Raw genomic sequence first — 72089 nt, 5'->3', positions numbered from 1 at the left:
TCTGTTGCATACCCATCACCCAAAGAGAGATCGTCCTCCGTCACCCTTTATCCAGTTTTCTTTGTACCCCTCCCCCTCCCCTTCTCCCTCCTCCCCTCCCCCCACCCCCCGTAGCCACCCCACTCCTGTCCATGTCTCTTAGTCTCATTTTTATGTCCCACCAATGTATGGAATCCTGCAGTTCTTGTTTTTTTCTGATTCACTTATTTCACTCCGCATAATGTTATCAAGATTCCACCATTCTGCTGTAAGTGATCCAATGTCATCATTTCTTCTAGCTGAATAGTATACCATGGTGTATATGTGCCCCATCTTCTTTATCCAGTCTTCTATTTTTTTTACAGTGATTAAAAGCCTTTAAGCAAACTCTTGGCCAATACAGCAAGAATCCATAAAAGAGTAGTGTCCTTAACGTGTTCACCAAGTCCAAGTTGGCCCCCACACCATGCCAATTTCCTGAAAAATGCAACCCAACCACAGTTCAGGCTGTTAGGAGCTGTCACAGGGAGCAGGAGTCCAGGAAAAGTCCACATCCAGGAAAAGTCCTAATGGCACTGGAATTGTTGTCACCATTCTATACTTTGCAGCTCATGAGAAGACTAGAATGTTAACAATGCAACAACTGGAGTGGGTTGTCAAGAGAAATGGCAAAACTTTGGGTGCATAGTAGGTGCTCAATAAATTAAAGGCGTTAGTCAATGTGCACGTAGACTATTTATAACATGGCGTATACATTTATGCACATATCAGACAAATCTTGGGCAATGTACCTCAATTTATATGACAGAAATACGTCACTGCTATTTTGAAAATGACCTCCATTTTTGGCCACTTTTTTGAATAGCTGAGTAATTCTGCAAAATAGACTCACTGCTCCTGGATACTTCAGTGTCTCTTGAGGCTCCTGAAATGTCTTGCTTTGAACCAGGCTAAAAAGAACCCAAGTACCTTCCTTCTCCGGGGGATGACGGTGCCACAGACTTCACAGAGAAAAGCCAGGAGATACAGGGGACTGGGTATATGTGTGTATTCCAAAGAAAGTTTCTGGAACTCTCCAAAGGTTCAGAAAGAAGTTAGTTTTGTCTGCTTTGCAAGTTTCAGAAGAATCTCTTTCTAGGCTGGTGCAGTGACAGCAGCAGCTTCTTTCGACACCAGACAGGAATTTTTTTCACTAGCACAGGAGAATGTTCAAGAGGCATCATATGGCGCACACGAATGAGCTCTGTGGTCAAGCAATCAGCTCTCACTCGCTGGTGCTGGGGGCTGGGGATGAGAGCCATTCTCTTCAGCCTTGGTCTCTCATGCCAGGGCTGCATCAGTGGGTTCGAACAGAAGAGAAATCACAAATGATGTGTTGTGTAAGCTGCGGAGAAGAGCTACTGTGTTTGCAGCGGAGACAAACATAGCAGCTTTCTCCAGGGACTTCTGCTATTCTGCTTCTGTCATTCAGTGTAAAATAGGCTCCTGATCAGGAATCCTATGACAGCGAGAAGCTTTCCCCTGGGCTTCCTTCCGGGGTCGGAGTGAGTCTTTGCCAGGCGACATTAGTAGGCTGACACTGCTTAAACTGAGCCTAAATATATAGAAAGAGACTATCTGGGCATGTGGGCAGCATAACCATACCCTTGACTTCTCCCATTAGAACGGGTGAAATATTTCCTTGGAATCTTCCATTTCATTTCTTTCTGCATGCAAAGGCACCACTGTGCTTTGCAGCAATTACAGTTAGCCCATGTAACTAACATAATACTCTAAAGTAACACTAAATGTTAAGTGGTCTCTTTACACTTTTTAGTGATTTCTGTGTATTTCTTTTAAGAAATAGCTTAGGTAACATTTAATGTAACTTTTGGATTGTGGAGTTTGTTGACAGAATATATGTTATAGCACTGACCTTTGGAAAATTACTTTCCTCTTGAGATAATTTATAACCTGTAGACGATATTTGGTGTCTTAACAGTTTCTTTTAACCACTTACTCTGTCACTGTTTCTTTTCATTGCATTCAGTAGACCTAGTACGCAGCTAAGCCTCTAGGGTTCCAACAGCTATATATTTCCCAAATAGCATCTAAAGGGTAGACAAGACAGTGTCCTGGGTATGCCCACTGTGAACCTGATTAGCTTGTGTTGTTCAATTACAGCTTTTAGTTCAGACAAAGAAGACGGAAGACAAAGAGGAGGAGGTACAATGATGTAATTCTTGTTTGACCACTTACAGAGTGCCTGGCATCTTGTTATGCTTTTATATGTTTTCAGACATAATCTCTATAACAATTCTTTGAGGTGGGTATTATTATCTCTGTTTTATAGATGAAGACATGGAAGCACAGAGAAGTTAAGTAAGTTGTCCAAGGTTACAACTGCTGAGTCATCCAGGAATCAAACCCAGTTCTGATAAAAATGTTTATTTTTAAAGTCAAATTGTATAATAGTTATTAAAATCAAATGGCACTGCCTGACCAGGCAGTGGCGCAGTGGATAGAGCGTCGGACTGGGATGCAGAAGACCCAGGTTTGAGACCCCGAGGTCGCCAGCTTGAGCGCGGGCTCATCTGGTTTGAGCAAAGCTCACCAGCTTGAACCCAAGGTCGCTGGCTCCAGCAAGGGGTTACTTGGTCTGCTGGAGGCCCACGGTCAAGGCACATGTGAGAAAGCAATCAATGAACAACTAAAGTGTTGCAACGCACAATGAAAAACTAATGATTGATGCTTCTCATCTCTCTCCATTCCTGTCTGTCTGTCCCTGTCTATCCCTCTCTCTGACTCACTCTCTGTCTCTGTAAAAAAATAAAAAAATTAAAAATTAAAAAAAAAGCAAATGGCACTAAAGGACTTCAAGTGAAACATCTGTCCCTGTTCTTCAGTCATACAGTATAGAAACATATATTTTTTATGCCTTTTAATTTTTTTACTATGGCCTAACCTGTGGTGGAGCAGTGAATAAAGCATCAACCTGGAGTGCGGAGGTTGCCGGTTCAAAACCCCGGGCTTGCCTGGTCAAGGCACATATAAGAGTTGATGTTTCTTGCTCCTCCCCCTCTTCTCTCTCTCTCTCCTCTCTAAAATGAATAATAAAAATTAAAAAAAAAATTTTTTTACTGTTATGTATCTCCTGATATTTCTAAAAACCATAATTGAACTGGGCATTTTTGCTCACCAAGTTCAGACCTTATAAACTTCCTGTTATGTTTTATATAAATTTTTGTTTTTCCCTGTACATAACCCATATCTGATTCCTCTCCCTTCATGCACCCAATCACAATGCTTACATTATTATTTCTATATAAATGATGTCTTCTGACAAGTTGAATGATTTCTCTTTCTGTTTTTATACAACTTTACATTTATGTTGGAATTAATATATATCTAATTAATTACTTCATGTACTCATTAAGCCATGCACCTCTTACAAGTTTTTCCTCAAATGTTCTAATGGACCTGTCCAACACTGACATTCTGCTGATGACTTCTCAGTTCTATCAACCTCTTCCAGAAATCACCCCCTTTCCGTTCCCAGAGAGACTGGTTTCCTTTACCCACAATCCTGTGTTTAATACTGTACTTCCTGCGGCCGTACCTGTCTATGCTCGCTCACACATTTTTGGGGGCCCATATCCTCCAGTAAGTTCTTTAAAAAGGAGAGGAAAAGAAAGGGATTGTTGCTGTTTGTTTTGAGTTTTCCTTACTTTAATATTACATGATTTAGTGGTTTGGTTGAGAAAGAATTCTAAGCTGAAGATCAGAATTTTAAAAATGATGCTTTATTCTCTTTTTGTTTCCTATGCTGCATTTAAAAAGGTCTATGCCATTCTGAATCCTGCTCTATTATGTGTAGCCTACCTTTTCATCTTTCAATGCTTTTAGAGTCTTCCCTTTATTCCCTGTTCTGAAATATCACTATGATGTGCATGCTTTGTATTTTAGTTGGTGTATGTGATGTTTTGTTTTTGTTTCTGTTTTTGTTTTAGAGAGAGAGAGAGAGAGAAAGAGAGAGAGAGAGAAGAGAAACATCAATTCATAGTTGCAGCACTTTAGTTGTTTATTGATTGCTTCTTATACATATATGCCTTGCCCAGGGGACACCAGCTGAGCCAATAAGCCATTTTTCAAGCCAGCAATCTTGGGCTCAAGCCAGAGACCTTGGGCTCAAGCCAGCGACCTTTGGGTTCCAGCCAGGGACCATGGGATCATGTCAATGATTTCATGCACAAGCCAGTGACCTGGCAGTGCTCAAGCTGGATGAGCCCGCACTCAAGCCAGTGACCTTGGAGTTTCAAACCTAGGACCTCAGAGTCCCAGGCTGATGCTCTATCCACTACACCACCACCGGTCAGGCTGGCTCAGTGCTTACTTTGCAAATTTTCAGGCAATGCGATTGTGTTCAGATGCATGCCTCACTCCAGCCTTAATCGTGGCCTCTCCCCTCTAAGTCCTATACCTTTCTCAGGGTTACAGGTTGGGCTGTTCTCTCTCAGTGAAATCCCCTCTGCAGGTTCTTTTCTTATAGTTTCTTTTATTCTGTTAACTCTGGTACCAATCACCCATTGGCTTTCTAACTTCCAAAAACTGTGTCAAATCTCTTCTCTAACATTGCCTTTTCTCCATCTCCCTTTGACCTTGTGGGATACCCTGTTCAGTCCCTCTGCTAGTATTTAATTAGAGTTATTACAAAAAAAAAAAAAAGAGACACATAGGTAATCTGCCATTCTGCCATGTTTAATAGTAATCCTTTCTGTTTCACATTGTCTTTCAACATATACTCTCTTTCTGCAAAAATATGTTATCTTCACAACTTGTATGTTTGCCTCATACATAGAATGTGTTACATTCCTCTGGGGCTTCACAGGTTGAGGAGCACGTGTTCAGAAGGACTGTTTTCTTTTCTTCATATGGAAACCCATGGCACATTACTATATCATTCACATTGGGCAGAGGGGAAGACTTCTGCCAGGGGAGTTTAATTAACATGCCCAAGATGACTCGGTCAAGATTGTCAAGTGTCATCATGACAGAGCTTTGCCCCCTCCCCCCCCCCCTTTACCTCTCAGAACTAATTTGTGGCAACTTGATGACATAAAGAAAAGAAGAAAGAAAAGAAGAAGATGGATTTTAAGCACTTCATTTTTTAAAAAATCTTATTTTTTCACTACACTGTAAAATTTTCCAAATTAGTTTTGGGGGGTTACTTTGAGGATTTTAATATATTCTGTCACATATAATCAGAGTCACCATGCACAACTGAGGCCTGCTGGAAATAACGTGAGATCTGATGGAAATAACAGGTGATCCATACTGTTCAAATGTCTATAGGAACATTTAGAGAAGCAAAGCGCATGTTGGGTGCCAGGCAGAAGTTAATGAATGAGGAGCACAGCTCACGTGTTTAAGGACTTTTATAATCAATGTTGGGTAGGTTTACTGTGTGACCTGATCAGAACTGACAGTCAGTATTCATAGGGTTTTCCCCACATCTGGACATCATTTGGGAGCTAATGCATATTTGTGATAGCATGGTTTTCATTAAACAACTGCCCAGCCAGTGGGCACAATTCCTGCAAGCAACCTGATCCAATTTTCTGCAAAGGACCTTCCCTGTCCCCAGAGGCTCTGCTGTGGTTATGCGGACAACTTCATGCTCTGTGAACTGGAGAGATGGGAGGCAGGGCTCTTGGCCTTCCCTCGCCCAGTGTTTCTGGGAGCCCTCTGGTGGAATTAAGGGGGGTCGTAATGTTTTCCCGGAAGCTGAGACCCAGTATCAGCAGCTGACACCTGCTTCACAGGCTTCCTCTTGTCAGAGGCGCCTGGCTTCTGCCAGCTGTTCTCCAGCTAAGGACGGAAGCTACACCATATTTCTCTGTGGCGAGACCTTGCTGGGCTGGAGAACTGTCGGTGAGAAGGCAGCCCTGAAACACCCTTTTTGAACAATCCCTGAACGGCGCTGCCACTGTCCCTGGTTTTGGGACATTGGAGTAATTCCTCAAGTCCCAACCAAGGAACAGTCCTTATCTTGCTGGCTATTTAGCTAGCTACTCAGCCAGTTGTCTACATTCTTCAAGGCTTGAAACCCACCATTTATATTAAAAAAAAAAACAAAAAAAAAACTTCTCTAAATCAAGACAGACTTAATTTCTCCCACTCTTATTCTCTGAATGTACAATATATATATATATATATATATATATATATATATATATATATATATATATATATATATATATATATATATTTTGTTTGTTTGTTTGTTTGGTACTTATTTCTCTGTGCTTTAATGGAGAGAATGACAATGGTGTTGATGCCAGTGATGGCGCAGCTAGGACAACATATTTTTCTGAGATAGCCCTGTGTTTGAATGGGGTCTAATTGTTTACTGTCTCAGTTTCCTCATCTGTAAAGCAGAGACAATAATACTCCCCTTTCCAAGTTGTAATAAAGATTAAGAATGAAAATGCACATCAATTGCCTGACGCTAACATCGTCTTTCTTCCCTTTCACTGTTGTGAACAAATGGTTACTAACAAATTATTTAATTTAGAGCATGCTTTTTTTGTTGTTAAATGTAATATTATATTTTACATTTGAGAATCAGCCTTTTTCAAAAACCTTGATTTTTGAAAAGGTGATTGCACCACCAACAATTGTACCTAAGTATACACGAGTCTCTCTTCATGAACGTGCCCTCCGGGGGGGACAGGGCGCCATTTCTCCATTAGGTTGGCTGCTTTCCACTGTGGCCCAGCTGGGGCTGACTCATCCCCATTCCCCTCTGGGTTCTTGGTCAGTTGTGCACATCCGTGTTATGATCAATTTCAGCTGTAAGATGTTATGGATGGGAATCATAAAATCAAGCTGAGCCCTCTGAGCTCATGATCTCCATCCTCACCAGGCAGAGTGAAGCTTTCTGAGAATTACGACTTTATTTCCCATTGCCCTGGCAGCAGATAAACAGGTTGCCTCTGTCTGCAACTAAATATCAGAGAATACCTCCATCCACTCATAGCCATAGTTCCTACTTGTCTTATTCTTTACACAGGTTATAGTGCCTTGACAGGTGCCATCTATCTCCTGCAACCCATAGTCTGCCCTGGAGGTGGATACATACCCATTAGACAGACGGGAGAATTGAGGCGCCAAGGTGTATGAGATTAACCCAAGGACAGCCAGCAGTGGCAAGCCTGCATCTCATGTCTTCTGGCTCCAAGTTGGTGCACAGTCTTGGTCTTCCTCATGGTGTTTTACTGGTTTGTGCTGCTGGTCCTCCCTCACATTTTTTTTTATACTAATCATTTCAAGTCAGACCCAAAGAAACTCACAGCACACTTGAAGGATGTGAGTCATTCTCTTTAGAGCAGCGTGACCAGAAAAACATTGTGTTTCAGACTGTCTTATAGAAAGAAGTCCTCTTCAGTCTCACTCCAGGGGCGTATTGTAGAAATGTGAGGGAGGGTTAAAGCTTACAAAGTATCCTCTGTGACTCATGCATTCCTCTAGGGGTGGCGCTCCCTCCACCCAGAGTTTCTGGTCCTTTAGGAGAACACGTTTCCCCGTTTCCCCTGTTACTTGAAAGCCAGCAACACCTTTGAGAAAAACCGAATACTGTTTTATGTTGATTCTTCCGACAAGTTGTGTAGAAGAGTCATTTATCTGATGGGTGGGTTGGGAGTTTATGCAGGTTCTTGCATTTGGCCAAACAGTGCCTTTTAACCGTCGAGTTCTGTTATTCTATAATTTTCTCTTCATCTCTTTAAGAAGGGCGATTTCTTGGTAGTTTGAGATGCTTGCCACTTTTGACAACGTAAGTATATTCCTAATGACAAAAGGAAGTTCAGGGACCAGGAAAGATAGCTCAGTCTGAAGCCGTGCATTAGAAAACCCAGGACTAGCGAGGAGTAGAAGAATTATAAAGAATGCCAAACCCATCCTTGCACCAGGGATAAGGAGCCAGCATGACAAGCTTGAGGCCCCTCGCGCAGTCAGGACCTGTGTGAAGTGCTATGTGTCTGTGTGTGTTGGTGACTGGAGGGGACATTCTGAGTCAGGCTCTAAAGTGACAGCTGGTGTTTGAAGCCCATGTCCATGGGCACAGCAAGGGTGTAAGGCATGGGTGAGTTGGCCAGGAATGCCCAATATCCTGGACCAAAAGCAAGTCACAGTTAACGCTGCCCTTTATGAAGAAAGACTGTGGGATGATCAGCCCAGCTGGTGCTCCGGACTCTCCCTGGGTGATGGGTTTTGCAGCTTAAGTAAAACCCCCTCTCCAAGCCCCATAGGCATTTGGCAAGTGGATCATTCAGTGAGGCTCTTATCTGTTTTGTTCAGGGATGGTCACAGTGAGCTTATGTGCGTGAGGAATCAGGGGGCTGCATTCTAACCACGGCAAGTTTTGCATGACCAATAAATATGCCTGCCTGTCTGAGGCCAAAATGGCTCTCAGTGGATGTCACTGAAGTTGCTTTATGTTTTTGATTTCTCATCACTTCATTTTTTTGTTTTTGGGTTTTTTGTCTTTGTTTTGTGTGTTTGTGTGTGTGTGTGTGTGTGTGTGTGTGTGTGTGTTTCCAGCACAGCCAGCACTTATGGGAAGTTTTGCTCTGTGTGGTTTCATTATATACAACTTTGGGCCCTTTAAGGAAAAAGAAAAAAGAGAAATAATTTCATTTGACTTCTGCTGCATAAATGAGAGCAGAGGCTTTGGGCATGTGTTAAGCAGAATAAGAGGGATCACTTGTTTCCTAAAAAGGTGTTTTCTTGGAGCTCCATCAACAGAAAACTTTTTTTTTTTTTTTTAATGCAAGCCTGGGGTGACTTTTAAAAAGTGGAATGGGGATTTTAAAAGAGTTTTGCTACCTACTGTTTGAATGGATAGTAAAAAGAAAAAAAAAAAAGAAAACACTTGTATTTACTAATTCCCTCAAACATGTCTGCTCTTAACTGGGCTAGTCACTAAGACGCCCCTGAAGCTGAACTTGTGCCTGTGTGCCCAGCCCTTTGCAGCTGGGTTTATGTGTATCCAAATTCTGAGAAGTATTGTCTTCGAGCATTTCCTGGAGAACCTACACTGGGTGTAGCAAGGGCTGCTGAGAAGTGCTTTTAGGAATGAATCCTGAAACACCTTGCTTTTTTGACCCGTTGCCCAGGAATAAGTCCTTATCCCTTTGCTACCTCGTTTTCTACCAACAATAGGTCCCTTCAGCTATGCTCCCTCGTCTTCTTAACACTGCACAGCAAGAGGTGAAGTCCTTCAGCAGAAGCCCCTGAGGGCTGAGAAACAGCCCTGTCCCACTACTCTGGTTCAAGACAGAGAAGGAAGAATTGACTACAGATTCTCATCTTCTCCCTTTAGGTCAACCCTTCTCGGTCGACGGATTCTGTGGGTTGGCAATACTGCCTTATTTTTCTCTTCCTCCTAAAATCCAGGTGCTGAGATAGCGTCTTTCACTTCTCTTGATCAGTTTGCTCATTATTACAGTGTGATCCATTTTTTCCTGCAGGCACCTGCATAACTGATTCCATTTTCCCATTGTCTGGAATTTCAGAGCTCTGCTCTATTCTTTCCTATTTAGAACCAACTCTTCTCAGGAATATCTACACTACGAATTTCTGCCCCAAACAGCTGGCGTTGAATGTAGTGGTTACATTTTCATGTCATCCTGAGCAAACAGGCATGAAGAAGGGGAGGAGGATTGTGTAGTCCTTAACGTGGAAATTCAGATATTTTTGAACTCCTAGGGATTTCTCCAACCGTCTGTGAATGTCCGGGCTGCAGTTCTGGTCCTCCCTCTTCAATATTGCCAACTCCTGGATGTCAGCATGGTGTGAGGGCGCAGGACTGGAAGGACTTGACGGCAGATTGGAATCTCTGAGATTCCATGAAAGTCTCTGTCATGCCAGAAGATGAGAAGCAGTTTTCTGTCATGCAGACGTCAGGACGTTCAAAGGCAGTGTTTATGAAATAGCAAACAAAGTACATACAAATTTCCAGGAGACTTGACTAAAATGCAGACTCTTGATTCGAATCCTAGCTGATTCTGATGCCAGTGGTCCAAGGATCACAGCTGAAATAGCGCTATCCAAAGCAGCCCTGTCCAAGGTGGGAGCTGCTAGTCCCGTGGAACTATTAACCACCTGAAATGGGTTTAGTCTGAATCCAGATGTTCTAGGAAGTGTACAATGCACTTACAAGAATTTATTTACAAAAGATTTATGACCAAAAAGCGTGAATATAAAATATCTCATTAGTGATTTTGTATTAAGTACATGTTGATAGAAGTTTGGGTATATTGGAGTAATTACATTTGTTTCTCTTTAGTTCTTTAGTGCAGTACCAGGAAACTTAAAATTAAATCTATGGCTCATATTATATTTCTATTCCGTAGCGTTACACTAATGCTTTGTTCCATTTCAGTGGCTACTGATAGCACTTAACATATTCTATACCAGGGGTTCTCAAACGTTCCTGTCCTTCACAGTCACCTGGTGGGCTTGGCAAAACAAAGACTGTTGGCCTAGTAGTCCCAGACTGTGATTGGGTAGTTCGGGGGTAGGGCCCGAATTGATTTCCTGTTTCCTAGCGGTATTGATCCTGCTGGTACATGGATGAGACTTAGGGTAGCAAGACTCTATAGTTCTTTCTTCTCTTGCCTGTATAGTAGCACTCAGTGAGTGTAGCTGAAGTTGTTCTGCGACCCCCTCTGTTGCAATATACATTTCTGTGAAAGTATCTTCCACCTGTCCTGCTCATGTTGACTTCCACTCACCTGTGGCGTTATAAAGCGTCCGGGGGAAGCGTTGTGCCTGTTCAACTTGGTATTTCCAAAGCAATCATGTTGGTTTGTTAGGTTGAAATAAATTGGATTTAATGGAATTAATCATCTTTCTTTTTTATTTCCTTACTGGGAAGGCTCTGACAATCACAAAATACTAAATCAGGAATGAAATAAAACAGGGAGAAGGGTTTATCTGTTAATCAATCTGTTGACTTCCTAATTATTAAGGAAATTGCACTGAGTTTTGCTTCTGTTCCTCTTCATCGATTGAGCTTAATGCATACTTTTTTTTTAGCACTTGAGGTACTGATGCTTAGGGTAATGAGTTAGCCCAGTTTCAGGTGATAAGTGCATAGCTAATTGGAAAGCCAGCAAAACACTACCAAGTACACTGAGGAAATTACAGCTGGGTGTCATGGGAGCCCAGAGATAGGAGGCAAAGTGGGCTCTAAAATGTGCCGATTAAAGCCTTGCTATTCCAAGTGTCCTCTTTAGACTGGTAGCGTCAGCATCGCTGGGAGCTCGTTACAAGTGCAGCGTCTCAGGCCGGCACCGGGACTTATGAATTAAAAATCTGCATTTTAATAAGAATCTCAGGCAATTTCTAAGCACAGTAAAGTTTGAGAAACATGGCCCTGGCCGGGGAGCTCAGTTGGTTAGAGCATCATCCCGATGTGCCAGGGTTGTGTGTTCCATCCCCGGTCAGGGCACATACAAGAATCAATAGTGATGGCACGAATAAAAGGAGCAGCAAATCAATGTTTGTCTGTCTTTCTTTCTGTCTGTCTGTCTGTCTCTGTGTGTGTGTGTGTGTGTGTCTCTTTCCCTTCCTTTCTCTCTAAAAATCAATCAATCAATTTTTTAAAAAGTTTGAGGAAACATTATATTGAAAGAAAATGACAGATTTAGGTACCATGTCAACCTGAGGTTAATTTGGGGCTTCTTTCCTGTCTTCCCTAAGAGCAGTCTGGGTGTCTGGTCTAAGACAAGTCAGATGACAGAACAGAGGCAGATGTCCCCCACAGGTGGAAATATACTTACTTCACTGGGCTAGCCGACCACAGCAGAGCTCCGACAACCTGCAACAGCCTTGCTCACAGTTGGGAGCAAATCCCTGAAAGATTCATGGCTAGGGGAACGAAAAGAGAGGGAGACTTCCAACACGCTGGTGACGCCAGGGCTATCAACCAGCAGGAGACTGTTGCTCCTTGACAGCGTGAAAGGGAGCCCGGCTCTACCAGCCTACCTGTCTGGGAGCCACCTGTCACATATGAGTGGGAAGCGGATTTACTGCCAGGTAGTAGGCAAATTGGCATCACCTCTCTCCAAAATCGTGGGGATGAGATAAGTAGAGTATGGGATTGAAGTTGCAAGGCTGACGTAACCATTTGAACGTACTCCATGATTTATCTCCTTTATTAGAAGAATGTGGCACCTAAGGCAACTTCAGTAGAATGAAACCCTTGTTGGATTGCAACATTAGCAGCAACAGGAGGTCTCACGTGTAAAAGTTAACATAGTTACTATATAATACAGTATTTTGAGGGTTGGTGGTTTGGAGAAGAGTTCATTAGGTCAACTGCAGATTTTATAAATTATTGGTCATATTAACTCTGGTCTTAGATGCAATGAGTGGAGAGGACAAACAGTATTTAATATAAATTCAGCCTTGCAAACATTGTTAAAGGGGCCAGATATTTTTCTCTAGGTCTTCTAGTGCTTTAAAATGTATCATTTGCCATTCATTCAATTATTGGTTCAGTACACATTAATTAAGAAACAGATATTTAGTCACTGATCTTGGGGCTGGGAAAATTTATATAGACAAGCAAAATTCTTGACCTTAAGGCTGTGTCAGTGTTCAGACACCATCTGAGGGTATCAGACACATTAACAGACAATGCAGTGCTGTAAATACTAGGATAGAGATAAGCATCTTGCTAATGTGAGCACAGGCATGGCAGAAAGTGATGAGGATGGTGAGCCAGAGTGTATTATTACATGCCAGGTACTGTGCTAAGTGTCATCTGTAACTCAGCCTATTTACTTTTTAGCATGGCCCTATAAAGTAAATGTCATTACCGTTCCTATTTTGCTAGGACAGAAGTAACAAAGCACAGCGTCTTTAGGTGGTTTGTCCAAGGTCACAGAGCTAGAGTGGCAGAGGTAGAAATGCTTCGAAACAGAGACAATTTGGTTTGGAAGTTATATACTGAGTTCCCACAGACATAGAGTGAACTGCATAAAATTACATTAAAAATTAATGTTTATTGAAGGCCCATCAGAAACAGTGCTGGAGGTAGGAAGGGACCAAGGTGAGTAGGACACTGTTTCCCTTATCAGGAATTCGGTGTCAGTAAGACCAACAGTCAGAGGGACTGTTGTGGTACATTGCACCAAGTTGCTGATGTAAATGTCAGTAAGACCAACAGTCAGAGGGACTGTTGTGGTACATTGCACCAAGTTTGCTGATGTCAATACAGTATTGGGAGGTACTGAGGGCATGAAATGCAGGAAGCCATTAACTCTGTCTGGGTGTGAACAAGGAAGGAGGCTTTGATGTGTGAGGAATTTGTATATGTACATATGTTATATATGGTATATGTGTATGGTATATAGTTTATACCTAATATATATAAATACATATAGAATATCTACTATAGGTATAATATGTATATAATGGGGTGGGCAAAGGTAGGTTTACAGTTGTTCATATGGAAAATAAAACAAGAATAAACTCTGTGTTTTGCATACTCACTACTGTATGTCTACTTTTGCTCACCCCTGTATTTGTATATGTGTGTGTATATATATGCACATATGTACCCTTTTTATTGTCTATATTCCATTTGGGAAAATGTACAGTTACTTTCTTTTAGTCTTTTAGTCCTTTTTTCCACTGTCCATTGTGATTTGTCAGGGACGACATGACCTATTGCAGACTGCTTTCAGAAGTTTGATCACCAGTATTATTCAAGTGTTATGAATAAGCCAGGAATGATGTGTTCTGTGCTGTTAGACATTCCATATTATGATAAATAGCTCTGTGCTCTAAGGGAGAAAGAAACACTTCAATCCAGCATAAATGGAAGGACCCTAACCTTGCCTGAGCCCACGGATAAGCAGAGCTTGCTTTCTAGCTCCGATGAGAAGGCACATTTTGAAATGGAATTAAGAAGCTGACATGCACCTGAGTCAGACTCACCCATGCCTCAGTGATTTAACCGTAATGGAGTTCCTGTTTCTGATATTGCTTATTCGCACACAACCAGGACTCTGTTAAAAACGGTTTGTGTCGGGAAGGATGAAACAAATACATTGGACTGAACTCGGTGGCCCAAGACAGAGCCATCTTTGTTTTCAAACATAAAGCTGTAGATGAGCTGTTTACACAGCGTTCGTCTTCTGTCACAACTGAAACAGGGAGACTGCCTCCATTTCTCTGACAATTTATTTCTCTGGCTCTATACCCAAAGAGTTCAAGCTTCCCATTTAAGGACAAAATGACCAGTTTTCATGAAGATCATGATGCTATTTTTATCTGAATAAATAAGTTAACTGGATTATTCAGCACTTCCCAAAATGTTCTAGTAAGAAATGAAGTTTCTACTGTAGAGAAATCCTGCCTAGTACACATCAACAGAGTGAAAGTTTTGAGAAATTTCTTATTCAAGTAATTGGTTAAATAGTATGTAGTCCAGAATCTTCCATATATTTCATTGAACATGGAATGCTATGTTTTGTACAAAATATCATTTTCAAGTTTGTATTACTTGATGCCCTACAGAACACAATTTGGGAATCTCTGAGCTCTGTTTTTCTCTTTTCTTTCTTTCCTTCTTTCTTTCCTTCTTTCTTTCTTTCTTTCTTTCTTTCTTTCTTTCTTTCTTTCTTTCTTTCTTTCTTTCTTTCTTTCTTTCTCTCTCTCTCTCTCTCTCTCTCTCTCTTTCTTTCTTTCTTTCTTTCTTTCTTTCTTTCTTTCTTTCTTTCTTTCTTTCTTTTTTAAAATTTCTGGAACCAATACCTGCTCTTATGGGAGGGGGCCAAGTCATGAAAGAAATGACAATGGGTCCCCATCTCCAGCCCATTTACTCAAGCAGAAGCAGCTCTCGATCCATCAATGGTTCTAGAAACAAACTACAGGAAACCAGGATGGCAGGAGGCAAAAGCTTCCATACATAGAGAGTTAGTGATGATCCCAGTAACACAGAGAGAGGCAAAATAAGGTTTAAAAATCCTAAGAAATAACAGGATGGAGCAGCAGTATTGTTGAGTGGCTCAGAGCAGGGGCCCTCCCAGTATCAAAAGTCAGAGGCATGGCTCGGATGCCTTCCTGCTGCATGACCTCTGGGCCTCAGTTTCCTTATCTGAATAAGTGGGACAGACTTAATAGTCAAAGGATTGTTGTAAGAACTAAATTATGAGACTATTATCTGGTACGTAAGCAGTCAGTAAACATTAGCTATTATTAAAGAGAAGAAGGAAATGGCATTGTCATCGCCAATGTTTCATTTTGGGTGGGCGTCGATATCTACGTATGTAGTCTCAAACCTGCTGATAATTATCTCTGGAAAGGATTGAAAAATCATTTAGCTGATCCCCACTATATTATCTACACATCCACTGAGGCCTGCAAGTGAATAGGCTGGAAGCATCTCTCTGATATACCTAGTTTCCCATTCATGGAACTGGAGGAATTTAAATGACAAAAAAGAAATGCTCATGCATAAAATTAACATATTCCTTTTTGAACACATGTTGGCTTTTTCCTTTAGTCCTCCAAATATCTTCAATATTCTTACATAGGGTTTTGAAGTCAAATCTTTCTTTTCCATTTTATCCCTGAGTTTATTGGTAATGCTTATAGCATTGTGTCCTTTAACTTGAATGTCATTATAAATAGAATATTTATTATTTTTGTAAGGGAAACTGTATTCTCATTGTCAGAGTTTTCATTGGCAATGGCTGCTATTTTAGCCTATCTAGACTGGATTATTTAAATCTTTCATCTGTCTGTCATAACTCTCACCCCTTCCCTAATTCATTTTTTTTTTAATTTATTCATTTTAGAGAGGAGAGGGAGAGACAGAGAGAGAGAGAGAGAGGAGAGACAGACAGAGAGAGAGAGAGAGAGAGAGAGAGAGAGGAGAGACAGAGAGAGAGAAGGGGGGAGGAGCTGGAAGCATCAACTCCCATATGTGCCTTGACCAGGGAAGCCCAGGGTGCTAATTCATATTTTTTTTAGCTTTTTCCACCTAATGCTAAGATGCTGTCCCTGTTGATCTTCTGTCCTGGTGACGCAATCTTTTCAATATCAAGTCTACTGCTCTGCCCAAAGCTTCACTTCAACTTCGGTTCTCAGATTTTTCTTTGCCACATACATATTTCTGACAACAAGTCATTTTTAACTATCTGCCTTGGCTTTATAATTACAGGAATCTTTTTTCACATTTTCAGAATAAAATTAAATCATCAAAGTTGTCTCCCTCTTTTTTTTGTAAGTCTTTGGTTAAAATTTTGCTATTCCTTCTCAGTTTTATTGCTTCTTGACAGAGGAAATGGCCTTCACATTTTCTAGTTCTTGGAATTTATTCAGATTTTCTTGTGGTTTCATATAAGTTGATTTATGGTTATGTTCTAAGAAAGTTTCAAAATAGTTTTTTTACTGTGCATATAGAAAGTACTACTTAACCATTGAATAGTATTGGTTCCCTTACAAAAATATCTATATTTACAACCTTAAAATTTTTTTTGAAATATTCAGACTTATGTTAAAAGCTGCAATTATGATAAATGTGGTCATTTCTCCCATATTTCTGTTTTTTTCTTACATATTGTCTTTAAACTGTCATAAAAACACTGTGTCTTTTACCTTTTATCAAAGCAAATGGCTATTAATTTTACATAATATATTTATGTAAAGTTTACATTTTGATATTATCATTGAAACCACTTGTTGGGCAGATAAAATATATTATGCTCACTTTGTTAAAGATGGCGCTGCCCACCTAGAGGCCCGTCGCCCAGGTGATATTAATGTGTGTTGGGGGCGGGCTGTGGGCAGGCAGGATCCTTGTAGCCTGGGGCTTGGTTTTAGGACTAAGCCTTTCCCACCCTTTTTGATGAGGAGTGGTGCAATCCCATCATGCCCCAGATAAGTGACTTTGTATCAGAGACTTCCCTATTTTGTATATTGAATTAAAGGTTTGGATTTCTACACTATAAAGTGGGGCAGACCGGGAACTTGCTCTCTCTCATTTCCTGAGATTAGCATTAGAGGAGAAAGCAGAGAGAGGCCACGTGGAGGAGGCCAGGAGAAGCAGCCAAGATGGTGGCATGCTAAAGGAGAAGCCAGTTTGTGCAGAGTATGTGCAGGGAGAAGGAAGGAGATGGGGAACAGAGGTCAATAAGTCTGGTGAGCTAGAAACCTTTGATCCTAGGAAAACTCGGATAAGTCAGTAGCTTTGTGAGCACTGAATGAGTGGATTTTGGAGCCCAGTGTGTGGTTTTACATGCCCGCCGGGTGCAAGCTAGGATTAAAGATGATGGCCCACCAGTTTTTGGCTGCGTTGTTTCTTTACCGACTGTCCGAATCCAATGTGAACCTGCATGGGCCGGGCAGCTGTGATGGTGACCGTGGATACTGGCTTCACACCACTCTATCTTAATTTTTTTTATGGTTTTTAAATTTAGACTTTGAGGTTCAGATTTGTCCTTTTTAGGCAGTACCTAGTGGAACTGGTCTGAAGTAGGGTCCCTTAGAGCAGAGAGCCTGCCGTCATTGGCCTGTGGCTCCCATTCCCTGGAAAACCCACCACCATGCTCTCTCGGGCATCCACTCCGCTCTACCTGATATCCCATTGCAATTATGATCTGCCATGCATTATTTCTTAATAACCTACACAGTAGTCCAATTAATTAATAAGGATATCTTTCTTTTCTATTATGTCTTATGATAATAGGCTTTTTAAGGTTGGTCTACCTAAAAACGTAGATTGTAAGAAAGGTATTGGTATAAATATAGTTAATTAAGATATCAAATTTCTTATGAAATATGCTGGGGACTGTTGCATACACAGGAACAAGTGCAAAGCACGTCTTCAAAAACATCTCCTGTGTGTTGTTGCTGGTCAAATCTTGTGAACCATCTGTGACTTTGTTACTTTATTTATAAAATGGAGCCCTTAGTCTATTTAACTTTCCAGTGTTTCTTCTCACTCGAAGGTTTTATAACTTTGCAACTCTAAATGTAAGGCCATGTACTCAACTAGACACATGCATTTGGGAGGAGATACATAAACTCTCTGAAACATAGTTTAGAATTTAGGGCGGCTTATGGACAAAACAGGTGCTACATAGTTTGCATATGTGATGATATGCTGCTGAACTTTTTTTTTTTCCCTGTGCACTTGGTTGTTTTTTTTAAGTACATGCAAAACTTGAGTCCAATAACTAAAGACACTTTTTTCCACAGAAAACATGTATCTCCAAGCTCTAGTTAGTTGCTCTAAAACTGCAACCTAGGCGCTGTACAGCGATACAAAAATGAGTAAGACATCAATCCCTGGAGACATATGCTTGACGACTATCACTGTGACTTCATTACTCTTAGAGCAAAGAATAGGACTTTCATTTTGGCCCTAATATAATACGTAGCAATAACCAACAAGTGTTTCATTAAACACTAGTTCTACAGAACATTATATATATATATGTAAAAAATTTTATATATATATGTAAATATATATAAAATACCAACAATGTTTCTAATATATGTTTATACTATTTTTATTTATCTCCAAAAGAAATATCTGGCATTATACATATTTGCCAAATAAATTCTTTGATGTTTGTGTCTGCTCATTTGACAGAACATCTTGATGGACACATGTTCCATGGGAAATCTTTGGGAGATGCTTGGTTGGAACATAAGTATAAGTGTAGATGGACTGAGCAACTTGCCAAAGACTGTGGCCACATTCTGAAGAACCTTTTGATTTAAACCAACAAACAAGACCAAGAAGATTTAAGGTAAGTAGAAATGACTTTTGAAGTATTTATTTGTTTAATGATTTGTCCCATCGCTTCCTCTAGCTATGACTGTTCAATGAGAACTTAGTATTTATATCTGACTCCTAAGACACCTATGCATGGTTTCTTCTCTGGGTGCACCAGCAATAATTCTGCAGAAAAGCAAGTTAATATCACATCTATGCTGCTGTACTTGCAAAACAGGCTAGAAATAAAACCAGAAAATATCTACTATATCATATTTCACACCAGTGCTCAAAATAACTCTGAATAGAGTCGCAGAGCACAACAGAACCAAGACAGAAGTTATAGGAGGAACCTTTAGATGCTGGGGAACAGCTCTCTTGGCTTTGGCCTTTTTATGTTTTCATCATTGAGGCCAACCTCTCCATGTGCGGTTGACCCGGAAACGACCTACAGCTCCGCTTTGCAGCTGCAAAGTGAATAAGGGGCCAGGAGGGGGAGCAGAAGTTAAGGTCTTGCAGCGGGAACCACCCTAAAGTCAATGCTATCATGATTTCTGTGGATGACATACGGAGATGTAAACAAGGCCAGACAGAACACTGCTAACGGGTGCCCAAGGATAAAGAGTGAGGACTTCCAGAATCAATTACAGAACAACAACAGAGAAAATCCACCTGTGAAATGTATTAAAATAGAGAAACTGTAGTAAGAGAGAAACTCTTTTTCAACGATGAATAGGGTGGGTACATACGTTTGACCTGACAATGATTCTTCACTGTGTCACAACTATGAGACGAGAATGAAGCTCAACAAGTTGGTGTGTTAATTACCCATCGAGTTTACAAAAATAGGCTACCGTTTTCAATTAAACAGCTATCCTATGGGAAAATACTCCCTGATGCTTTTGTTCATGTATTTTTCTTTCGATTTTTTTTTTTCCTCCCTCAGGAAGCACAGGAGAGACGTAGGCAGCATTACTGCTGAATGTCAGATATTTTAAGTTTTTTCCATATTATTATTTTAGTCCTACAAAGAGTAAGGAGGCATGAAGCAGAGTGCTCTGCAGGAGGGGTGTCTGCTTCACTCTGCACAAAAGCATTTAAAATGCTTTCAAACCTGGTCTGGAAATACTCTCCTGTAAAGTATATATAGAAAGAGAAAAGGAAGGACAAATAATGGATGAGTTGAATGATGACATTTAAAAAAATTTTGATGCTTTTCTTCCCTTCTAAGTTTACATGCTCTTGTGCTCACTGCCCATGACAAATGTGCTTTGGTATTTAAATGAGTCATAATGTCTGGGTATGCCACTTCCTCACAATTATGCTCTAAATATGTTGATTGATGAATAAAGTGATGTGCTTTTTATTACATTATGTAAATATGGTTATAGCCTTAGTGTTATACAGACCTTTCTTTAGAAATGAATTTTAAAAATGTCTCTGTAGCCCTGGCTGGATAGCGTGTTTGTCAGAGCCTCATCCTGAAGCCCAGAGGTGGCTGATTCGCTCTCTAATCAAGGCACATGCAGGAACAGCACAATGTTCCTGTCAGTCTCTCTCTTCTTTTCTCTCTCTCTGAAATCAATAAATTAAAAAGAAAAAGTCCTCTGTAAAAGTTATACTACTTAACTGATTTTGTCCCTGCATAAACCTATTTAAACATTGAAACCCTTGACCTTCTTGGTACAGCCAAGTTACTCAATAATATTGACTTTATTGACACTCATCCATCCCTCTCCCCATCTCAGAAAAAAGACAATAAACAGATAAGCAAACAAACAAAAATGCTCCACTGGGACAAGAATTACATTATTACCATAGTGTTAGCTTTTGTGTCATCTTTTGTAATTGTGGTTGTGATGTCAGGTTTGTAGGCATCTTCAGTTAGTCAATGGTGTTAGAAGAAATAGTACTAAGAGTCGTTTTCAGAAGTCTCATCTACTGCTTTCCACCCTTCCCCCCATTCCTCCCCACACTGGCCGTGGTCACTGTGGCTCTGTAGGTGATACAGCCCACACTAAAAGAACCTGCTGTCTCGATTGCTAGACAGTATTGTGTTAGGTTCTCAAACTCTTGCAAAATATGATGGAGAAAAAAGGCATGTATTTTTGCCCATTCTGTCTCTTACTGGGTTTGTAATTCACTCAGAGTCTAAGTTTTTTCATTTGCAAATGGAAAAACCCCCATCCCATTTTTTTTTTTTTTTTTAATCTAAAGAACTTCTTGAAAATCAAGGAAGTAAAGCATTTAAACAGGCTTACTCTAGGGCCTGGAACATAGTAACTGGTTAATAGCTGCTGTTTGACGAAATGTCTGGAGAAAAAAATTAATAGCACTGCCTGTTGGGCAAATAAGTTTATAAAATCTGTGTTATTCTGTTTTGCTCACTTTTATTAAAAATGGTGCTGTCCACACAGGGCGGCTGATCACCTTCTTGCTTGGGAAGGGGCTTTGTTATGCTAATGTGTGCTGGAGGAGGGCCTTTGCACCGGAAAGTTTTAAAAGGAGGAGCTAGGAGGCCATTTTAGGAGAGACCACCTTATTGCAGAGAAAGAGGAGAAGACCACCTTGTTGCAGGGAGAGAGGCCACGTGGTGGCAGAGAGAAGCAAGCAAGATGGCGGGTGGCTGAAAGGGAACAGAGGTGAGGGGCGGTGTGAGCCTTTGATTCTCAGGAAAACCGGCAAGATTCTCCTTCTACTGGTTGTGGAACAGAAGAACGTGTGGGCCTGACCTGTGATGGCGCAGTGGATAAAGCTTCGACCTGGGAATGCTGAGGTCACCGGTTCGAAACCCTGGGCTTGCCTGGTCAAGGCACATATGGGAGTTGATGCGTCCAGCTCCTCCCCCCTTCTCTCTCTGTCTCTCCTCTCTCTCTCTATGTCTCTCCCTCTCCTCTCTAAAATGAATAAATAAATAATAATAAAAAAAAATTAAAAAAAAAAAAAGAAGAACGTGTGGGTGGGTTTTGGTTCCCTGTGTGTTTGTTTTTACTCATTGGCTGGTAGGAGTCTAGAATAAAGGGTGGCCCAGCAGTTCTTGGCTCTGCTGATTCATTACTGTCTGTCCGAATTAAATGGAAACTTGCACGAGCCAGGCGGCTGTGGCCGCGGCTATTGGCTTTACACTGCCCAACAAGGTTATACTTTAAAACAGGGGTCCCCAAACTTTTTACACAGGGGGCCAGTTCAGTGTCCCTCAGACCGTTGGAGGGCCGGACTATAAAAAAAACCCCACAACTATGAACAAATCCCTATGCACACTGCACATATCTTATTTTAAAGTAAAAAAAAAAAACAAAACGGGAACAAATACAAGATTTAAAATAAAGAACAAGTAAATTTAAATCAACAAACTGACCAGTATCTCAGTGGGAACTAGGCTCCTCTCACTGACCACCAATGAAAGAGTGCCCCTTCCGGAAGTGCAGCGGGGGGCCGGATAAATGGCCTCAGGGGGCTGCATGCGGCCCATGGGTCGTAGTTTGGGGTCCCCTGCTTTAAAACATCTTGGTTTCATTATGAAAGTGGTAAAATCATGTCATAGGAACATTGGTAAGATGGAAAATAATACAAAAATAGCTCCCGGTTATGCATTCCATAACTCATAATAACATTTATGGTATTCTGGTTTTTCTCCTTTATCACAGGGTGTCTTATTTTATCTTGGTAATCATTCTGCACACACAGTTTGGCATATTTTTATACTATTTTCCATAATGTTTTATAACCAGGAAATTTTAATGCCCACAGAAATCTTTATATCAGAAAAATATATTTAATTTTCTGAAAAATTATCTTCAAAATTTCTAAAACGTATTTAAAACAAATATACGTGTAACAATTACCCTTATGTAGCTATTAAAAATGAGTTGTTTTCTGCTCTGAGTGTATGTTATTATATCACATCCTTCAGACAGAACTTTTATTTTTTAGTTTATCTTGTCAGCATGAAGCAATTATTAAATTACTAAGTGTTCAAAATGTATTATATTTGAAACATCTTTCAGCTAAAATAAATGCAGTATATCAAAAACGATAGCACAAAGTCCTGGGTACACTAACAGATGCCTGGAATGTGGAAGTGATGGATTTTACCTGGAGTAAATTACTCATCTGCCTGCATCTCTGAAAATATTAACCAAGCCAAGAGACAAGAGAGTTGCTGAAAATACAGTCAATTTTTCAGCTGATTTTTTTCCTTGATAAAAGATTTTGAGAAATTTGTTGATCAAAAAACTTCTATTTCTCCTCCCATTTTTGTTAAGCACTATCCATTGAAACAGGGTTAGTCAACCTTTTTATACCTACCGCTCACTTTTGTATCTCTGTTAGTAGTAAAATTTTCTAACCGCCCACCGGTTCCACAGTAATGGTGATTTATAAAGTAGGGAAGTAACTTTACTTTATAAAATTTATAAAGCAGAGTTACAGCAAGTTAAGGCATATAATAATAATTACTTATCAAGTACTTTATGTCGGATTTTTGCTAAGTTTGACAGAATAAATCTTTATAAAACAACTTACTATAGTTAAATCTATCTTTTTATTTATACTTTGGTTGCTCCACTACTGCCCACCATGAAAGCTGGAACACCCCCTAGTGGGCGGTAGGGACCAGGTTGACTACCACTGCATTAAAAGAATCCTTCACCTAAGGTCCATGAGCCATTCTAGGGGTTCATAGATGGACATTGGGAGTTTCATGAACTGTTTAAAGCTGCGTGTCAAATCTAGGGTTTTTGTACCTGTGTGAATTGTTCTCGGGAGAGGGGTGTTACTCTTGTCCTAGAATACAGTGCTAAAGTTGGCGATATCTCAGTTTCTTTCAAACTCTGAAAGGATGTGTGTGGTCTTTGACGGTTTGCTGGCTCACTGTCATGTTTGGAAATGCATGCTCCCACGCTGAGATTAGTCCCACCCCCCCCCTGGTCTGCAGGTCTGCAGGAAAAGGATCTGAGTAGTATAGCAACGGGCTGGCGGGATCTCCATGGTGATATGAAGAAATGAACTAGAGAGGTTTGGAGTGGATTAGAAAACAAATAAACTAACAAACCTCAAACAGACTCCTCCTCAAAAAGCAGAATAACCAGGCCACACATTGTTCCATTTCCCCTTCCTCAGCCTGACAGTGTGATCCTATTTGAAGGGGCTTGTGGCTTTTGAAAAGGTAGTGAATGTGCCTCGTTGTTCCAACATTTCATTCTTGATACCTAGCAAAACGCCCTTGAAACATTACCTCCCAGGGGATTGAGCACAAACTGATGAATTGTAAATACTGCACATTTTCTTTTTCTCTGTTTTTAATAATAGTATCTGTGCATGTACTTAAAATAAGATAAATTATTTTGTGCCTCTTTCATTTCATAATATTAACAATGTTCAAATTGATAAGATAGTCACAGAAGGATATTTTCTAAACATCAGGAAAGCTGTGCTGTATTTCTACAATAGACAGTCTGATCGAGGGATCATCTATTTTTATTTCGGTGCCTAAAATTTCTAAAAGTGTGCAAAAAAAAAATTACTAAACTTATATATACCAAAGCTGCGCCAGGCACTGAGCTAAAAGGATTGTTTACCTTATGTTTTTAATCCCCTCAGCAAATTGGAGAGGTTGCTATTTTCAACTCTATTTTATTTATGGAGAAGCAAGCCCCCAGATATTAACTTTTCAGAAACCTCAAAACTAGTCCATGGTAAAACAGAGTTACATTCAGATTTTTCTGATTCCATCTTTACTTTTTCATACCTTACCTTTTCATTAGAGCAACTAGATATTCTTTTCAGATTACATGTCAGAAAATACATATGGTGATATGCTTCATGGGAATAAAAGTGGTAGACTGGGGTGATCCTGGCCCTCTCCATCGTGGATGGAAAGATACTGCTAAGGGTAGGCCACCTCGATCAATCCAACCTGGGGGTATGAAGAGCAGAAGCAATTGTCTTGAAGGTCTACAAAGTAATGCTTTCACTCCCAGATTGATTTATGCGGATCCTTGATTTATGCGAATGATCACTCTAAGAAAATCACATCAACAATTTTTGAGTCATGTTTATCCTCTTGGCAAAATGGCTCTACTTAAGTCCCAGATTTGTTATTACTTCAAACTTGGACCTGGTGGTGCTCTCACTGATCTAAAATAGTAAGACTATAAGGCAGGGGTCCCCAAACTACGGCCCGCGGGCCACATGCGGCCCCCTGAGGCCATTTATCCGGCCCCGCCGCACTTCCAGAAGGGGCACCTCTTTCATTGGTGGTCAGTGAGAGGAGCATAGTTCCCATTGAAATACTGGTCAGTTTGTTGATTTAAATTTACTTGTTCTTTATTTTAAATATTGTATTTGTTCCCATTTTATTTTTTTACTTTAAAATAAGATATGTGCAGTATACATAGGGATTTGTTCATAGTTTTTTTTTATAGTCCGGCCCTCCAACGGTCTGAGGGACAGTGAACTGGCCCCCTGTGTAAAAAGTTTGGGGACCCCTGCTATAAGGTATAGTAGCTACTGAGTTTACAGATTTTTCATATTTTATTACCAAATATTCTTTTGTGTGATTGTATGTGACTTTTAAAATTAAAATTCAAGTACGAATATCAAAACTTTTAATAGCAAAAAGTAAATTAACATTTGTGTCCTCCAACAGAGCATTATTGGGTTAATGACATATTTAAATAATTAGAGCTTTTTTAAAATTAGAAATGTTTGAACAAATGAGCTGCAACCAACTTTGTCTTCATTTTTATGATGAGAAAATTTTGAGAAAGGCAAATGTACCTGGGAAGCTTGAAAAAAAATGGAAGGAGGGACAGGCAATGGGGTAAGTGATGGGATGGGACCTAAAATGAGATGGGAGGAAGACCATAATATTCCTGGGAAATCTATGCAGCAAGAAGCCTTAAGCCTCAGCCCTTTGGTTTAAATTTATTGGTAAGAAAACAAAGGAATGGTGAAATTAAGTAACTTATAGCCCACAGCCAATGAATGGGTTAGAGAGAATTTGAATCACTCTGAATCCCATAGGAGCTACTTCCATAAAATTATATTTGGGAACACATTAAGGAATAGACATTATTCTCCTCTTAAGGGATTTACATTTACATAAAAGAATAACAAAGAGCAGTGCAAATCATTAATGGTTTCAGGGTTCTGAAACAAAATGGTCTCTGAAATCAGCCATCCTGCTCTGTCGAATTTCTCCTATCAGATCATTTAGCAGCTGGAGAATAAGTTGTTTTATTCAACCATGTATTTACTATGACGCTATGGATTATGCAGAATGAATGTTTGATGATGCCTCTGCAGTCTCACATGAGTTGGAGGAAACAGGAGGTCTGTCTGTTCTGTTTCCCCAGGTTAGCTTAGTGTGCCTGCCCTTTTGATGTGCTCAGCCACAGGGCCTTATGGAGGACATCCCAACTGTGCTTAGGGTTTCTTCTGCCATAGGTATGGCAATATTATTGTCATTCCATTCTTGGCATCCATTCGATAGAAACCCTGTTCTTGTTTTCTTTTTTTGTCACCCGGTATAACTTTTTAGGAACATGATTTCACTTCCAGCCTCTCCAACATCTTACCACCACTGCTATTCAGGAATCCAAGTTCATTGCTCTTTGCTTCCTATCCTAGAGCAGGAATCTTCCCTGCGTTGACAGGGAAGTGTGAACAAGTGTTAGTGTGTGTTAATGATGCTGGTTCTGATGCCATTGGAAAAGGGGTTCTGTTGTGATGTGGAGAGAGAGAAATTTCAAATGACTGACATTTGGAGAAGCTTAGGTATTTGCAGTAAAATTTATTTGGGGTTGAAATAGCAAGTTGTTCACAGGCTTTCAATGTCTCATTTCCGTCTGTTTCAGCAAGAAAAAAGTCTAGTTTTATCTTTATTAAGCCCAGCATAAAGATGACTCCAGCTATTCTGTGCCATGGTTTAGCCCAGTAGTAGTCAACCTGGTCCCTACCGCCCACTAGTGGCTGTTCCAGGTGGGCGGCAGCAGAGCAACCAGAGTATAAAGAGAAAGATAGAATTAACTATAGTAAGTTGTTTTATAAAGATTTATTCTGCCAAACTTAGCAAAAATCTGTCATAAAGTACTTGATAAGTAATTATTATTATATGCTTTAACTTGCTGTAACTCTGCTTTATAAATTTTATAAAGTAAAGTTACTTCCCTACTTTATAAATCACCGTTACTGTGGAATTGGTGGGCGGTTAGAAAATTTTACTACTAACAGAGATACAAAAGTGGGCGATAGGTATAAAAAGATTGACTATCCCTGGACTTGAGCCCATATCAAAGCTTAGTTCAGTCCAGGTGCTGTTCAATATCTGTACTTGGGAGTCTGTGTGGTGCCAGGACCATAATCAGCTTCCAGCTCACCCAGCATGGAAGCAAATGAGGTAAGCACATTCCCAAACGGAAGGCAGAGAGAGGGGAACAAACAAACAAAAAAAGGCAGAAAGTGCAGGATCTCTGTTAACCCCTTGTTTATGTTTTCAAGCTTGGAAGGACTAGCTTTCCTTTAAACCCACCAATCAGTTTATTTAAAATTTTGTGGGCTTGTGTTGTTTCTCCTACTAACAAATAAGATCCTTAGTCTAGGCTAGAGTGGCAGGTCTCTATAGTCACCACCGTGGCTCCACTGCTCATGCTATAGAGTGGAATGATAGAAGTACCAACCCCCTTAGTTTGGGTTTGAATTGATTTTACCCTGGGGAGCTGGATAAGCCTGTACTTTCTTCTGGCAAGGGAGAAGAAGGGAGTGTTAATCTCTTTAGCTGGGCAATCTTCTGGGGGGTTCAAGTTGTAAATAGAATGATTAAGCTTCTTATTGAAACAGGCTTTCCAGTTTTATAAACTATAATGTCCAATTCCCTTTGCTCTCATTCCCCATAATATCTAGCTACTTGCCCACATTAACATTAACATGCCCCGTGCTTACTTCTAAGATATCTTCTTAGAACTCCTGATTACCCTGCCCTACATGAATGAAGTGATCAAAAAGACGGATCTAAGAAATCTGAAAGCACCTGGTTTTGAATGTTGTATGATTGACTCCTAATCATCAGCCCCTCCCTTGGCTTGTGTGTTTCAGTGCTTGACACGGTAATTCTTATCAATGCCCGAGTAATTCTTAACTCAGTGAGAATGAGAGCCTTTCCATTTAACCTTTAGTATCCAGTTGTCGATCTTTAAAAACTGGGGGAAAATCATACCGGTGATGCGAACAAATATGAGAAAGAGGTAGCTGAACAAAAGAGGTAAATTTGGGCATCCCAACCTTCCTTCTGCCAATAAGGAGAGAAAAAGCTGAAGTGTGGAGGCAAAGAACACTGGTCTTAGAGCCAGGAGATCAGGGACAAATCCCAGCTAGGCTACTTATTATCTATGCAACCATTAGCACTGTTGTGTTTCTTCATCAGTATGTAGGAGATAATAACATCCTCAATTTAAGATTGTTGAGGAGAGTAAAAGAGATGCTAATGAGGCTTAAGCTGCAGGGCCTCTCATTTGCATAGGCCTTATAACTCATTTTATATTTACATTGTATTGATATATATATATATATTTTGAACGTATAAATTTCAGACTCAACACAATTTAGACCCATGCTTGCTCCAATATTTCTCATCTTAAAACACATATACTCTCAGATACTAGAAGAACACAAGATATTAGAGTAAGACATGCTATATACTCTTTAAACCCATCTAAAATAACATAAAAGCACATAAGGTATAACGGACGGAGGATGCTTATTTAGAAATCTAACATCATAACAAATTATATCTGTTTATTCCAATTACATCACAATCCGTGTGTATGTATATATAAAGCATTTTTTTAATGTAGTTATTGCCATAGCCTGTTACATTACAGTTTTCATTGTGATCTCCCTGAGTGGAATAGCTAAAAATAGATCAGGAACACAAGAGGAAAAAAGTTAGTACTATGTAAGAATAAGGGCACTTTGTTTGTTTTAATAATGAGTTAGAAATATATCTAACATTATCTAAACACTAGCCATGCAATCAGAATTGTTCTAAGCACTCAAATAATTTTAGCTCAATATCCAGAATAGTTTGAGAGATGGAATCTATCACTGTTTTGAATATAATGAGGGCAAGATAGAGGTGCAGAGAAGTTAAGCCACTTCTCAGTACTCACCCAACTCTCAAGTAGAGGAGCTGGATAGAAAGCCAAGATGTCCTGCTATAGAGGCTATCTTCTCAACAACCATGATAAACCACCTGCTGTAAGGAGAAGACATATTGTAAAGGTCAAGATGAGGAAGAGTCGTAGATTTAGGGGTGGGAAGAGGTAACAACACTTCAATATTATGAATTTGACTTTTTAAATAAATAAATCACTTGACTTCTAAATAAAGAATGATGGCAGGTCAATGTCAGGGGCAAGGAGAAGATTTAATGTAGTCATCATGGAGAAAGGAAAAAAGTGAGTTTACTAGGGAAGCATAATAGCATTTTGGGGTAGTGCTAGTTTTAGATCTGTGACTATAAATGTAAAAAGAAAAACTATCTGCTAGCACCATTTGGGGATTTTCTGCAGCAACTTTCAGCTGATTATCTATCCTAGGAAGGTGGAGTCATCGAGGTTCTTTAGAGAATAGATCCAGTAGGTTATATATACATCTATTGTGTATATTATATTTTACATATAAATATAAAAATGTATATATAAATATTAAAAGAATTTTATATATAAATTATGTGTATATATGTATATGGAGATTTTTTTATAGGAATTTGCTCAAATAATTATGGAGGCCAACAAGTCCCATAATCTGTCATCTGAAGTCTAGAGAACCGGGAGAGCAAATGGTGTAATTCTAGCTCAAGTCTGGAGTCTTCAGAATCTAGGGGCTGGGGGTATAAATTCGAGTCTGAGTCCAAAAGCCTGAGAACCAAGAGTATCAATGTTGAGGGGCAGGAGAAGATGGATCTTTCAGCTGAAACAAGAAGAGTGAATTTGCCCTTCTTCTGCCTTTTTGTTCTATTCAGGCCCCTCGAAAGGATTAGAGAATGTCCATGTGAGCATTAGTGAGGGATAACTGCTTTACTCAGTCTACTTATTCAAGTGCTAATGTTTTCTGGAGTCACCTTTACAAGCACATTCAGAAATAAATGTTTCAGCAGCTGTCTGGGTTGCCCTTAGCCAAGTCAAGTCAACACATAAAAGTAACCATCACAATAGGCGTTTGATTTTAATTTATGGTTGATCATTATCTGATGAGTATGTCATAATGGAAACAAGAAAAGGAGAATTAGGCGTGTGTGCAAAGTACTGGTTATAACTCTGCATTGGGTAAGGAGAGATAGGAGGACTTGGCAGGGTACGAATTGTTCCAGTGAAGATAGACAATTGTCGGAATAGGGGACTAGAGGAAGTGAGCTGGCAAGGCCAGAGATAGTGATCTGAAATTAGAAATCTAGATTTCGAGGCATTGAAAGAGGTGCTGTTATTGTTGGTAACAATATCTAGGTTTTGGACAGTGATGAGTGACTTAAGTAGGAATTTCTTAAGTGAAACACTTCTTTTGGGGAGATCATAAACCTGAAAAGCTAGCACTCTGCAGTGATCAAGAAATGGTGGAAGGAGGAGTTGGTGGTGAGGAAGTGAGTGAGCTAGTTTGTAATGCCATCCAAGGATTGAAGGGAAGTGATCATGGAGTGGCAAATAATAGTTGGTCAGCTGTCAGAATGCCTTGTGTTTTAAAAAGAGACGAAGATTTGAAAGAGGAAGGTAGAACAATTAGAATAGAGTAATCTTGGAAAACTATGGACTGTGGATCAAATCCTGCTCCCCAGCTGGTTTTGAAACCATGTTTTACTGGGACACAGTCAAGCCCCTTTGTTTATGCGTGATGTATAGCTGCTTTGGAGTCACCATGGCAGAGTTGAATAGCTTTTATTTCTTTTATTTATTTATTTATTTATTTTTAATAAATAAATTTTTATTTAAATGGGGTGACATCAATAAAAGCTTTTATTTCTTGCCAGGCTAAAAATATTTGCTCTTTTTTTCATGATAGAAAACATTTGCCAATCTCTGATCAAAAGTGCGATTGGGAATATCTACTGCACACTTACGCTCCAAGAGACACGGGATGTAGAGGGGGGGAAACTATTTTATTTGAGAGAATGACAAGAAACGGAATATCCAAGGAGTGCCTCCAACATTTTATTAAAGTGAGGGGTGTACAAAAAAGTTCAGAGAGTCATGGCCGGGAGTTATATCAGTTAGGTTTTCTCCATATAACACAGTCTAATAACAGAGAGGTACTGACACAGGCTCAGGCATCTCTACCAGTGTCATCGTGACCCAGAATCCTTTCTGGCTTTCTCCTCTGCCATTCTTGGCAGGTTGGTTTGGATTTTTAGGCTTTTCACTGCATTGTTTCAACATTAAAGCAACATTCAAATCCAGGGAGCTGGATATGGGTGTAGGGTGGCAGGAAACTGGTCTTTCCTAAGTGTCCTTGTTTTTCATCAGTGGAATGTGTGGGGTGGTCAGCAGTGGGGGACGGTCATGTGAGGAACCCAGGCCCAGGGAACTTTGCTAGAACCGCCCACATCTAAGCGCGCCAAAAGAAACTTCCCAGGAGCCCTTTGGAAAAATGTAGCTGTCCATCAGCCAGGGAGATTTCACCACGTCATATTAGCTCGACCACCCTAGAGACCTTTAAAATATCTCCCACGCAGGTCACCCCGTGCGACTTCCCTAGCCTCTGTCCCCCAGACTAGGGAACCTCGTCGGGCGGGATGTGCTCTGTACTTAATAAAGCTTTTACTATTCCACACTTCATGGCTACGCCCTTTCTTCTTGCTCGGTGGGGAAAAATACCTTACATTTGGCGCCGAAACCCGGGAAGAGTCAGAAGTCCACAAGGACCGCTCCTCTCCCCTTCCCCTCCGAGAAAGAACCAGGACCTCTGACCTTCCACCCACTTTGGCGCACAGTGCAGTAAGTCCCCTGCCTCCAACCTCCCCTCAGTTCTTTCTGCTGAGACTCCCTGTCTGAAACCGCAGCTGCATCAGGGACCTCTTTCTGTTCCGAGTGCGCGTGTGCCTGTGGAGACGTCCCGAGCACATCCACTTTACTTATCCATCCAGTGGCCAGAGTTTGAGTTGCAGGATGCCAATACTCAACTCTGACCACTCTGAGAACTGAGGGTGGCCGTGGGGGCACAGGAATCTAAACCTAATCCAAAAAACACTCCTGGAGTGCCTTATCTGAAATCTCTCCCTTCCTAAAAAAAAAGAAACTGTTCTTCTCCACTGTAGCCAGGCCACAGAACCCACTGGATAATTGAACCAAGTAGCCTCCTGAAGGGACTTTTGGTTTTAACACCCTCACCAATTTAACTATTGCCAGAAGAACTGGGAACTGGTTGGAGATCCCTTACATTCAGGGCTTCTAGTTATTTGCGCTCCCGTCCTAATCTCTATGCCTTCTGTTCTACCATGCAGGCCCTTTTTTGGCCAGAGAAACCTCACCTAAAACCTCTGCTCCTAATCTTTCCTCCTTTACCTGACCCCCAACTCGCTCCCCCTCCTGCCTGACCCCTGGGGGCACCCCTCTCTCAGGACCCCTCTCTGGCCCCTCTGCGGACCTCTTTTGCTCAGGTCTCTTCCCTCCAAGAGCCCCCTCCCTTCCCTTTGCGAATCCTGTTTCTCATTCACCTGAAAATAGCAGTCTCTCTTTCTTCTTCTCCTTCCCTGCCGGCCAGAGCCCCTCCCTTCTCCACTGTGTTCTTAAGACCCTCCACCCTCAAGTCACCCTCCACCAGCCATTGGCCCTGTCCTGCCTCTGGCTTTGGTGTTTCTGGCTGGATCTGGGTGCCGGGCTCCCCAGGAGCTCTTCTCCTCTTATTCCTAACCCCCAAACCCCTATCCGAAACCTGTGAACATGGCATTTAAAGTTTTCAATGGTCCTAACTAGTAGAAACAGGCCAAGGCCTTTCACCAGGCCCTCATGCAGCAGAAGGTAATGCTCCAAACCCAGGCTCTTGTGGCAGCCCTGAGGCCAGCAGAGCAACAGAGGCAAGGCATAGGAGGTGCTCGACCTAAGTCCGGGTCACAAAGAGTATCCCCACCAGGAGCTTGCTTTAAATGTGGCAAGGAGAGTCATTGGTCCCGGCCCGGCCCCTGCCCGTGGCCACCCACGAAGCCCTGCCTTGTCTGCAAGCAGCCTGGTCACTGGCAGAACAATTGCCCCTTTGGGCAGCAGGCTCATCTTCAACGTCCCTACGTGGAGGCCAAGCTAGCAAGATGGGCCCATCATTCGAACTCCTAGGCTTCATGGACGGCTGATGCGGCCCAGGCTTGGAGACCCCCATCACTCTATCTGAGCCACGGGTGATGTTACAGGTAGTGGGTAAGTCCATGCCATTTCTTGTGGACACGGTAGCTGCCTTCTCTGTTTTGCCATCACACTCTGGACCTCTAGTTCCCTCACAGGTCTCGGTTATGGGAGTGAATGGGACTCCTTTTTTCCCCCTTCTTACGCCACTCCTGACATGCAGTTTTTCCCCTTTGTACACCATTCCTGGCATACAGTTTGCCTCAAGTTTGTTGGCCCCTACCCATCTCTGGCTCACCAAAAGGCTGGACCCTGCAGATCCCCCTATTACTCCTTTTATTTAAAAAAAAAAAATCCTTACAGGACCACATCCATGAAGTTTCTCCAGTCACAGTCTAACAGATGTCCCTTGCGACTCCCCTCAAAGCCACCACCCTCCAACTTTCCCTCCCCACAACGCCCCTAACCAGCAGGAAGTAGACAGACGAATAAGCGGTGCCCCTAATTAACACAAAATATCAGAATGTGGAGTGGTCAGCAATGGGGGACGGTCACATGAGGAACCCGGGCCCGGGAACTTTGCTAGAACCACCCACATCCAGGTGCGCTAAAAGAAACTTCCCAGGAGCCCTTTGGAGAAATGCGACTGTCCGTCAGCCAGTGAGATTTCACCACGTCATATTAGCTCGACCACCCTAGAGACCCTTTAAATATCTCCCACACGGGTCACTCCATGTGACTTCCCTGGTCTCTATGTCCCTGGGACCAGGGAACATCGTCAGGCGGGATGTGCTCTGTACTTAATAAAGCTTTTACTATTCCACACTTCATGGCTATGCCCTTCCTTCTTCCTCGGCGGGGAAAAAATACCTTACAGAATGAATTCTCGAAAGTCTTTTAGAAGACTTCCCTTACTGAAGCAATGGTTAGAATTGTGTCAAATGGACACAGCTTACTGAAAAGAACACCAGGAAATCAAGTATCTGTCAAAGGTGAAGGTGAATGACATGACTGATTTAGACTAGCCTAAAACAGTGCTACACAGGAGTGAGCTAATTTGTTACTGATCCACAGTAAGACAAATATAGCAAGTAAAGAATAACATTCAGACTCTTTTTTAGCAATTGGACACTGCTGGATATTTTGATTGCATTTTCCAAAAGTATTAATCTACAATGGAGACAGAGGAACAGAAAACAACAAACAAAGAGTTTGTCACTATAAGAGTATGAGAAGAGTGGCATACCAAGAATATTTCACAGAAGGGTCTGGGCCACTATTCAGTACTACTATACCCAAGGCAGTTGGATAATGTGCACGTGAACATAAATCTCTTCTTCAATAACATACACAGTTCTGACAGCTCATAGCAGAGTCTAGCTTATTCTTATATATATATATATATATTACCTTCAGACTAATTGGAATATTCTCTATTTGTCACTGCTCTTCCCATAATTTCATTTGTCCAATTTTTACTCATCTTCGCGTTCCAGCATTTCTTGTAACTCTCTCTTGATTCTACAGAACAGGTAAGCTACCTCTGCTGTGAATCTCTCTGCTCCCTATGTAATTGTTTGATCACAAAAACGGAGGCAATACAGTTGGAGGTCCCTTAAAAATTAAACAGAATAATCACATAATAGAACAATTCCACTCATCGTATATACTCCCCCAAAATTTGCAAACAGATCAGGCATGTAAACAAATACATGTGCGTGTATGTTTATAGCGGCTCAATAATCAAAAGGTCAGATTAACCCAAATATCAATCAGCTGATGAGTAATTAAAGGTAGGTTATACACACTACAGAATATCCTTCAGCCATAAAAAGGAATCAAGTACTGATAGATACTACAACATAGATGAAACCTAACATTATGCTAAGTGACAGAAGCCAGACACAAAAGGTCACATATTGTGTGAGTCGTTTATATGAAATATGCACACTAAGTAAATCCATAGAGATGGAAAGCAAATCGGTGGTTTCTAGGGGTGAAATGAGGTGTAACTGCTTAAAGGGTTTGCTTTTGGGTGAAGCAAATGCTTTGGAAAAGAGGTGGTGATTGTATAACATTGTGAATATATTAAATGCCACTGAATTGTTCACTTTAAAATGGTTACCTTTATGTTGCTTGAGTTTCCCATCATTTTCTAGAATTGGAGGCAGTTCTTTACCTTTTCTTTAGTCACACCCTTTGCAAAGTTATTTTGTAGCTCTTCCAATCAAGAAATGGAGTGTATTTCTCTTACCCTTCCATCTGAGTGGTACCTTTGACTTGATTTGCCCAATCAATTGTTGCAAAAATGTCAGGTGCTACCTCAGAACGTGTATATATATGTATATATATCTAAAATCTGAGTCCTATAGAAAGTGTTAGTAAAAGCAACTGTAATGGTAGTTAATTATATGTGTCAATTTGACTGGAAAAAGGGGACCAAGATATTTGTCTTAACATTATTTCTGAGTGAATCAAGGGGACCAAGGTATTTGTCTTAACATTATTTCTGAGTGTGTCTGTGAGAATGTTTCCAGATGAGATTAGTATTTGTATTGGTGGACTCAGTAAAGATTGCTCAGCCCAATGGAGGTGCACACCATCCAATCCTATGAGAACCTGGATAGAATGAAAGGTGGAGAAGGGGAGATGTGCTTCTCTGTCTGAGTGGATAAGCAGACACATCTGCCTTTTCTATTAGCATGAGACTTACACTACTGGCTCCCCTGGGTTTTAGACTGAACTACACGATCAGCTAGCTCTGCAGTTTGAAGAAATCCTCAGATTTGAATCACACATATATGAATTGATTTTTCCATGTATGTTGGCTTCATTAAAGATTCCAATGCACTAGTATGAATTTTAATTCTTTTGCTGTAAGCTTAGTTTTAGGGAGCACATTTCTTATCTCAGCTACAGTGGCTTCTCATCAAATTGTGTGTGTCATACTGCTGCTTAAAAACTTTTTTATAGCCCATATTAAAAAAATATCTATTACTTGTGTGTCTCAATGTCTTTATTTTACCTATTTACCAACTTATTCCTTTAAAAGTTGGTTTCCATTTTTTTATAAAGTTTCTTCCCATACCATAGGAGATAATATTAAGAGATATTAATAATTTCTACTCTCCAGGACAGAGTTTCCAATTTCATGTTTCAGTTTTTTTTATAGCCCATGCTTATATAGATATGTAAATATGCACATATTTTTCGTATTTACAGTGAGGGCACACCTTTGTAGACATAGTGTTTCCAATGCACAGATCGATGTATTGGCTATGGCTTCTCTCCTTTCGGTTAGGACTCTGGTTGTTCCATCTTCTGACCTTGAGAATGTTATTGTGCCTGGTTTCTACTCCAGCTGCCAAGGTTTAGCAGAGTTTTTGTAGTAAGCCTCTGGGCATTTGAAGACTTGTCTTCTATCTTGATGTTGTCTATACTCTAAACCAGTGGGCGCTTTTTTTTTTTTTTTTTTTTTTTGAATCAGTGTCATTATGTGTTGTGTCCAGGAATCTTCCACAGAATCATCACATATTTTGTTCCTGGAGATCTGGCCTCCTCAGATTCAGCACACTGTTTCCATTTCCCTGAAAGTGGCCTAGCCTTTGCTCTTTTCAAAGAGCTGTCATCTCTCAGGACATGCAGAGAGGGTAAAGGCAAAGGCGGGAGCTCTCAGTGAGAAGTGGAAAAAGAAAGTGTTTCAGGAGTGAATGCTGGGGTGCACATTCCAGATTCCCCTTCATGACAGAGGCGCAGGCGCTCCCAGCTCTTGGGAGGACTGACTGCTGAGGACTCGAGGTCCCTAGCCATGAATTACCCATCACTCAAAGGAGCTGAACCTTTCAAGGTTAAGTGCACTTCCTGGAGCAACCAGGATGCCATGAATGATCAGTGTGGGTGTGCAGAATCCCGGCTCCCGCTTGAGATCATCTCTGTGGAGCAATCTGTGCTCTCGAGCTGCTAACCACCAAATCACAAGTAAACTCCCACAGTCTAACCCTCTGTCCCCTCACTCCCTTGCAGGTTCTTCTCCTAGAAACTCTTCCCAGGACAGCTACTGCGTGGAAATTTCCATTCAGGAAAACCTGACTTAAGAAAATGTTTTCTTTTTGTTCGTTTGTTTGTTTTTTACCATCTTTCAGCTGGTGAGAGTTGTTTTATTTCTGGAGCTAGATGTATATTTAGGTCACTATGACTTTTCCCCCTCAATCCCATTCTTCTGTTATCAATAGCGAAATTGTGTTTGGCAATAGGGGATCTGTCTGAGTTTAGTTTTTGCTCATGTGAATTTTGCTTTGCTTCTATGCCTTCATGGTATATTAGTGGGATGTGAGGTGAGGCTGTTTCAGGCATGACTAGCCGTTAACTCATCAGTTCTCTCTTCAGTTTCAAATGGTATAAACTCTGTGGGGACTCATGGCCATTTAACACCAACGGGAGTGTCGAAAAGTCCTAGGCAGATGCTGACTTTTATCATTCCCCTCTGTCCTCCTAAGTTATCTGTGAAATTTCAGAATGCATCCTTGAACCAAACACCTACTTGTTTATTTTCTAGAGACTTTTTCTGTAACTTAATGAGACCAGGAAGTTGGCTAGCACAAACTTGAAACTTTGATTGGAGCGTATTCCTTATGTATCAAGCCCTAGGCTTTCCCGAGGGTAGTGCAGGGACCAGGAGTAGTCATGAAGTTCTTTCCAAGCACTTTGTACGTGCGAGGAGAAAATGAGGCATAAAAACAAAAGACGTAGAAGAAAAGAATGCATGATGGGCAATCTGGTGCTTTTGAGCTTCAGGGAGAAGCAATAAATAAAATATAGACCTTGAGTTCAGATTTCAACTACATATACCAGCTATATAATTTAGGGCAATTTTCTCAACTTTATGATCTTCTGTTTCTTCAATCACAATATAAGGATCATAGTACTTATATTATTGGGTTATTATGAGCATGAAATACGACCCCAGAGCAGCAGTAACATTGTTTTATTTTTATTTAAAAAGGGTGTGATCCATTGGAAACAAAATGCAACTCGAAGCCAAAATTTGGGGGTATGTTGTTGCCAAATCCTTTCACTCTTGTGACCTCATTACCTCCATCCATATACAGAAGGGATTGAGATCGAGTGAGTTTTATGATCTATTAAGAACATTCTAGAGATAAGTTTCCACAATTATATAATAATTTAAATATGAGTAAGACTATTTTGCAGAAGAGACTGATAAAATGAAAAAGCATGGAGATTTCAAAGTTACATAAATAGAAAGTGGCAAAGCTAAAGTTGGAAATTAAAATTCAGGCTACAAGTCCTTGGAGTTTTACAACTTACTTTGCTTGGTGATTATATTAAGTTTTTATTGAATGGATACATATCCTTACAGGTCTGCATTTATTTTTGATTATTTATTTGGTTACACAGACTTCCCATCGTGCACATCTGTCTGGAAAACGTAGAGACAGTGAGTCCAGAACCTTTTCAAAATAGGGAGCCTTGTTTCTTTTTTTTGCCAAAAGCAGACCGCTAATAAATGCAGATGCTGTTCCATGATTCACTAGTCTCAGTATGTCAGTTACATGATTTTCTGAGTCAGACGAAACTCTTAAGTGACTTGCTTGATTCTGTTTTGTCCTGGGATGACAACGCAAATAGCATGGGGACATGCAATAACAAAGCAACGTACTTGAACTTGTCTCTTTCACGTTACCTTCAGTCCCTCTGGTTCAAGACATAATTGTAGGATGCAGGTGTGTGTAGTTTGGGGGAATAGTACTTAGCTGATCCAAACTTTGACCCCTAATTTTGATAACAGATAGTAAATAATACCTAATCAATTTACTCTGACCTGATAAAAATCATTTTCCTATTGTTGAGGTAATGAATAAAATACCGACTTCGTTCATTTCAATAGTGTTTCATTTTTCTCAAAATAAATAAATAAATAAATCAAAATCCTAAGAAAAGCTTGAAACATGAAGCTTAACTGACCCCTGGCAATTTCTGTAGGCTAAACATGGCCCTCTCTCTCCATCATTCACTGTAGTTTTGTCACTGTGAGCTTCTCTTTGATCCTAGAATACCCAGCCCGTCTTCAGCAGTCAGTGGACCTGTGCATGCCTTTATCTGCCTGGATTCTGCAGGCCCCTGTCCTTGCCAAAGCCTACTAACTCTTCTTGCTCCATCGAACTACCAGGATAGCTTCTCTAAGAGCCAAGACTAGATTTGGTATCCATTTATTAGCTCTCAAAGCATTCTGCCACTTCATAGTAGTCGTAGCACTTTCACTGTACTTTCTGTGGCTATCTTCCTAGCTAACTGTACACTAAAAGACTGAAGATACTAAATGTGGCTTTGTTACCAGAACAGCTGGAGTTCCAGTTGCCCATTGCTACCAATTGATCACAGAGGTGAGGTCATAGTGGCATAAGAGTGTCTTCTAGTCACATTGCCAACAACCTGAGGAGGCAGAGAGCCTACAATGCATATAAATTCTGCCTTTAACAGTCTTGGCTGACAGGCAAGTTTATATACTTCTGGGGAAGGTTACTGATTTATTAAAGAGCACGCAGTTAGCTACATAGCAGCGTGCAGGAGGTGCGAATCTGGTTTGCAGAAACGTCTCCCCAGCAAATTCCTGTGATGTCAGCACACGCCCCGTTAGCACAGGTCCATCACCGTTGTATCTGCATCCTTGGTGTTATCTCCAGGACAGCCAGGGTCAGCTACCACTGAGGAACAGCTGGGGTCTGGTGCCTCTGAGAGCCATCTGTGTCTCTGGGAACCATCTGCAAAAGAGACTCCCTGCTCTCCTTCGGAGACAAAGTAAAGATTTAAGGTCTGTGAACAAAATTCCTGGTTATCTCTATGGCCTTAACTCTTTACAGGAAATGCTGTGACTAAACCTTTGCAAGAAACTAACGTGATTTAACTCCTTTCCTAATCTTCAGGCTCCTTCTAGACGTTTGCTTCTAAAGAGGCTTACCAGGCCTTGCCACAAAGATAAACTTCTGGCCACATTTCAAAGGGGAAGGCCAGGGAGCCATTAAGAAAGAATAGCAAGCAAATTAACTCTTTCCTAACCCCTGTTGATTACAACTAAAAGCAACTATTACTGAAGCTAAATGTCTAGCTCTTGGTTTCCCTTATCAACATGCCATTCACTGCTTTCTGGGTGCCTTCCATAGTGTCTGACATCTAGTGGCTAACATTGTTTGATTAAATGATGACTAAATAAACAACAGCACAGTAGAGGGGGAAGAAACCCCAGAAGAAAGAGAGAATGCTAAATCACTCAACTACCGGCATCTTCAAGGAGAAAATTGATTAACAATAACGGAATGATAACTCTGTAGCATTTTAATTTTCATAACAACCATATGAAATACTAGCAGGGTCTTCAGCCAGAACATACCAACATCTTCTTTGGAAAGAAATTCAATAGTCCTTCCTTCCTTCCTTCCTTCCTTCCTTCCTTCCTTCCTTCCTTCCTTCCTTCCTTCCTTCCTCCCTCCCTCCCTCCCTCCCTCCCTCCCTTCCTCCCTTCCTTCCTCCCTTCCTTCCTCCCTTCTTCCCTCCCTCCCTCCCTCCCTCCCTCCCTCCTCCCTCCCTCCCTCCCTCCCTCCCTCCTTTCCTTCCTTCCTTCCTTCCTTCCTTCCTTCCTTCCTTCCTTCCTTCCTTCCTTCCTCTCTTCCTTTCTTTTTTTTTATCCTCCCCTCCTCTGTAGGTTTTTCAAAGAACAGAAGGCCTAAAACTTTGATGTGTTAAAGAGAAAAACTGCATATGAAGAAGTTCTATATTAACTTACTAAGAAAATAAATCTAATTGCTAAAGTATTATAAAGTTCTTGTTACAATGCCATTTCACTGATTTTAAGGAATGTTTCTGTATTGGTTTATGGTTTGAAAAATGTTTCACACATATTTTTTAATCACTTAAACTATCACAGAATTTTGTGAGGCAGATATCACATCTCTTTGACAAATGAGAAAATTAATGTTCCATGGTTTAAAATGAGTAAGTTTGTACGGTTATTAATGGTAGAGGAGTGTGTGGCTCAAGCACTGGGCTTTCATTCCAGATCCTGTGTTCTGTCTGTCACTCATATTATTTCACAATGGGGACCTCATGGTACAGAGGGTGGGGGTGAAGGGCCAGAGGCTGTGGCGTGAGAGGTGGGCAGGGGTGTTTCTTGGAGGATTCTGTCATGTCCTCAGTAATTTTCCCAGGTGAACCTTCATGGTAAATAGTTTCAAGGGCTTTAAACATTTTTGAGCTTTTATTTTTAAATCTATACAGCTTTATTATAGTATAAAGTTTTTAAAATCGCTAAATCCAATACCAAGATACCTACTTATCTATTTAATATTAGTACATGCTTAGACTATTGAAACAGAACATGAACATACAAAATGGAAAATGAAAGCCTTGGTGTTCACATCAATCATCCTTTTTTCCCACCTAATTTAGTTGTGGTTAACAATTTCTGGTGTATCCTTCTAGAAGTTCTGTCTATCTGTCTGTCTACGTATCTGTCTTATCTTTCTGGCAGTTCATGGGGTTAGTGTGAGTATATTTATTACATGCTATATATATATATATAAAAGAGATCATATGCTGAATGCTGTTTTGCCACCTTATTTTCTCACTTAGTACATCTTGAGACTATTTTTGTATTGGTCAGTAGTGTGTGAGATCAGTGTGAAATCACCATTGTAGCTGCTTGCTCAGGACTCAGTCCTCCTTATTCTTATCAGTAGCAGCATCATCTGATGTTGTCATGTTCGAGTTCCTTCTAAGCTTTCTCACACTAGGGAGCAAGAGTGAGTTCTTCCCAATATGGCTCCTACTGCATCCTTGGTCCTGTGTGATTGTGAAGTCATCCCTATGCATTTTATATCCAAGAGGAGTGTCTCTCGGCCCCTCTATGGCAAGTTCCCTATTTCTAGTCCTGATTATTTAATATGCATAGGAGTATTGGGTACACTTCTCTGGTTACCTGGTGCTATGGACTTGTGTTCCTTTTTAGTTCCTAAGTAAAACCCTGACTCCCAGTGTGACTGAATCTGGAGGTAGAGTTTAAGATTAAATAAGATCATATGGCTAGAGTGTTGATGCAGTAGGTTGGTGGCCTTATGAGAAGAGATAGAGATAGCGATATCTTTTCCCACCTCTCTGTCTCTCTCTGTGTCTCTGGGCAAGGAGGTGGCCATCTGAGTCAGGAGAAGAGAACTTTCATCAGTAGCAGATTTAGTCAGCACCTTCACTTTTGACTTTCCAGCCACCACATCATGAGAAAATAAATCTTTATTGTTTAAACCACCTAGTCTATGCATTTTGTTATGCAGTCCAAGCAGATAAAAACTTGACCTGGGGTGGTAAACACAACATACAGATGATGTATCATAAAATTGTACACCTGAAACCTACATCATGTCACTCCAATAAATTCAGCTAGGAAAAAAGACATCAGGTTGGCATAGAGGCCTGGAGAAAATCACAGGGCATGAAGAAAATAAAGTAGAACAGATGAGGTCAGGCTGGTATTGGGAGCATGTTTGATGCAGTTGGAATCCTGTCCAGGATGTCTAAAAATGTAGTATGTTCACAATAAAACTACTTCCAGTGTTACAGTGAACAAACACTGGTTTTCAGGGGACCTTTGCTCATGGTCATCTTCCAAGGGCTGTCATGACTCTTCCCCCAGCAGCAACACTTAGATCTTTCAATCATATACCCCTCTACCAACAGAGGACAATGAAGATGCAACCCAGGGGTCCTTGGGGAAAAGCAAGAGGCATACGTAGCTTATCCAACATGGAAAGTTTTCATCCTGGTATGCTTATCTTAATGCATATGGACTTTGCCTTCTACTTCTATATGCGTTTATTTTTATGTAAAGTAACATTTAAATTTACTTAGCATGGGATATAATTGGTGCTCCGAAAAGACAGGAAAATAGGCTATGTTTACTTTTTTAGTTCTAGCCTTTCATTGCCCCACCCTACCTGCCGCATGGTGTTACCCAGCTCCTGGAGATGTGCATCCCGGGTCAATAAGTCTATGAAAGAACGACAACAGGCCCAGGGGACAAGAGCAAGGCCTCTCCTCTGCACAGAAGGGTGTTTTGCTGGCATCCGACAAAACGAAAATAGAAAACAGATCACACTACCTCTCTAGATCCTTGCCAGAGACAATTCTTCAAAATTTTCCATTCTTCTGACTTTCCTCTAAGTGCATCAGTCACAAAGATAGAACTCGGATTTAAATAACAGCCCCTTGAGACAAAACAGTGCAGGAGAGAGACGGAATGAAGAGAACTGAAACACAGAGAAATTACCCGAAGTCCTGAAGTGGTGGCGACTTGTCCCCATCAGTTTCCAAGTACAGACGTGGGCAGAAAGCTCTGTCTGTCATTTGAACAAAGAGCCAGAACTACCTTCCACTGTACTAATGCCATTTATCTGGTTTTGAAACTTCCACTTTTCCGGTGGCTTTTCAGTATTGATGTGCTGGAGCATATGCCCAGGATTAATGTGATCAGAGGGACTGGAAAGATCCACTCAAGCAATGCAGTGCACACTCTTCGTCATTGTATAACCTTCACACAGTCTCTTTATCCTAGAGATGCAGTGCTGCATATATTTCTTGTAGAAAAACATTCACAGGAAGTGGTATAGCGCATTCTCATCTATTTCAGTTTCATCTAGCTTATGAAAACTGCCTGGCTCTTCACAGAACTAAAACTAGGATAATTTAGCACAGTCAGTATTTTATTAGGTATGTCAGAAAACAGGCACATTTTCAGAATGTTCTGAGCAAAATATGTATTCTACTGTTGTGGTAGTCATGGGTTGTGAAGTTCCCTGTAATTCATTCTCCAACCTCAAATGTCAGCTAGGATTTGAAGTCAAAACTAGATAGGCTGTAGAGAATTCTGTCATGTTAAGTTCTTCTCTGATTGTTCCTGGTCCTTAACTTTGAAGAAATATGGCAGTGAAGAAATTTCTGACATGCAGAGAGGTTAGAAAGTCTAGAAATAAAATGCCCCCTCCCATCCATCCATCCATCCATCCATCCATCCATCCATCCATCCATCTATTCATCCATCCATCCATCCACCCACCTGTCTATCCATCCACCCACCTATCCAACCATCCATCCAACGATCCATCCATCCATCCATCCACCCACCTGTCCATCCATCCACCCACCCATTTACCTGTCTGCCCGTCTGTCCATCTATCCACCCATCCATCCATCCATCTACCCACCCGTCCATCCACCTGTCCACCTACCCATTTACCCATTCACTCACCCACCCATCCACCCACCCACTCACCCACCCCCTCACTCACTCACCTATCCATCCACTCACCCACATATCCATCCACTCCCCACTCACCCACCCAACTTACCTACTCACTCATCCACCCACATATCCATCTACCCATCTATTCATAACACCCATCTATCAACCCATATACCATCCATCCATCTATCCATCCATCCATCCATCCATCCATCCATCCATCCATCCATCCATCCATCTATCCATCCATTCATCCATCTATCCATCTATCTATCCATCCACCCATTCATCTATCTATTCCAGGCTTTTGTTAATTTATTCTTTAATATTAAATAGTATATACAGGTCAGATAAAATTACTACTTATTTTCTCTCACAAAATCTAAACAACTTTCTAGGCCAATGATTGATTTTAAAGACTATATCTTAGGTGTCTCAATTCAGATTGAAAGGACTTCTTTAAAAAAATAAAAAATAACATCAGTGAAATCACTAAAAATAGAACTAAATTTAAAAAATGAAACAAAAATTGCATCTTAAATGTGTTTGCCTTGAAAAGCAACAAAACCAAAACATAAAACAACACTAAAGACCATCACAAAATGAAGTATGTTTTAAAAAGAATTATTTTCTGGATTATTTACACATGTACATTTAGTACTATAACAGTGGTTGTCAAACCATGTTTCCAAGAAGCACTGATATTCAGCTAGCTGGACCAAGGTCATCTATTCTTAAATCACAACTGTCATATTTTTCCAACTATGTGAATTATTTGTCACCAGTACACAAGGACATAAATACAGAAATTGAGAGTAAGCATTTAGAAACTTTGGTGGCAAAGTAATTTAATGTCTGTTTAATCTAGCAATACAACTAAATGGGGTTTTTATTTTATTTATCTTTGGGTTGATTCTATTTTTTAAAATAACTCAATTATATTGCATTTTATTCAAATATCAGTCCATGGTGAATTGGGAATAAAAACAAAACAAAGCAACAAAAACATAAACAAAAAATATCCATCATCCCATTAGTTTGAAAAGCACTGTTCTAGAATTCTCTTAATTAATATGGAGTTTGGAAAACAATAGAAGTGTATTTTCCAAAACTCCCTCTCTCCATGACACATACTTATAGTCATTCAGCCCATTAAGTTATTTCAGTGCAAGGCCAAAGATACAAGTGCCTCCTCTGATCTGATCTTAGCTTTACCAACATTTCATGTTTATATTTAACAAAGGCTATTCAATTTTCTTGGGTTTCTTAAAAATTTTATATATATATATATATATATATATATATATATATATATATATATGGGAGAGAGAGAGAAAAGATGCTTAGTTATAAAACACTATCTTCTGCCCAAGTGTACCTGACCCTTAAATTGACATTGTACCACAGCCTGTATGCCATAATGATGATAATAAGTTTTAATAAAATTATCTTGCACTTTTTCTGACAGTCACATCTTTGCTGACACTTGTGACACACTGTCTTGTGGTGATTCCAGTGAGGGGGCTACTTGGTTTAAAATGCGGGAAAACCTGTCCCTGGAGCCTGCTCCGCTGCTGGCCCAGGGCTCCCAGAGGACGACTCATCACCTGCGAGCACGTGTGTTTGAGGGTCTGTCAAAGCTTTTGCAACATTCTAGGTGCCAAGATCCCGAGTCCCCTGGGAACTTTCGAGTTTTGAACCAGAACTTTCTGCTGGCCTATTACAAGCAGCATCTCCTCAAGGTCCTTATTAAAATCACCCAGAGGTGCCTCACAAATAAGGCTCTCGGGTATGGCCATGAATAATGGCCATGTATTTCAGGCTGAATTTGCAGTGTTTCAGCCAAAGAAGCCAGGATTTTTCTAATAAGGATTGGAAAGAGGAGCGCTCATGGGAAATTCAACCTGAGGGTTGTGGAGCCTGCTTAGAGTCCTCTGTAAATCCTGTCCATCTATGTGCTCCTCCTATTTTGTTGAGACCTTCTAAGGAGAAGACCCCACTCCCCCCCCTTTGAAATTCAGATTCACAAGAGTGTTTCTATTGGATCAACTTCATGGGGTAGGGGCCTCTATGGAAGACAGGATGCCAGCAGAGGACAGAAGGGAGGGAAGGGAACCAGCACAGGCCTGTTGTCCACACGGCGGTAAGGAAATTAGTGCTGTTTGTTCTCTTATGAGTGAACTGTGTCCCCTCAGGATTTCTGTGTTGAGGTCTTAACCCCTAGTACCTCAGACTGTGACTGTTTTTGGAGATAGGGCCTTTAAAGCAGTAATTGATTAAAAATGGAAGGGTGAGGGTTAAAGGGGACACTCATTCATTCTGACTAATGTCCTCATAAGCAGAGGAGGTTAGGACAGACAGGGACCCCAGGGTTGCTGCCCACAGAGGAAAGACCACACGGGGACCCAGCGAGAAGGGGAAGGGTGAGGCATCAGGAGCCACCAGAACTGCCCACTAGATGGGTTCAGCTTCTATAACTGAGAAATAAAACGCTATTGCATAAGCCACACAGTCGGTGGTATTTTGTTACAAAGCCCTGACAAATGAATGCACTGACGTGTGCTGATTGCAGGTGGAACTGTGCTCTACTTTTGTGTGTCCTGTGGTTTGATCTGAGGATGAGCAAAATAATAACACAGGTGAGTAAGGATGTGAATATATGAACATATGTGTGAGGCAAAGGTTAATTTTTGGGACTGGGTCTAGAAGCCGCACAAGTGTTTCTGTCCAACTCCGCTATATAGAGAAGGGTCCATCTTTGTAGGTAGCCTTGAGGTTGATGATTGCAATTAACCTGCTAGGGTGCTGTTTTCAGATCTCACTCCTTTTTCAGGATTACATACAAGTAATAAAACTGATCCGAGGAGGTTTTTCTTGGTGGGTTGCAGTGAAAGTAGGTCTTGAAACTCTAATCGTGACATACAACTAATATCAGAAGCTGCGGCCTCATCAGAGTACAAAAGATGATTCAATATCTTCTCAGAATAAGAAACTTCTCTCCTGTTGGTGAAATTATCTTTTTATTTTGGCATTTATGTTTATAATTTTGTTCCTAGTCTTGACTTTTGGCCAATCGAAAATGTATCCTAGTTATTATTACTATAGAGGAAAATGTCAACTTATGTAAATTTCAGAAGCATATTCATTTATCAAATATTTATTGAGTCCCTGGTATGCTGAGCATTATGGTAAATTCCTGGGAGCATTGTGCATGTCTTTATGAAATTAAAATTCTGAAGTGTCTGAGAGGAGTATGGGAGTTGGGGAAGGGAAAACCGACACACAGTCCATTGAATAAATGCAATTATAATAGCATCTCTAAGAAGAGACTCTGGAGCATGAAACCTTTCTATAGTAGGTCTAGTGTTGAGAACAGAAAGCCCTATGATGGTCTGTGGGAGTGCAGCCCCAGAACTGGAAACAAATGAACGAACAACAACAACAAAAAAAGATTCAAATGCTTGGTTTCAAGGAACAGAGGAGAGAGCAATGCATATGAAATAATGGAAATAGAGAATGGCCAAAGCTGAGGTCAGTCTCCTCAGACAGAGGTGTATTGTGTGGAGTTACTCTAAGAGTTTTTGAAAACCACTGGAGGGTTACATGGAGTCAGGCTAATATTTTTTTAAAAATTCCTTTCTCATTTGACAAACACTTGTGACATATCATCTTGGTGATGATGTTTGTGAGGCGGCTGCCTGGTTTAATTTGCTATTAGCCTCCTAGCCAAGTGGAGGCGCCAGGGGTAAAAGACAAGTTGTTCAATTACATGGGCCTCGCCAGCCCTGGGACACTGTTGTGTGAGCGCTGTGTTAGTTTCTCTGCAGCATCCACTTGCGATGAATTTCCTGTTCTCAAGGAAGTTCCCATCTACAGGGAAGAGAGGTTGTAGTTTTGAATTTGACAAGTGAAGTTCTAACTAGTTTGGTTAACATTTAGGGATATATATATATATATATATATATATATATATATATATACACACACACACACACACACACACACACATACATATATATATATATATATATATATATATATATATATATATATATTTGTCTAAGACAAGTCCTCTGTTGGTCTAATCAGAGGTGTTTTTCTGCAGCTACCAGCTCAGGTTCTTCCGAAGATTCATTCTTGATCAATTGCTGTCAGTCTATGGTGGGCTAGGAGCAAACAGACTGACATTGTTGGACAGGCTGCAAAATAAATGACCTTGGCTACACAAGAGACCTGATGGAGTTCATTGCATTCTTAGGAGAGATTGGTTAGCTACTGTATGACAAAAATAAAATAATAAAGTGTCCGGTAGGGCCACACAGACCACTGAGACTATCAGGCCTTCTTACAAGGTGTAGCCATCCTAAAAGAAAAGGACCTGCTATGGGCTTCTTCCAGTTTATTTTTTTCAAGATGGTCTATCTCTCCTCAGCTATACAGAAGTTTAGCAGATTTATTACCATTCACATGAATGTGTGATGAGAATTCTGAGAAAGGTGTATGTATTATGCAAGCACAGAGAGAAGAAATCATACCTGCATGAATTGTAATGCATGAAACAGCAGAGCTACCATTTTGATGGTGACACGAGGGTGAGAGGGGACCATGTGACCAAGTATAAATATGCAGAGTAACATGTTCAAGAGAAAGAAGTACCCGGGGCTAGAATTAATAGTGCATAAACAATAATAATAAGTGGCATTTGTAGATATCACATTCTATTCCTCAGGTACTGTGAGCCTTCTATACATTATCCTACTTAGTCCTTACAAATCCATAGTGAGTAAATCATATTACAATCACACTTTACAGAAGATATCACTGAGATTAATATAACTTATATAATATGCTCACATTCCCCAAAATGCTCTAAAGAAATGGCATGGCAATGCTAAAGGAAATTAAATTACAGTCAGTAGTCTCAAGGGAGCCATTAAAAGTTTCAAGTGGAATAGTAACATCAGAGCCGTTCCCGGGAAAATAAATAAGGCAGATAAAAATGTGGTGAACTAGAATGGGCTCTGATGTACTTGAAGAGTCAAGTCAAGATGCTGTTTCAGTAGCTCAGGACGAGAAGAGATGAGGGCTTCTCCCAAAGTTATGTAAATGTGGAATTAACTGAGGGTATGGAGATTAGAATAATTGCAATGTATCACCTATGAGATTAATAATTAATTACAGGGTGGGTGGGGGCAACAGAGAGAATGAGTGAGTTCAGGCTTGTGGACCTCTGGCTATCTTAGCCCAAAGTAATGCTATTGATAGATAGTAGGACAAAAATGGAGGAGCAGGTTTGAGTTCAGAAAAGCTAATACGGAGTTATATCTACTGAATGTCAAATACAAATATTGCCTAATACATGCAAATCTTTGCTGTATGGGTGAGTAGGATGGGCACCCTGGCAAAACAAGAGTATTACCAGTATTTACTTCCACCCTCGAGGTAGCAATAGTGAATATTTACAGACCACCATGATAGTGCAACAACTGTTCTATTCAGGTAAGCGGGGAGTTGAGATGCAAGAAATGCCAGTTTACTCTTTTTGTAATTTTTAATTTGTCTAATGTAGGTAGTTTGTGACAGGTTGTTTGCAAAAATGACCATGATTATATATCTCCTCATATCCATAACCCTTTGAGGTATGACTGTGGCCTCTCTTGTAAAAAGGGGTTTTCCACCTCTTAAATTTGGACTGGCTAGGACTTGATTTAACCAATGAAATGTGGAGCAACTAATTTAATCCCAGTCTTGAGACTGAGCTTCACTCTTTCTCAAAATGCTCCTCTGCCATGTGAATGGCATGAGCCACCCTGCTGAACGATGAGAGAGATATCGGCCAGACATATCTGGTACCCATTCAACCACCAGCCACGTGTGTAAAGTTATCTTGGACCAGGCAGGCTCAAACAACATTCAGCTGACAGCGGAAAATTAGGGAGCTCAGTTGAGATCAGCCAGACCTGCCCTGCTGACCTATAGACCTGTGAAAAACAGCACTATATAGTTATTGTATTAGGTCACTAAGTTTTAGGATGGTTATGACACAGCATTAGATAACTAATGTAGTGTTATACACAGAAGCACTATAGAAAAAATTTAAAATATAGATTAAAAGAAAAAAAAATGGTCTTACCAGGTGGTGGCACAGTGGATAGAGAGCGTCGGACTGGGATGCGGAGGACCCAGGTTCAAGACCCTAAGGTCGCCAGCTTGAGTGCAGGCTCATTTGGTTTGAGCAAAGCTCACCAGTTTGGACCCAAGGTCGCTGGCTCAAGCAAGGGGTCACTCAGTCTGCTGTAGCCCCCCGGTCAAGGCATATATGAGAAAGCAATCAATGAACAACTAAGGTGCCGCAATGAAGAATTGATGTTTCTCATGTCTCTCCCTTCCTGTCTGTCTGTCCCTGCCTGTCCCTCTCTCTGACTCTCCCTGTCTCTGCTAAAAAAAAAAAAAAAAAAAAAGAAAAGATTAAAGTCATCTATACTCCCATTTGGTTGAGGTATCAGCTCTCCTTTGATGCAATTAAATCTTTTTACATTTATGTACTTAGAATATTATGAACTGAATGTTGTGTCCTCCAAAGTTCGTATGTTCAAGCCATAACCCTCAAATGAGATGGCATTGGGAGGTGAGGACTTTGGGAGGTAAGCAGGTTTGGCTAAGGTCACGGAGGGAGAGCTCCAGGAGGGGACTGGCAATCTGTTAAGGAAATGAAGAGACCTAAGCTTCCTCTCTCAGTCAGGTGAGGGTACCGGGGTCAAGTTCCCACCTGATCCTAACCATGCGGGCACCCTGATCGTGGTCATCCAGCCTCCAGGATTGTGCAAAATAAATATGCACTGTTGAAGTCACCCAGTGTATGATACTCTTGTTCTAGCAGCCCGAACTGACTAAAACTCAAAATGAAAATGTGATTAGACTTTTAATAATTTGTTTGTCACCAATTTTCTTCACTTAGTATATATTATATCATACTTCTTTCCATGAGAACAAATTCACTTCTACACAGTTCTTTATATTTATACTCCAGCCCTAGCCTGTAAATGGACATCTGGAATTCTCTCTTGTCTTACTCTACAATGACTGCAATTATTCCTTCCACAGAAATAGATAACCAATGTAGTGTTATACATAGGGCATCAAGAGTCAAATAAATAGTACATTTATTGGGGCAATATGTGCAATATCCAACATCTTAGCAGAAACTAGTACATATTTTATCTGGAGTAGGCCTGGTAATAGAAAAAATGCTTTTAATAGAAGGAAAACGTGATTTAAGTTGTATTAAAGATGTCAAGTTTGGTGAAGTGTGATCTAATGAAGGTCACGGGCTATAATAGCTAGACTCTCCAAAAGAAGCCAAAAGCTGCATTATCATTTGTCAAAGCAAAGGCAAAACGTTTTCTTATTCAGCAGGAAAGGAGTGAGTGGGGATGTTGATAAAAATCCTCTAGTTCCCCCGTATGGATGGCGATGCAGGCAAAGAATCTACAAGTTGATGTATGATGTTAGAAATCAACCCGATTTGTTTGGTGTTCTATAAAAGATGGATTTGGCATACATAGTCAAGGGGAAATTGTTCTTAGTAAGTGTTTATTAGACACCCTCACGTTTATGATGTTTTATGTGGTGCTAGAAGCATCACAAATGTATGAATTACATGGTAAGTGTGTTGGGCTCTTACTGTGTACCAGCCACCACCTGTTTCACTTCTGATCTTACTGAATTACTCTCAGACCTTGATGCCCAAGGTATAATTTCCATGCGTTACTCAGGAGGGAGTGATCGTCCAGCTACTGGGTTTGGTAGAAGTAGGATGCCACGAGAAAAGTCAGCCAGTAAATAAACCTTTATCGGGCATACGTTTTTCCTGAGACATTAAGAAGAATGGGGTCTCCTAAAGTATATATAAAGAGCATATGGGCCTCGAAAAGCTTTCCTTTTCTTGAAAGTTTGCAAAAGACTGGCTTACGCCCTCTACTGAACTCAACATTTTACGTACAAAACTAACATAAAAACGGTGAAGAAAAGAAACCCATGGGGCAGAAAAAGGTTTGGGATCCTAGCGTGTGGGGATACTGCTGCTGAAGGGGAGGGCAGCTCTGCTGAGGAACAGGTGGCAGAGGGGGAGCGTTGCAGGTGTTAGGTGCTCAGTTTCCCTCTTCCCCGTTCCCCTTCACCTGCCCTGCCCGGCCCTGCCACTAGGGGAGCCATTGTTAACCCTCTCAGCCAAAGTCAACAATAAAACAGCACCAGCCCCGCCCTGGCTAGCTACCAGGAGTCCGGATGCTACCAGTATGGCAGTGATTGGAGATGAAGGAGACAGGAGTGAGAGTGTGCTAAAACAGTGAGTGGCCCAGTGGGAATGCCTGAATGGTTGACATGTGTCTATGAGGATGAGATCTTTTCCCTTTTAGAAGAGGAGGCAGAAGCTGGTTTAATCAGTGTCCCTGAATTAGGGTTCCTTCCATCTGAGTCTGAGAGTAGCCTCAGGCATTTACCCTAGGATTCCACTAATATTTTCTAGGGGATTATGACATCAGGAAGATTAGAAAGAATCGTGCCAAGCTTCTAATTCTATTTAGGAGAAAGATATAAGAATTGATCATCTTAATGTTAAAGGACATCTTTAGGGCATTAGAGTAGAAAGTGAATTCTTAAATAAAACCCAAAATGCAAAAACATACAGAAGCTATTGATTAATATCAATAAATAGAATATTCAAATAAATATTGAAAAAAATGTAGAAAAATATAGAACAGACACCCATGCCTGTATCTTTCTTGTCTTCTTCCACACAAACAGGTAGTAGTCAATTGAAAGGGAAGAAAACAAGTCAGCGTGTAAAACATTCTCTCTTTCACTGTTAATCAGAGAAAAATCATGAAACAATAAAAGATAGGTCACACTGGCAAATAAAAGTTTAATTATTGCAAATAGGGATAGGGTGCTGGGAAATAGAAACTTTTATATTTAATAACACTAATAGGCTTCTGATGTTAGTCTCATAGTGACGTAAGCGCTTAGTAATGTTAAGTTCTATTATGTTCTATTACTTGAAACCCACCTCAGACAAGATCAAATCTGTGTACTTTGGGGAAAACGAGTAAGGATTTTTCTCACTATGTTATTTGAGGTAGTGTGGGACTAAGAGGCTTCCTAGGGTAATTTGAAATATAAAATATACATCCATGAGATATTCTGCAGCAGTCAAAAGCAAGTTATAGGTACACACCATAATGAGAACAGAATTTAACAGCATATTTTTGAGTAAAAAAGTTATGAATAAGAACAAGAATTGTAGTGCAGTAATATGTACATAAAATTAACACACACACACACACATACATTCAAAACAACACTGCATATTTTTCAAAGACAAATGCGTAGCCAAATATTAGTACTATGTACCTATGCCATAAATTTTTTTTAAAATGAGGGGACTCTTGACTTGGCTCAAAGATAAGGTTTTTCTTAAATAAATAAATAAAAAAGAATAAGGGGACTCTTAGAATGAAGAGAAAATATAATAAATCAAGAAAGGAAATGTGGCAAAAATCAACAAATAACTACTTAGGGGGAAAGGGGCCTGAATAATGTATGGGGAATAATGTATGATATCACTTATAACATGTCCCACGTCAAGTTAAACCCAGCTTGGTCCTCACCTGCAAACACTGGCAAGAAAACTAATTTCAGTTAGTTTTTAAGATATCATTTCTGTTTCTGTTGATTTTGGCAGAACCCCACAAGTTTCTGCGACCCAACAAAGTTTACAGAGGTCACATGACTTTAGCTCGCCCTGGTCACTGATGCTTTTTAGCCTGCCACCCTGTCAAGAGCTGGACTTTATTTTTGCTTGGTACTACTGCTCTTCTGGGAGTCTGGCTTACTGTTGTCCACAGTCCTCAATGTAGTCAACCCCTCTCTCCCTGTTAGTTTAAGCTCTTCCATAGGATTGGGTACTTGGTCTACCCTTGATCCTCTCAACCAACTTCAGTTAGCTCACCCTGTGGGATAGCCCAGGACAAACAGACATGAATCTGACCCTTGGCGTTATGAAGAACCTGAACCATACAACAGAAAAGCTCTCCATCTTTTAAGTGAGGAAAAGGGGAGTGGAAGAAGGGGGAAATATCACCATTTTATTTAGGTGTAATTTATAGCTACCAGAGCCTGGCACAGATTAACGTCTTCATGCATCAGCCAAGGACAGATGTGAACCAGGCTTCTTCTTGTCAAGATTTTCCATACCATTTATTAGTTAAAGAATTGCAAAGGGGCCTGAGCAGTTAGTGGTGCAGTGGATAGAGCATCAGACTGGGGAGCAGAGAACCCAGGTTCGAAACCTGGAGGTCACTGGCTTGAGCACAGGCTCATCTGGTTTGTGCAAGGCTCATCAGCTTGAGTCCAAGGTTGCAGGATTGAGCAAGGGATTGCTTGGTCTACTGTACCCCCCTCCCCCGGGTCAAGGCACATATGAGAAAGCAATCAATGAATAACTAAGGTGCCGCAACGAAGAATTGATGCTTCTCATCTCTCACCCTTCCAGTCTGTCTGTTTTTATCTGTCCCTCTGTCACACACAAAAAAAAAATTGCAAAGAAGGTACAACATTTTACAAACTAATTTTTCTTAGATTTATTTTTTTGTCTTGGAGTATACTATAAAACTCTATTTGGTGAACTCCAGTTTGAGGAATTTTAAACTTAGGAATGGCTTTACCTCATTATAACTCATTGTAGGGCTAGTTTCAGCTAAAAAACTGAGCTCCACATAGTTTATTTGATGACACAGAATTCATACAAGCCCTGAACAGAGTTGGTCTTTCTTGTGTCACTTCTCTATTATATATCTTCAGTGATGAAACAATTAGATCCTCCAGTTTTTTCCAGGTATGGCTGAAAAAATTGACTCTGCCACATGGCTAACTAGGAATCAATAATATTTGATTTTATGCAATTCACTAGTGATTTGCTCAATTAGGTCTTACAGAATCATGTTATTCGCTCTGGAGGATATAGAGTCATTTTGTGTTAAGTGCAACTGAAGGATAAAAGCTGAGTTTTTCCATATAAGTGAAGGTGTTTTGTTCTTCAACAAGTTGATGCTTCTTTCTCTCTCTCTCTCTCAATCAATGAAAAATTTTTTTAAAAAGTGTTTTGTTCTTTGTTATTACTATTTATGGTAATATTAAATGCTAAAATTCCAATAATTGTCAACAAGTTAATATTAAATAATTTTTAGTTTATATTTATAATTTTCTTGATAAGGAGACATGCTTTTAATTGTCAGGTTCTTCCTGTCTACATCAAATGTGACCCGGCTTAGCAACACACTTGAAGAGAAGGAAGGTTAAAGCGGATACAAATCATGTTAAATTTGACTTGTTTGATGATAATAATTTTATGTTAACATAGCCTGTGAGTTCATATAAAACAACAAAAAGGGATATAATTCTAGACTGGAGTAAAAAAAAAAAAAAGCTTAATTACAAGGAGAAATGTGTAAAAGGCATCAAAATACTTCCCGAATGGTTCTCTTAGAAGGAGAAGCTAAAAGATGTGAGGAACCTCTCAATTTAGATTGTGTTTTTGCCAAGAGACTAGACCTGTGATGGCGAACCTTTTTATAAAAACCTCCCACTTTTGTAGTGCTGGTCAACCTGGTCCCTCTCGCCCACTAGTGGGCGTCCCAGCTTTCATGGTGGGCGTTAGCGGAGCAACCAAATGGCGCCACGATTGGCCCACCATGAAAGCTGGAACGCCCACTAGTGGGCGGGAGGAACCAGGTTGACCAACTATCAAAATTTAGAAAACTCAAGAGAAGAAATATATTTACTTGGTCACTTTCTTCTTTCCTGATGTTACAAGATTCCTTCTTTTATCATTTCTTTTCTATTTTACAAAACTTCCTCCAGCCATTCTTTTGGTGTAGGTCTGCTGGTAATAAATTCTTTTAGTATTTTCATCTGATTTGCCTTTAATTTCTGAAAGATGTGTTTAAAGATTTATATATTTTTTTAAAAAAAATTAATCTTTTGAAATAATATTGGTTAATAACAGTATATAAATTTCAAGTATACAGCTTTGTAATATGACATCTGAATATTATGTGCTCACCACCTAAAGTCTAGTCTCCTTCTGTCACCATGTATTTGATCCCCTTTCCCCTCTTTTTCCTCCCCCACCCCAACCCCTTGATTTACAATTTTGAGTTGACAGTTGATTTCTGTCATTACTTGAAAAATATGGTGTCACTTCCTTCTGATTGTCATGGTCTCTGATACAAAATATGTTGTTATTAGAATTGTGTTCTCTTAACAATTTACCAATGACTCTAGCTAAACTCTTCAGGTCGGTGAATGGATTCATCAACCCTATGACAATACTTGTGTTTTACATGAGTTCTGCTGAAGATATCTGTCTCCCTAGATTTTGATTGTCCTATGACCCAAGCTCTCTCATAGTTATAAGTCAAAAACACAGTTTTTCCAACTTTTCTGTTGATGTCAAGGTAGAAATGTTGATCTTTCCAACTCCCTGCACCCATACATGTAAACTAGGAGTTCCCAATATTCTCTTTTTTTAATCTTTTTCTAAAAATTTTTATTTATTAATTCAGTGAGAGAGAGGAGAGAGAGGGGGAGAGAGAGAGACAGGAACATTGATCTCTTTGTATATGTATCCTGGTCAGGGGTCGAACCAGCAACCCCTGTGCTTCAGGATAATGCTCTAGCCAACTGAGCAATCTGGTCAGGGTGGTTCCCAATAGTTTTTTAATTTTAACTTTATCATAAGATTTAGGTAGAGAGTGGTTCCTAATCAACTGCAATCATTTGGGTGACCTGGTACAAAAATAGTTTATGATAATATTTGGGTTTTATGTCAGCCTTTGGGGCTAGGCTAGACTGTTCATTAAGGTATCTCCTCTTTGAAGGGAGAACGGAGGATGAATGAGTAAGAAAGGTTAGTTTAAGCATTCTATTTGACTCAAATTCATGAATAGGATTCTTTAGACAATTACAGCAACTTGGGGCTGAAAGTCTAACTGTAGGTATTCACAACAAAGCAGCAAGAAGACAAACTCACACAACAGGTGAGTGTCCTTCTGTAAAAGCTTAGCAGAGTGTCTTGCAGATATTGAGCATTGAGGGAAAAGAGAGCACTACTCTTAGAATAGAAGTTGTCTGCCCGTTTTTTGTTTGATTGTTATTGTTTTTGTCTATTTCCTTCATTAAATGGCTAATTCCTTGACAAGAGGGACTGGATCCTAATTGTCTTGGCATCTAAATACCAAGCTAAGCCCTTGTACATAGTGAGCACTTGATAAACATCAGTTGACTACATTCAGGAAAATGATAAATGACTGTTATGCTCTTTTATGTTTGTCTTCCTGTTCCTACTGAAATCTCCATGAAAGCAGAGCTCTGCTCGTCTTTTTCTGTGGTCTAGTTGAGTAGCTGATATTATATGGCAAGTTGTAGATGCTTGCTAAATACTGATTGCTGGAAATAGCCTCTTTCAACAAATTTCTCTGTTTACTCAGCTTTCATATGGTCAAAATATGGTTATTCCAGTGTTGAGTTGGATGGTATTCTTGATCCATGATCAACTGAAAAAAAAAAATGCAACTCTCGTTTGGGTTTGTTTGGTATTAGAATGTCTCTCTATTCCTTGAATAACATTTCTACAGATAGAAATACCCGTAACAGAACTGATATGCATAGAGCCTTGGGACATCTTACCTAAGAAGTAGGAACTCAAGACAAGGCTGAGTAAGTCTGAATTCTTAGGAAGAATCATTTACAGGTTTCAAATATGCAGCTGTATATTCTCATTAGATGTAATGTTGGCAGTAGTCAGTTCCACTTCACTGAACTTTTTCAACAATCCAATTTGAAAAGCTCATAAGAATAATTGATACCCAACTCACCAGAGGCAGATATTAGAAAAGTTGAAGAACTTAGCATTTATTTTTGATGAGTTTATAATCTAATGGAAAGAACAAGGAATATACCCTTGAAATGATATTACAGGTAAAGTTCCATGGAATGAACATAAACAAAATTTGAACTGTATCCAACATGCCCTCAAGTCTCTAATTCTGATAGCAGGGGTAAATTGGTGGAAACTTTTTTGCAGTATAGGAACAAAAAGTACAAGCAAATATGAAAGTATAGGTATATGAAATTATTAGCAGGGCTGCTGGGATTTTAGACAACTTCTTTCTTTTCTCTGATTTTTAAAAAATCATGCAATAGCTATTTTACATATGAAGAGATAAAGTATGAAGGGTTAATAAATATTGGAATGAACGACTTCCTAAATTAAGAGTATTTGGGGTAGATTAAGAGCATAAGTTTTATACAATCAAGCAATTACTCTATGGCATGTATTACCTATGTTCTTTGTAATTATTGCTTCATTTATTTATCATAAAAACATTTATCATTATCATTTTAGAGTGAGAAAACTGAGGCGTGAAGATGTTCAGCAAGCAAATAAGACAGGGAGCCAGGGATGGCATTGGCAATCTGAATCGGAAGTTCATACTCTTCATCATTAGAGTAGGGCTGGCCCAGCCCCTACGCAGGCCTCAGGTGATCGGGGGAGGGGGAGAAGAGGAAGCTATGCCATGAAAACTGACTCCTGGAGAAAGGAAGGAAGGTGAGAAAGCACAGAATTAATGAAAGGAAAGCTTATAAAAACACACACACCCAAAAACCCCAAATAACACCTTTTGAGCAAAGGCCAATTATAGTGACTCAGAGGGAGGAGACAGGAGGACTTCTGTAAGACCCTCAAGTCTAACAGATGCAGGAATTCGGGCTCGGAGTAGGAAAAGGATTTTGGGATGTTCTACTCTGGGATGCAGAGGTCTGGATTGTAGGTGTCTTGTTTAAGTCCTTGGACTCCAGTATGTTGTGTGGGCTAGGAGTTTTGTGAGGGTAACAAGAAACTTTTTAAATCATGCATAAGCCCTGGCCGGTTGGCTCAGTGGTAGAGCATCGGCCTAGCATGCGGGAGTCCTGGGTTCGATTCCCGGCCAGGGCACACAGGAGAAGCATCCATCTGCTTCTCCACCCCTCCCCCTCTCCTTCCTCTCTGTCTCTCTCTTCCCCTCCCGCAGCCAAGGCTCCATTGGAGCAAAGTTTGCCTGGGCGCTGAGGATGGCTCTGTGGCCTCTGCCTCAGGCGCTAGAATGGCTCTGATTGTGGCAGAGCAATGCCCCAGATGAGCAGAGCATTGCCCCCTGGTGGGCATGCCGGGTGGATCCCGGTCGGGCACATGCGGGAGTCTGTCTGACTGCCTCCCCATTTCCAACTTCAGAAAAATACCAAAAAAAAAAAAAAAAAAATCATGCATAAAAATTTAGGGATTAGGGCCATGCAACTGAAAACTACACTTTATTCACACATCAGATTGTTTCAAATAAAATGTTCATTTGAAACTATTGCTTACTGTGTCCACTGAAAGCCTTTGGAAATAACTGGTATTTAATTAAAGAGCTGAGGAATAGAATTTTGAAAAACCCATACTCTCTAATCACATAGTTGAAAGTAAAAATGCAATTTGGTAAATACCTAATACAGCGATTTACCTAAATCACTAAGCAAGATTACAAACAACAGAGAAAGCCATTTGGAGCCTTAAGTAAATAGAATTCGATGTCTATCCTGTTTTCATTTTTAAAAGACGTTAGATATCTTTTCACTATAAAGCTATATGCTTAAAAGCCCTTTGAGCCTTCCTTTAAAACTGCAGGAAAAATGAGCTTGAATCCTGTGTTAGCTATAGATCATGGAAGCTCATTAACTAAAAACCTGGCATTCTGACCAAAGCTAAAGAAAATTGGCCCCAGTAGCTAAGCAATGCTTGCATTTAAGAGGTCATACAGAAGGGCTCTTCCACTCTCCAGCTTCTCCATGCACTCCAGCGGGAGAGCCATGGGGTCTAGTTAGGGCTGCATAAACTGCATGGGAGGCTGCAGTAAAAGATTTCCTTGCTCCTTTGTGAACAAACCTGAGACGAATGTATTCCATGGAGTAAGGGGGCATCATTATTTGACCATGTGGGTGTTGACTAAAACATGTTTTATGAAGGGATAACCAGCTTCGAAGAGAGTTCTTGATTCCTGCCCATTGAAAGAACTCTTATTATAGCTTCTGCATGAGGATGTAGCTTTGCAGCAAGCTCCATCGTTTACGATGAATTTGCAGCCATTTGATTCCAATATTGCTGAGCTTTATTAGCTTTTCTTTTTCCTCGGATCAACCTGTTCCTCTTATTTACACCTGTCAAATTGAAAGTGAGCAAGAAGGTGTAAGTAATTACTGGTTGGTATATTTATTTAAGCGGATTCTTTTATTAGGAATGAAACCCCATGCCTGGAATTTCACACATTTTCCACTTCCACAGATGAACCTTTTGAGAGAATCTTAATTTGGAACTAAATAATGAACTTCAGGGGAGGATGAGAAATCTTTGAAAATGCATTGGAGAACAGCTATTTAATGAAAAGGGTTAATGAGGTCCAGTCCACCAACTTCAGTTCTAGAAATAAACTTGGCTCTTTCTAGCTGGGCAGTTTGAAGCAGGGGTTGAAGTTTGCTGAGCCTTTATCTGCTTTACCAGAAAAATGAAAAGAGGATGTGTGACTCTTTTTATCAAATGAGGTTATGTATTAAATTTCAAAAAGTTGTAAACTGCTCTATTATTATAGTTATTATTGCCTTATCTCATCCAGTTATTATCCATTGCATTTTATTCAGGTCAAAATGTGACAGTGATTTACTCCTTCTATAGTTATGTGTACAAACTTAAACCTAACATTATTCTAGGTTCTGTAGACCGAGCAAGCAGTAACTTCCCATGCAGCTCCAATGAGAGAAGCAGATGAAAACATAGTATATAAGGTGTAGACCAGGACTCAAATGAAATAAAAAGAGTGAAGTAAGGAAAGAGTGGATAATGAGGAAGGGAACTATTTTTGGATTGGGTAGACGGGAAAGTCCTTTCTGATAAAGTGGTATTGAAGGACATCACAAATAAGTGAGTGAGCCTATTAATGGAAGAGTATTGTGGCAGAAGGAAAGCAAGTGCAAAGGCACTGAGGCAAGAGCATGGTTTGTGTGTTTCAGGAAGAACAAGGAGGTCCCTGTAGATGGAGCACAGTAGACAAGGGGCACCTTGTTCGAAAACTAAGTCAGAAAGTTAGCACGGGGAGGATCATGTGGGGCCTTATAGCCTAAGCTAAGGAGTTGGGGTTTTATTCTGGAGGAGATGTGAAGCATTGGAGGGTTTGTAGCACAGGGAGGAGTGAGATGACCTGACATTGCTGTTCTATCTATTTTAGAATAGACTACCAGGGACAAGGGAGGAAGCAATTTATAAACAAAAGACCAGATGACAGGTGATGAACATGGTAGAGGAGATGGTGACAAGTGATCAGATTCTAAATATATCCTGAAAGGCAGAGCTGAGATTATCTCCTGAAAGACAGCATTGTGGGCATGAAAGAACAGCAGTTAACTTATATTGCTGCCTATAATAATTACATCCGATGACTCTGAAATGACACTCCCAATCCATATGAAGAGCTTGTTGTAAGACGCATGCTCGGTTTTGTTTACTCCTATTTTACTTCACTGGACTTTCAGTTTACTTTTACTTCATTTTCCCTTTGATTTGATTTTATGTTATTTTAATCTTTGAGGCTCTGAGGTCCAGAGAACTGTAGTAGTCATGTACCTTTGCTTTTGGAACATCGTTATCACTAAGGCAAGCCTGGGGGAAGGGCAGAGTTCTTCACTGCTGATGCTACACGTTTGCAGGTCTCTCCAACCAAAGGAAACCAAAGGAAAGCACGGATGCATGGAATCAACATTCAAAAACCCCATTCAGTGAACGGTCCAGATTCTAATTTAAATGTCTTTCTGCTAGGCCTGTGTTTAACACAGTGAAAAGCTGATATTTTAAAAAGGGAATATAACCCCTTTACCTTTTTCACCCAGCCCTGCAACCTCCCCCTCTTCTCTGACAGCTGTCAGTAAGCAAAACAAAAATCCAACCAACCAAACAAACAAGCTCACAGACACTGGCAGCACTACAGTGACTGCCACAAGGAAAGGGAGTTCGGGGGAGGCAGAAGAGGGTAGAAGAGCAGTAAATGGTGATGGAAGAAGACCTGACTTGGGGTGGTGAACACATAATACAATATACAGATAATGTATTCTAGAATACTACACCTGAAACCTATATAATTTTATTAACCTATATAATATCACCCGAATATGAATGAAAACAAAGAGTAAATTTTAAATTCTTAGTATTTTATTCCAAATTATATACCTTTTTATTGAATTTATTGGGTTGACATTGCTTGATAAAATTACATAGGTTTCAGGTGTACAATTCTAGAATACATATTTCAATAAAAGAATGGCTGGTTTCCGTTGAACGGAATTAGCTGCTTCCAGGTTAGCTGTACTGCTTGGGGTACAGTAATGGGCAGCGTAACAGTGACTGGGAGGGTGCGTTCCAGGGCTTAGCCAGGGGTCCCCAAGTTTTTTACACAGGGGGCCAGTTTACTGTCTCTCAGACCGTTGGAGGGCCGCCACATACAGTGCTCCTCTCACTGACCACCAATGAAAGCGGTGCCCCTTCCGGAAGTGTGGTGGGGGGGCAGATAAATGGCCTCAGGGGGCCACATGCGGCCCGTGGGCCCTAGTTTGGAGACACCTGGCAGACCATCTGGGTTTAAGTTTTGGCTGTGTCACTGCTACATGTCCTAGAGTAAATTTCTTACATTTTTAATGCCTTTATTTCCTCATCTAAAAAATTGCAATGATACCGATCTGGGTTTTTATGAGACTATAATGATTCATATTCAATGGAAACTCCCCAGACATCACCGATACAATCTGTTGAGACAAGGTTGAGATTATTGATCCTGCGGCAAGGGAGGATACTGCCTCCACAGAGATGGGGTAGTGTCTCATCGCAGGAAGACAGTATCGGATGTGTTGAGACTTTGAAGTTTGGTTTAAGGCAGGAGCTTGATCAGGATTGGGCGAAGATCATGATAACACTATTAAGAATGGGTGGAAGCAGCAAATTCAGAATTTTGAGACGTAAACTATCTATTGATACTTCTTATTGAAAAGCAGATGAATCATTTTAGAACTTCCTCTAATAAACAATTAAGTTATTTGTTTTGGATAAAGTGCCCTGAAATACTAAAGTTATGCCAGTGTAGACAGTGTAGACCAGGGGTCTCAAACTCGCGGCCCGCGGGCTGCATGCAGCCCGCAGACTAATCCACGAAGTTCAAAATATTTTGGATAAAATTAAGTAAGCCTAGGGGCCTACTTGTATTTTTCATTTCTCTAGCATCCTAGCTAGATATTAGCTTAGTTAACAGCAGTTGTGATGCGAACTACAGTTTCTGGTCGTTTTGTGACACTGAGTAAACTGCATGTATGATTGTGCTTGTTGTACTGATTTTTTTTTGTTTTCAACTGCAGTGAGAAAAGTGTTGCGTAACAGTTGCCTTTTGTAGACCTAGTGCGGCCCGCCGAATGGCTGTGATCTTGCTCTGCGGCCCACATGCTGAGTTGAGTTTGAGACCCCTGGTGTAGACAGAAAGTTGTGTATGTTTATGCTGAGGGGATTGTTTAGATCAGGGGTCGGGAAACTTTCTGGCTGAGAGAGCCATGAACGCCACATATTTTAAAATGTAATTCTGTGAGAGCCATATAACGACCCGTGTACTTACGCATTATCCAATAAAAATTTGGTGTTTTCCCAGAGGACAGCTGTGATTGGCTCCAGCCATCTGCAACCATGAATATGAGCAGTAGGAAATGAATGGATTGTAATACATGAGAATGTTTTATATTTTTAACATTATTATTTTTTTTTATTAAAGATCTGTCTGCGAGCCAGATGCAGCCATCAAAAGAGCCACATCTGGTATGCAAGCCATAGCTCCCCTACCCCTGGTTTAGATGGTTTTAGTTCTTAGTTAATCTGTATAAAGAACTTACTTCTGCAATGCAGAGCTCAAAAAAATATTTACGCTTGTCTTTTTTTTTAAGATACATTTCAACTGCAGTAGAAAGAGGAAATGCAGAACTGATGAAGTAAAGGCTACTGCAGACCCAGTTTTACCCATATAATTGATAAATATTAGTGTTCAGAAATCATGTGGTAAGGAAGTGAAGGGCCTAGACTGGGAATCAGGAAAACTGGCTTTAGCCCCATCTCCACTGCTAATGACCTGTGTGACCTTAAACAGCTTATCTTTTTCGAAAGCTAGTCTCTCCTCTTTATAATCTTGGCAGGGAGATCAGGAGCTATATGCTAAAGGAATTTGATTATATAATATCAGGTCCCCATTTATTTCTAAGCATCCAAGAAGTATTATTATTTTTTTATGCTATTAAAATTTAAACTCATCAGACTGAAAATGCCTAAGACTTGTAGAGAAATAAAGAATTGATCGAGCCACATTTTCTGGTGTGTGAAGTTTCCCAACAGAGTCAGCCAGGTGCTGTTGAAAGTGCAGGCTCACCTTCTTGTCTCAAGGGCACCATTGAATCTAAAAGAGAACAAACTTACAAAATGTTCTCCAGGTGGTTTGGGTCAGCTGAAGTGGAAGCATAGAATCTATTATTCATAAAACAATCTCATCTATGAAGAATAACTGTTAGATGGAATTTACTTGAGCTGATTACTTATTTCTGTAGAGTTTTATAAAAAATGTTTCATAAATAAGAATTCTTTTTCTTATGTACACTATAAAAGTGTTTTATCCATTCTAATTATATATCGAACATGTACTATGTACCAGATACTCTGTAACTAACAAAGTCCATGCCTTGCATGTATCTACATTTAGTTGAGAAAATATATATATATTAGTTGAGACCATATATATATGGTCTACCAGAAAGTTCTGTTCGTTTCTATCACAACTAGTTTCAACACAAAAGCACATGTTTATTTGGCGCATGTGTGCCTCTCTATTTTTATCACTTAATGTATACATACTGACGTAGCAAATTAACTAAAACAAAGTTGATTCACATTAGTCTTATGTGTGAAGCGATAGTGTACCCATGGCTACTGATAAAGTTCATTTACGCCACTGTATTGTATACGAATTTCAACAAGGAAGAAATGCTACAGAAGCATGTAGAAATTTATTGAAAGTGTTTGGTGAAGGTACAGTTTCTGATAGGACATGCAGAAGATGGTTGGAAAAATTCGAAACAGGTGATTTTGACCTTTCTGATAAGCCACGTTCTGGGCGACCATCTTTGATCGATGACGATGTTGTTAAGACCATGTTGGAGCAAGATCCTTTTTTTGACTACATCGGAGATCGCAGAAAGGCTTAATTCAGCTCAGCAAACCATTTTGGACCATATTCGGAAGATAGGATTGGTGTGGAAATATATTATTTAATAAAGTTTATTGACGGTAAGAAAAATTTGTATTTTGTTTTATTCCAAAAACGAACAAAACTTTCCAGTAGACCTTATATATATATATATATATATATATATATATATATATAATAATTTCAGAAAGACATATGTGCTATAAAGAAAATAAAATACAGGTCTTATAAAGCAGGGTTACAGAGAGGCTTAGGACTGTTGGGTTGGAAGATCGGAATCACTTCTCTAATTAGGTGATTTTTGAACAGAAATCTAGTAAAGTAAGTGTGAGATATGAAAATGGAGAGGAACATCACCCCTGGCAGAGGGAGCAGCAGGGAAGGAGGCTCTGAGGAAAAATACCCATGGCTTATTTAAGTACCATGAGGTAGTCAGCAGCTAGACAGCAGTGAGGGAGGAAGGACAGACTGGGAGGGTGACCAGGAGACTGGCCACGGAGGGAGGCTTAGGGAAAGGTGATAGGAAAGTCATTTGGAGGTTTTAACCAGAAGCGTGAGACATTTGGTTTTAGTTTTGAAAGACCCATTCTGACGATGCAGAAAATGGGTTGTAAGTAGGGAGAAAACGAAGGCTAGGAGGTCAGGGAGAAGGCGCTTGGAGCTCCAGGGGAGAAACAGAGACTTGGAATAGATGGGAAGGCGGATACAGGGAAAGGTGATGCGGACTGGGGTATGGGTAAAAAGAGACTGGGAGAACTTGCTGTCTGGTGACTGCCGGAGAAAAAGACCCAGCACATCCGGAGGCCTTTGGTTTGAGCTGTGGACTGAAGGTTGGTGAGCTTGAGCTCGACGAGCGATGGAAAGGAGAACCAAGGGCATCTTGAGAGCAGGAGAGGGTAGGATCTGAACAGCCTTTCCCCTCGGTCTGCGGCAGCTCTGGTAGGGTCTGGCGGTAGCATCATACGCTTGGCTTCAAGACGTCATTTGACGTAATTCCAAAGGCGGTTCCACTCCCTCATTCTCCCTCTGGGTATCTGAAACTCTCCAAGAGTTAAAAAGAAAATTGTTTGGAACACCTGAGAAAAACTTGAAATGCAAAAGCCTGCAGCAGTAAATGATGATGGCAGATCCGTTCCTTGAGGGGGCAAGAAAGGAAACAAGAAAGAGAACGTGGGAAACTGGGAAAAGCCAAGGAGATGATGATAAACATCATCTGTCTCTTGATTTTCCCTGAAACCAGCCCAACTGTGATCTGCCGAAAGCAGTGCTTTGTCATCTGCTCTGCAGTAGCAACTTCGGGGAAAATTTTGTTTTTCACTATCATATATTGTGTTCCAAATTGATAGTGAAAGGCAGAAAACGTTTCTTTGGTTGAGCAGATTTTACTTTATTCCTAATGTGGAGGCAGTGCCTTCACTGTTTAGTAGCATCATGATGTGTAAACATCAAATAGTCCTTACCTCGCAGAAAAATTGGAATAATTAAATGAATGATAATTAGAATGCCCAGTAGGGTAGACTCAATAGATGTTAATTTTCTTCCTTTTCATCCTCCTTTGTTAAAAACACAAAGTCAGGTTTTACCATACTGTTTCTTCCACTCATCTTTTCGCTGACGTTGCTACTTGGATGTTCATTGAATGATCAGAAGGGGCCTTCAGGCAACTCCAGTGATTATGTTTTGTCTTTGGAATAGAGGAGATGATACCTTCATACAAATAAGAGTAATTTCTTACCTTAATAAGTTGACAATTTGGGAATACTTGTTGCATCTGAGATTGCTGAAGTCGTTTTGCATATGTAGCCAGAAATAATTATATGTAAGATGCTATTGAACTCTTTTGAGCAAGAACATCTGAGATAGAAAAGTGAAAACAAAATTTTAACTTTGAGTAGCCAGTCCAATTTTTTATTCTATGTTCCACCATAGGGTCATTTTACAATGAATAAAGTTAATTTAAAAAGTCATCACTTTTTTTTTTCTTAACTAATGCCGTACCTTAGTGCTGATAGAACATTTAAGAGGGTCTCGTCTTACTAACCACAGACTCCTTCATATAGAGCTCATCTGCAGACTCTAAGATGAGAGAGCCAAGAGACCACTTGTAAAACTCAAATTAGCCTGACTGGGTGGTGGTACAGTGGATAGAGCATCGAACTGGGATGCAGAGGACCCAGGTTCGAGACCCCGAAGTCGCCAGCTTGAGTGTGGGCTCATCTGGTTTGAGCAAAGCTCACCAGCTTGGACCCAAGGTCACTGGCTCAAGCAAGGGGTTACTTGGTCTGCTGAAGGCCCATGGTCAAGGCACATATGAGAAAGCAATCAATGAACAACTAAGGTGTTGCAACGAAAAACTGATGATTGGTGCTTCTAATCTCTCTCCATTCCTGTCTGTCCCTATCTATCCCTCTCTCTGACTCTCTCTGTGTCTCTGTGAAAAAACAACAACAACAACTCAAATTATTCTATAAAGCCTGACCAGGCAGTGGTGCAGTGGATAGAACATCAGCTTAGAACACTGAGGACCCAGGTTTGAAACTATGAGGTCACCTGGCTTGAGCATGGGCTCTGCTACCTTGAGCGCTGGGTCACTGGCTTAAGTGTGGTATCATAGATATGACCCCATAGTCACAGCCTTGAGCCCAAAGGTTGCTGGCTTGAGCAAGAGGTCACTGGCTCAACTGGAGCCCCCCAGCAAAGGCACATATGAGAAAGCAATCAATGAACTCCTAACGGTGTCGCAACTATGAGTTGCTGCTTCTCTTCTCTCTTCCTTCTTTTCTGTCTCTGTCTCTGTTTCTCTCACTCTGTCTCTCCTTCTCTTGTAAAACAATAGTCTAGAAAATGTGCTAGGCATCCTTCTTTTTTTTTCTAATTTATATTTATAAAATCTGGAATAGCAATTTTTCTTCCCTCTCTCTCTGCTCCCCAAAAAAGACAGAGAAAGAAAAAAGACAAAAAATATAGCTGTCAAAGCCTCAAACTTCTTCCCCCCCACAAAAAAAAATGTGAGAAACCACAAGCTACTGGGTGAAGACCAAAAAAAAAAAAAAAAAAAAAAAAAAAAAACCTAAGCCGACTTGTCTAAAAATTATTCTATTTCACCCAGCAGTATTAGTCACATTGGCATCAGGTCCGGCGGCAGCAGGACTGATCCCTTTGAAATCCCATCTCCAAGCTTCTACATCTGTCTCTATTGTCAGGAAACCTACAATAGGAGTTTGACTTTTTCTGAGTCATTTCTCCAAAGTATTCAGAATGATATGGAAAAGTAGCTTTTCCAGTACACTCTCTATTTGTAAGAGCCTGTGGAAACAAGTTTTAATTATACTATTCAAATGAATTATGTCAGTACTCGTCAGGTTTGGAATAAGTTCACAGGGCCGGCGTGAATAGGGCCAGATGCAGAACTCCTTTCTTTCCATGTTTTCGCTAAAGGCTCTCACTGAAGAACTCTCTTTCTCTGCACAATCTCTGCAAAGTTCTTCTGGCCATTCGATAAGCATCTCTGTGAAAGCTCACGAGACACCCCATCAACAAACAATTTAGGAATTTACTGAGAAAAATTTTCTTATCTGAACACTATATTACAAAATATTTTTAAGTTTTTTCTTTTATTTTTGTGAATTTCAGTTTGTCATCATGTTTCTTCAGTAGCTTAAATCTGCGCTGAGGTATTTCTGGTGTGAACATGTGCAAATCAGGATGATGAAGTCTTTCCTCTCAGAGTACTCACAGCAGATGGGTAACTTGGCATGAGTATTAGAAAATGGTAATTATTTATACTTGTTCAAATAATCCGTAAGATTATATATTGTTTTAACTTAATAAATAATACTTTGGGGTGTACCTGTTTCGATAGGGACCTTTGCTAACCATGAAAATGTGTCACACCTTCAAAATCCACGTGACCAGACATAGCCCATCAGAAAGCCGAGATGTGTCCTCAGTACGGATCAGCCAGGAATCTCCACACCCCCAAATACAGACCTATAGTTTATTACAGGTGTTTATGAAGACAACAAATATATTAATTTGAACCGAGATATCAAATGAAATATTTTCAGTTTCCTAATACTTAAACCACAGACTTAGAGGAATATTCAGTATGCTATGTCAGGGCTGGAGAACACTCTTCATTACACTATCTGAGATGCCTCGCCAAATGTGCTTCTTTCATGGTCATGGTTCACTCTTTGCTTCTTCTTTTTGTCTGATCTGGTCTCGGATGGGATTTCCTGAGAGCGGAGCCTGAGATAAGGATTTTGGTTCACATTCCCAGGTCTGACGCCTTGACTGGCCAATTACAGAAGCTCAAGGGAGGAAAGCATTTGGCGGTCCCAGGCTACAGTGCAAATTCCAGCCAGCTCTGTGTTCCTGTCCTTAGGCGCCTGGGTCCTGGAGCCGCCCTGTGGAACCAAAGACCAGCAGGCTGTATTCCAGACTTAGGAGAAACCAGTTCTTCTCATTAGCAACATGGGAGTTTAGTGTGGGATGCTGACTATAGATCTGAACTTGGTCTCTCGAGCTTTGAGCTAGGTTCCACCATGCTGACAGGCTGTTACTTACCTGGCTCACAACAGTGTCATCCAGTCTGTCCTGAGTTTACCGCAATCAGACTCCCAGGTGCCGAGAAACAACCCACTCGAGTCTGTAATACTCACATACAAGTGAGGTTTTTCTCTGGGGTTGATGTAGTGGTGTTTCATTCAGTTTCTAATTTAACACTCCTCCCTAACTCCCGGTCTTTCCAACAGGAGTTATAGAGCTACTGATTAAGCTGCAATTAAACATCCTAACACTGTCATTATCTTTCCATAAGTAGCCACTTCAGCCACGAGGAGAACATTAACCAAATCAGAATTTAATTTTCCAAGGGTGTAGGCAGGCTTTCAATTTTCCTGATTTGGGGTTTCTCAAAAGAAACAGAGAGTCTTTTTGTTTATCCTAATATATTCTTCAGATCAAATGTAGAATTCATGGGGATGCAGTTTCTGTCTTTTGATCATAATATTTGTAAAATATATTTGCCCTCAGAGAGCAGAGCGGTGTCTGCAAGAAAGAAAACACATTGTACAGTCTGTTAACATTCTGTCAGGTCAGCAGCGCTTGGACAAGCAGGTAGCCCGCTGACCAGCAGTGGCTCTGACATGACATGTCACCTTCTCAGGACAGCTTCTCTTTGTTCCTCAATTGATTGTGAATTCCAGGCTCAGACACCTGAGACCTTCCTGCAGGCTGCTCTAGAGAGATATCTGGTTAATTGTCTTCATCTATTTCTAGCCAGAGTTCCCCATTCCAGTTATTCCTTCACACTGTTCCCAAGTTGGTTTTCTTTTCTCAAATGTTTTAACAGTCACATTTCAACCTGGTGAGGTGTTACTAGCGCCAAGAACCACTTTTCATGGGCTGTGGCTATTTGGGAGTCTGAGATACTCGATTAGGGAAATCAAGGGTGATTTGATTTGTGGATCTGGTGTGATTTTATTCTGTGCATGGTCCCACCTACCTTTCCCAACTCACCTGTGACTCTGATCTTTTTGCGAGAACCTTCCAATCCCATGAACATTTCTTTTGTCTCCATTACTTACCATGATGTTCCCTCAATAACCTCCTTGTAGACCCTATTCTCACTACGTGGCAAAGATTCTTTATCCTGACCTCCCCACACCTGGTGTATTTTTTTTCCATTCAAATATTAGCTTAATATCTTCTTAGTGACACTTTCACTGACTACCCAATGAAAATCACCACCTAGTTTACTCCTTTCATTTATTTTTTGTATATTTTTGCATGAGAAACCTTTAACTTTGTTTGTATATTCTGATTTGCATGCTAAAAAACTCAAAGAAATTTAATATCTGCCCTTTCCTTCTGTAATAATTTCAGGATAAGCCTAGGAAAAAGGATTTCCTGAGTTTATTGGCAAAGCTCAAACAGTCCTTGAAGAAGACATATGTTATTCCAAATGCTTTTGGTAAATGAATAAGGTAGAAGACCCTGCCCACCACCATCACTGGTCATAGAGCCTGGATTCTCAAAGACCAACTTTCCATGTTCAGAAAAGCTAGATTGCTTGTAGCCAACATTATTCAATTCCTAAAAAAGATTAGAGCCCCTTGGTTGGCATTATCCCTTGTGTTCCCCAGGGCCTTATCTAACATAGACTCTTGAGATCATCAGGCAAGTTTCTAAAGAACTTCCAATATACTATTCAATGTAATTTAGAAAATATGCATTATGTGAGCAAGGTCTTGTGGCATAATACAAATAGGAAGAAGACTTGGCCTTTG

The sequence above is a fragment of the Saccopteryx leptura genome, chromosome 10 (genome assembly GCF_036850995.1).
Source record: "Saccopteryx leptura isolate mSacLep1 chromosome 10, mSacLep1_pri_phased_curated, whole genome shotgun sequence".
Classification (NCBI taxonomy): Eukaryota; Metazoa; Chordata; class Mammalia; order Chiroptera; family Emballonuridae; genus Saccopteryx; species Saccopteryx leptura.
This window is presented reverse-complemented; position numbering follows the sequence as displayed.